The sequence below is a fragment of the Homo sapiens genome, chromosome Y (genome assembly GCF_000001405.40).
Source record: "Homo sapiens chromosome Y, GRCh38.p14 Primary Assembly".
NCBI classification, from domain to species: Eukaryota; Metazoa; Chordata; class Mammalia; order Primates; family Hominidae; genus Homo; species Homo sapiens.
The window spans coordinates 11,948,854-12,020,942 of record NC_000024.10 but is presented as its reverse complement, the minus strand read 5'-3'; the positions used below and the strand labels follow the sequence as shown (position 1 = coordinate 12,020,942).

The 72,089-nt window shown below is 41.5% G+C and overlaps 1 pseudogene; it reads right to left on the bottom strand.

The window, feature by feature from the left end:
- Positions 32,360 to 63,766, bottom strand: MXRA5Y (matrix remodeling associated 5 Y-linked (pseudogene); annotated as a pseudogene).

The window sequence follows — 72,089 nt, the reverse complement described above, 5'->3', positions numbered from 1 at the left end:
CAAGGAAGCATGGGAAATGTAGTCTTTACCTCAGGATTTACATTCAATATGGCAGGCAGTGCATGGTGCTTGGTGGACAGGTAGCCACCTCTGCCTCAGAGCAGTTGCATTGCCATTGATGTTGCAGGTCAAGTAAATGGGCAATTCAATAACTGGGAGTCAGATGTAGGTCCAGGCTACATTATGGCAAACTGCTTCTTTAACGCATGTTTTCTTGTGCACTCAAAAGGGAGGAATGTGTCAAACAAAAAACTAAGATTTCTTTTTAATTTATTATTTGTGCTTGAAAATGTCCCCCAAATTATGTTTTCCCTCCTACATGTGACTGTTTGGGTTATCCATCTCTCCACTTGGAATCCCATCTCTTCATTTCTGCATCTGTTATTTCATAACTTCCAAAGAGAAATAGAAAAAGACTTTTAAAATAAGAGTGAATAATTCAGGCTACATTAAGATGTGTCCGACAAGTTGGATAATATTCAGGAGTGTGGTATTCCCTTTTACACCTAGGAAGCTTTTTATAAACAGATGACATGCGTGCTCAGATGAAATCCTTTAACTGGGTTTAATGAATGCTAAAGGTGCCAGGTATGCTATTTTTATGGTGTGCACTAAAATAGGCAGTAGTAAGTACAGTGTGAGATTTCGGTGTTGGTGTAATAAAGGATTTAGCAGGTTATTTTACAATGGATTTAATAGTAGTCTCAAAAATGAGTCCCTCAATCTTGAATCTATTCATACACACACACACTCATACACATGTGTATAACTTTATACTTACATTTTATATTTATATGTTTTTATTATATACTATATATTCTATCTACTTATCCCAGACTAATAACTATTTTTCAAATGGCTGAAATGACATATATTCTCAGGCTAGTTTCACTTTAGAAGGAAAAATACCATTTAAACCAGTGCACTAAGGTGGCAAATAATTCCATTTAGAAAGAAAATTGTTCTTTTGGGCAAGTAAACTAAAATGTCAATGAGCCTTTTTGACTTTGCAAAGGGTGGCATATGACCCATGCTGGTGTGCATGGAAGAGGTTCAGGCAAAGTAAGGATGTTGATGGCTCAGCTCAGCATAGTGATTGGAAATCAGAGTTGACAGCTAACAGCTGAAGGAATAAAAGGTTGGAGCTTCAAGCAAGATTGGATCTAAAGTTCTTAGAATGAAAGTAAGGAAGTAGAGTGAAGTCTACAGAGATGCAAGCTAGAACAGAAGTTCTCAATCTTGGCTGATTATTAGAATCACAGGGAGCTTGCACAAATACCAACACCCCAAACATTCCCTAAACTAATTGAATTTGAATTCCTAACAGTGGGGTAATGGGAAGAGAGAGATGTTATCGACATCAAATTTCTTAAACCCTTCAATGATTTCAAAGTGCATCCAAAATTAAGAACCACTGGTGAAGAGATTTATCAGGGTTTGACATTTCCATTGCCTTAAGGAGTGGTGATATTTGAAGTTTTATTGTCCTCATATGCCCCATCCTGTATGATATTGACTTTCATTATGTTCTGTTCCATGTTCACGTGATGAGGTTGTACAGAGGTTAAGATAATGCAAAGTAGAGCAGGAATTTCCTAGATTTTGAAGTTCTCATACGATAGAAGAGGAACATGAATATAAAGCACAGACTTTCTAAAGTTCTCATTAGGAAGGTAAGAAGATGGAATAGTAATTCTGCCATCTTAGAACTGAATGACCAAAGGCAAGCTGTTCAAACTCACTGTGCCTCAACTTCCTACTATGTAAAATGGGAGCAGTGGTATTGGCACTAACTTTGCAGGGTGGTTGTGATAATCAAATAAGTAATATATGGAAACTGGCCAAGGCTGTCAAGACTCTAGATAGATACCAATTATTATCATCAGTATTGAATTTGGAAGATGAAGGAGAGAAGATGAATTTGAGATTGGGACAAATTTAGCCAATCTTTGAGACAGAAGGCTTCCAAGGTCATACTTCGGCAGGTAGAGTTGATGGAGAATTTTGCCAGAAGCTGGAGATTGAAACAAGAAGAGGCACATTGCAACCCAGTGGCTATGATAACAATTATTCACCTTTCTCCCACTGAAGCACCTCACAATAGGAAGTAGCTTTGGGCTTTCTATAATCTTTGGGAGAGTACCTAAATCGTTCTACTGGGATGTTTCAGAGAAGGGCAACCTCCCAGAGGGAGGGCCTGAGTCATTTGGGTGACCTATATAATGAGCAAAGGCAGTTTTTGAGAACTCTAGAGGGAGTAAGTCAGGAATGTAGGGGAAAGTAATATAACAGGGAACATTAACTTTTAAATCACCATCAGAGAAAAGTCAAAGGCCATAAATGTGAGAAGGAATGAAGACAGGAGATAGAAAATGATGCATCTGAGAGTTATACACATAGCTGCTCACTGATCCTGGGATACTCTCCCCATACCCAATTTCTAAAAAATATATTAATAAAATAAACTTTCAAAAAAAGAAAATAAACAAACAAGTACCATTTTTTAAATATTTTTCAACAACTGATAATTCTCTTCTAATTGTTTTCATAACTTTTATCCCTTGTACATACATCCTCTGATGCTTTTCTTATCATGTTACAATTAATGTCTGTATATGTATTGTAAGTTCACTGGGATATAGGAATCCCATGCAATTCACTTTTCATTACACTGTCTCACTCAGTGCTTATCTCATGCTACATATCAGTAAATGTTGACTGAATTCTGTGAGCAAGGTGACAGCAAGAAACACAAAGAAATCTTTTACAAGCTCTATGATTTTCAAAGAGGCAAAGCTTTATTTCCAAAGGGAAGCTTTTGCAAAATTTTACCTCGACTGATGTCCATCTAAGCCTGCATGGCCTGAAAGTGTGGTGGTGAAAGGGAGAGAGGAGTAAGAGGAGTGACCTTGCAGTTGATAAACAGGATGATGATGATGATATCAATGATGATGGTGATGATGGTGATGGTTGTGATGATGATGAAGATGATAGTGATGGTGAGAAAAGTCTTTGATAGAGGGTTGCAAATTGTTGGTTGACAATAAGAATCCTTGTGTTAAAACATGGAGTAAAAAATGAAATGGAAGACTTGAAAAGTAGTCAAAGCCCTTGATTACTAATCCAAAGTGTGGAGTTAATTGTGTAAATTTGAAGATCCAATCTGAGGATTTTTCACTGAAGTAGCATAGCTGGAATTCTACAGCAGAAGACTAGCTTAGTGGTATTGTGTGTTGAATGCATTAAGGTGAAGAGTTTAGTAGACAAAATCAGCAATAATCCAAGTGAGATCTCAAATTTGGTATCAGCACCAGGGCAGTGATAGACAAGTAATAGGGAAAAATAGAAGGATAAAGTCAATGTTACAAAGGCATCTCAAAATATCTTGGTGAGTGATTGAAAGGAAAGCAAGAGAGAGTAAATGTCACAAAAAAGTTTAGGTTTATGAACTGAAAGACGTGGTGGCATTAACAGAAATATCAAAGAAGGAAAAGCTAAATTTGGAAGAAAGATGGTGTATATTTCAGCTTCTGCTTCAGTAACAAATAGCTCCAATTCAACAATAAATGTGCCTGTGTGAAAAGATGGCTACAGGTCAACTACAGCTCAGTTGGGCTCTGCTGGGTTCAGCCGTGCTGGATTCCTATTTGGAAGCCAAAGAAGCATTTCATGCTGTCCTCATGGTGGACAGCCGGAGGTACAGGGTTAAAGAATGTCTTGAGTCTTCTGCTTGGATAAAATTTACATCATGTCTGCTTAATTTCACTGGTCTAAACATTTTATATGGTCATGAGTGAATCTGTTTAATTTCCTCCTTATCTGAGAAAGCAGCTCATTGGGAACATGATCTAATTTGTGTCAGATGGTGAATGCAGTTTGGAACACAGTGGAAGATGATAGTGAATAGAGAGAGAGAGAGGCAGCAAGTTGCAGAAAATCAAGCAGAAACAGAACTCAGGAAAAAGTTAGAAACATAACTAAAATCCTTCAATATATAAAAGTTATAGTTGAAGATAGAGGGATTCATGAGTGAAGAGAGAAAAGAATGGTTTGAAGATAGAAAAAGAAGAAAATTGGGTAAGTAAAAGGAGGGGAAGAAAAAAGACATTGGAGTATAAAGAAAATAAACAGTGACAGTACCATACAACAGATATAAAGGGTAAAGGAATACATAGAATTTCCACATTGTTCTCAAAAATCACTTGGTCATAAAAAGCTTAGACAATACCATGGATATTTGCATATGTTTCTACTCGTTTGCCCACATGCGCACAGAATTGGGATACTGTGAAAAGCCCATATGAAGATAACCCTTGCTTTTCTTACCATACCATAGTTCATTTGAGTGGGTTTCAGGTGGGAAGGGAGACAGAATAATGGCAGGAATCATTTCTTATCCTTATGGCATTCTATGAGTATCACAAAAACCTAAAAACATGTATCCCTGAAGATATCCAGCAGATAAGCATAATATTGGGTTAAATGGCAGTGGATGCTTTCCTGGAATCAAAGAAAAAATTACAGTGGGAAAGGAGCATCCTTATTTATGAGACCCCTTTATGTGGAAGACATGAAATAAAGGTTTTATACTCCAATCTAAGGATTTCCAGTTTTTCCAGCCTTCCAGGGACTACCCTTAACTAAATGACTGCATACTCTGAGTCAAGTTGAGTGTCAAGCAGATTTACGGTCCTTCCCAGTACTTCAAATGGTCCACAGGCACTGTTTACCTTCTTCATCTGGATTTTGATAATCTCTCAGATCTTTCTATTATGTTTACTAAGGTTGTTGTTCTTCCCTTTCAAAGTCTTCATCAACAGAAGAGAAAGCAGATCTTTCTTCATGCCCCAACACACCACCAACCCAAGGTTGCTTTGTGTCATGGAACTTTAAGTTTTGCAAATATTGGAGAATGAAAATTGAGCAGAAATGGGAAAAAGTTTAGAAGGAATTTTAAATATAGTAGTCCATGTAATCCTTATTACTGCCATGAAGCTCAGAACCCAAGCCCTTCCCCAGAAGAAGACAAAATGAAGTCACTTCAGAGTCATCTCCCAGCCCAAGAGAAAATTGACATACCTTTATTATAGCCACCCAATACTTTTTTTAGTATCTACCCATGATCAGGCACTGGCTAGGTCAATATACGCACAGCATTGAAGAAACTAGATGGTGTGGTTCCAACATGGCTGAATAGGAACAGCTCCAGTCTGTAGCTCCCAGCGTGAGTGACAGAGAAGATAGGTGATTTCTGCATTTCCAACTGAGGTACTGTGTTCATCTCACTGGGGCTTGTCTGTCAGTGGGTGCAGGACAGTGGGTGCAGCACACCAAGGGTGAACCAAAGCAGGGTGAAATATCGCCTCACCCAGAAAGTGCAAGAGGTCAGGGAATTCCCTTTCATAGCCAAGCAAAGCTGTGACAGACAGTACGTGGAAAATCAGGTCACTCCCACCCTAGTACTGCACTTTTCGAATGGTCTTAGCAAAAGGCACACCAGGAGATTATATCCCAAGCATGGCTCAGAGGGGCTCACATACACAGAACCTTGCTCATTGCTAGCACAGCAGTCTGAGATCAAACAGCAAGGTGGCACTGAGGCTGGGGGAGGAGTGCCCACCATAGCTGAGGCTTGAGTAAGTAAGCAAAGTGGCCAGGAAGCTCAAACTGGGTGGAGCCCACTGCAGCTCAAGGAGGCCTGCCTGCTTCTGTAGACTCCACCTCTGGGGGCAGGGCATAGCCAAACAAAAGGCAGCAGAAACCTCTGCAGACTTAAATGTCCCTGTTTGACAGCTTTGAAGAGATTAGAGGCTCTCCCAGCATAGAGTTTGAGATCTGAGAATGGACAAACTGCCTCCTCAAATGGGTCCCTGACCCCCCAGTAGCCTATGGGGGAAGCATTCCCAAGTAGTGGTAGACTGACATCTCACACGTCTGTGTACGCCTCTGAGACAAATCCTCCAGAGGAATGATCAGATAGTAACATTTGCTGTTCAGCAATATTCCCTGTTCTGCAGCCTACTCTGCTGATACCCAGGTAAACAGGGTGTGGAGTGGACCTCCAGCAAACTGTAACAGACCTGCAGCTGAGGGCCCTGACTGTTAGAAGGAAAACTAACAAACAGAAAGGACATCCACACCAAAACCCCATCTGTACGTCACCATCACCAAAGACTAAAGGTAGATAAAACCACAAACATGGGGAAGAAATAGAACAGAAAAACTGAAAATTCTACAAATCAAGAGCACCTCTCCTCCTCCAAAGGAACGCAGCTCCTCACCAGCAATGGAACAAAGCTGGATGGAGAATGACTCTGATGAGTTGAGAGAAGAAGACGTCAGATCATCAAACTTCTCGAAGCTAAAGGAGGAAGTTCGAACCCATTGCAAAGAAGTTAACAACCTTGAAAAAAGATTAGACATCATCATTCTCAGTAAAATATCGCAAGGACAAAAAACCAAACACCACATGTTCTCATTCATAGATGGGAATTGAACAATGAGAACACATGGACACAGGAGGGAAACATCACACTATGGGGGCTGTTGTGGGGTGGGGGGAGCGGGGAGGGATAGCATTAGGAGATATATCTAATGCTAAATGACGAGTTAATGGGTGCAGCACACCAGCATGGCACATGTATACATATGTAACTAACCTGCACATTGTGCACATGTACCCTAAAACTTAACGTATAATAATAATAAAAAAGAAAAAAAAAAGATTAGACAAATGGCTAACTAGAATAACCAATGCAGAGAAGTCCTTAAAGAACCTGATGGAGCTGAAAACCACGGGACCAGAATTACATGATGAATGCACAAGCTTCAGTACCTGTTTCAGTCAACTGGAAGAAAGGGTATCAGTGATTGAAGATCAAATGAATGAAATGAAGTGAGAAGAGAAGTTTAGAGAAAAAAGAATTAAATAAATGAAAAAGACTCCAAGAAATATGGGGCTACGTGAAAGAACAAATCTATGTCTAATTGGTGTAACTGAAAGTGACAGGGAGAATGGAACCAAGTTGGAAAACACTCTGCAGGATATCACCCAGGAGAACTTCCCCAATCTAGCAAGGCAGGCCAACATTCACATTTGGGAAATACAGAGAGTGCCACAAAGATACTCCTCGAGAAGAGCAACTCCAAGACACATAATTGTCAGATTCACCAAAGCTGAAATGAAAGAAAAAATGTTAAGGGCAGCCAGAGAGAAAGGTCGGGTTGCCCACAAAGGGAAGCCCATCAGACTAAAAGCTGATCTGTCAGCAGAATCTCTGCAAGACAGAAGAGAGTGGGGGCTAATATTCAACATTCTCTTTTTTTTAATCTTTTTATTTATTTATTATTATACTTAAAGTTTTAGGGTACATGTGCACAATGTGCAGGTTAGTTACATATGTATACATGTGCCATGCTGGTGTGCTGGACACACTAACTCGTCATCTAGCATTAGGCATATCTCCAAATGCTATCCTCCCCCTCCCCCCACCCCACAACAGTCACCAGAGTGTGATGTTCCCCTTCCTGTATCCATGTGTTCTCATTGTTCAATTCCCACCTATGAGTGAGAATATGTGGTGTTTGGTTGTCTGTTCTTGCCATAGTTTACTGAGAATGATGATTTCCAATTTCATCCATGTCCCTACAAAGGACATGAACTCATCATTTTTTATGGCTGCATAGTATTCCATGGTGTATATGTGCCACATTTTCTTAATCCAGTCTATCATTGTTGGACATTTGGGTTGGTTCCAAGTCTTTGCTATTGTGAATAATGCCGCAATAAACATATGTGTGCATGTGACTTTAAAGCAGCATGATTTACAGTCCTTTGGGTATATACCCAGTAATGGGATGACTGGGTCAAATGGTATTACTAGTTCTAGATCCCTGAGGAATCGCCACACTGACTTCCACAATGGTTGAACTACTTTACAGTCCCACCAACAGTGTAAAAGTGTTCCCATTTCTCCACATCCTCTCCAGCACTTGTTGTTTCCTGACTTTTGAATGATAGCCATTCTAACTGGTGTGAGAGGGTATCTCATTGTGGTTTTGATTTGCATTTCTCTGATGGCTAGTGATGGTGAGCATTTTTTCATGTGTTTTTTGGCTGCATAAATGTCTTCTTTTGAGAGGTGTCTGTTCATGTCCTTTGCCCACTTTTTGATAGCGTTGTTGTTTTTTTTCTTGTAAATTGGTTTGAGTTCATTGTATATTCTGGATATTAGCCCTTTGTCAGATGAGTAGGTTGCGAAAATTTTCTCCCATTTTGTAGGTTGCCTGTTCACTCTGATGGTAGTTTCTTTTGCTGCACAGAAGCTATTTAGTTTAATTAGATCCCATTTGTCAATTTTGTCTTTTGTTGCCATTGCTTTTGGTGTTTTAGACATGAAGTCCTTGCCCATGCCTATGTCCTGAATGGTATTGCCTAGGTTTCCTTCTAGGGTTTTGATGGCTTTAGGTCTAACGTTTAAGTCCTTAATCCATCTTGAATTGATTTTTGTATAAGGTGTAAGGAAGGGATCCAGTTTCAGCTTTCTACATATGGCTAGCCAGTTTTCCCAGCACCATGTATTAAATAGGGAATCCTTTCCCCATTGCTTGTTTTTCTCAGTTTTGTCAAAGATAAGCTGATAAGAAACTTCAGCAAAGTCTCAGGATACAAAATCAATGTACAAAGATCACAAACATTCTCATACACCAATGACAGACAAACAAACAGAGAGCCTAATCATGAGTGAACTCCCATTCACAGTTGCTTCAAAGAGAATAAAATACCTAGGAATCCAACTTACAAGGGATGTGAATGTCCTCTTCAAGGAGAACTACAAACCACTGCTCAAGGAAATAAAAGAGGATACAAACAATTGGAAGAATATTCCATGCTCATGGGTAGGAAGAATTAATATCGTGAAAATGGCCATACTGCCCAAGGTAATTTACAGATTCAATGCCATTCCCATCAAGCTACCAATGACTTTCTTCACAGAATTGGAGAAAACTACTTTAAAGTTCATATAGAACCAAAAAAGAGCCCACACCGCCAAGCCAACCCTAAGCCAAAAAACAAAGCTGGAGGCATCACACTACCTGACTTGAAACTATACTACAAGGTTACAGTAACCAAAACAGCATGGTACTGGTACGAAAACAGAGATATAGATCAATGGAACAGGACAGAGTCCTCAGAAATAAAGCCACATATCTACAACTATCTGATCTTTGACAAACCTGAGAAAAACAACATTCTTAAAGAAAAGAATTTTCAAACTAGAATTTCATATCCAGCCAAACTAAGCTTCATAAGTGAAGGAGAAATAAAATCCTGTACAGGCAAGCAAATGCTGAGAGATTCTGTCACAACCAGGCCTGCCCTAAAAGAGCTGCTGAACGAAGCACTAAACATGGAAAGGAAAAATCAGTACCAGCCATGGCAGAAAAATGGCTGATTGTAAACACCATTGATGCTAGGAAGAAACTGCATCAACTACTGAGCAAAATAACCAGCTAACATCATAATGACAGGATCAAATTCACACATAACAATATTAACGTTAAATGAAAATGGGCTAAATGTTCCAATTAAAAGACACAGACTGGCAAATTGGATAAAGAGTCAAGACCAATCATTGTGTTGTATTCAGGAAACCCATCTCACGTGCAGAGACACACATAGGCTCAAAATAAAGGGATGGAGGAAGATCTACCAAGAAAATGGAAAACAAAAAAAGGCATAGCTTGCAATGCTAGTCTCTGATAAAACGGACTTTAAATCAACAAAGATCAAAAGAGACAAAGCAGGCCATTACATAATGATAAAGGGATCAATTCAACAAGAAGAGCTAACTATCCTAAATATATATGCACCCAATACAGGAGCACCCAGATTCATAAAGCAAGTCCTTAGTGAACTGAAAAAGAGACTTAGACTCCCACACAATAATAATGGGAGACTTTAACACTCCACTGTCAACAATAGACAGATCAATGAAAGAGAAAGGTAACAAGGATATCCAGGAAGTAAATTCAGCTCTGCACCCAGTGGACCTAATAGACATCTACAGAAATCTCCACCCCAAATCAACAGAATATACATTCTTCTCAGCACCATGCTGCACCTATTCCAAAATTGACAACGTAGTTGGAAGTACAGCACTCCTCAGCAAATACAAAAGAACAGAAATTATAACAAGTGGTCTCTCAGACCACAGTGCAATCAAATTAGACCTCAGGATTAGGAAACCCACTGAAAAACACTCAAATACGTGGAAACTGAACAACCTGCTCCTGAATGACTATTGGATACATAAGGATATAAAACCAGAAATAAAGATGTTCTTTGAAACCAGCTAGAACAAAGACACAACATACCAGAATCTCTGGGACTCATTCAAAGCAGTGTGTAGAGGGAAATTTCTAGCACTAAATGCCCACAAGAGAAAGCACGAAAGACCCAAAATTGACACCCTAATATCACAATTAAAAGAACTAGAAAAGCAAGACCAAACACATTCAAAAGCTAGCAGAAGGCAAGAAATAACTAAGATCAGAGCAGAACTGAAGGAGATAGAGACACAAAACCCCTTCAAAAAATCAATGAATCCAGGTGCTAGTTTTTTGAAAAGATCAACAAAATTGATAGACCACTAGCAAGACTAAAAAGGAAGAAAAGAGAAAAGAATCTAATAGACCCAATAAAAAATGATAAAGGGGATATCACCACCGATCCCACAGAAATACAAACTACCATCAGAGAATAATATAAACACCTCAATGAAAATAAACTAGAAAATCTAGAAGAAATGGATAAATTACTCGACACATACACCCTCCAAAGTCTAAACCAGGAAGAAGTTGAATCTCTGAATAGACCAATAAAAGGCTCTGAAATTTAGGCAATAATTAATAGCTTACCAACAAAAAAAAGTACACGACCAGATGGATCCATGGCCGAATTCTACCAGAGGTACAAGGAGGAACTGCTACCATTCCTTCTGAAACTATTCCAATCAATAGAAAAAGAGGGAATCCTCCCTAACTCATTTGATGAGGCCAGCATCATCCTGATACCAAAGCCTGGCAGAGACACAACTAAAAAAGAGAATTTTAGACCAATATCCTTGATGAACATTGATGCAAAAATCCTCAATAAAATACTGGCAAACCGAATCCAGCAGTACATCAAAAAGCTTATCCACCATGATCAAGTGGGCTTCATCCCTGGGATGCAAGGCTGGTACAATATACACAACTTAATAAATGTAATCCAGCATATAAACACAGCCAAAGACAAAAACCACATGATTATCTCAATAGGTGCAGAAAAGGCCTTTGACAAAATTCAGCAGCCCTTCATGCAAAAACTCTCAATAAATTAGGTATTGATGGGACGTATCTCAAAATAATAGAGCTATTTATGACAAACCCATAGCCAATATCATACTGAATGCGCAAAAACTGGAAGCATTGCCTTGGAAAACTGGCACAAAACAGGGATGCCCACTCTCACCACTTTTGTTCAACATAGTGTTGGAATTTCTGGCCAGAGCAATCAGGCAGGAGAAAGAAATAGAGGGTATTCACTTAGGAAAAAAGGTAGTCAAATTGTCCCTATTTGCAGATTACATGATTGTATTTCTGGAAAACCCCATCATCTCAGCCCAAAATCTCCTTAAGCTGATAAGCAATTTCAGCAGAGTCTCAGGATACAAAATTAATGTGCAAAAATCACAAGCATTCTTATACACCAATAACAGAGAGACAGCCAAATCATGAGTGAACTCCCATTCACAACTGCTTCAAAGAGAATAAAATATGTAGGAATCCAACTTACAAGGGATGTGAAGGACTTCTTCAAGGAGAACTACAAACCACTGCTCAATGAAATGAAAGAGGACACAAACAAGTGGAAGAACTTTCCATGCTCACGGGTAGGAAGAATCAATATCAGGAAAATGGCCATACTGCCCAAGGTAATTTATAGACTCAATGTCATCCCCATCAAGCTACCAATGACTTTCTTCACAGAATTGGAAAAAAACTACTTCAAAGTTCATATGGAACTAAAAAAGAGCCCGCATTGGCACGTCAATCCTAAGCCAAAAGAACAAAGCTGGAGGCATCACACTACCTGACTTCAAACTATACTACAAGGCTACAGTAACCGAAACAGCATGGTACTGGTACCAAGACAGAGATATAGACCTATGGAACAGAACAGAGCCCTCAGAAATAATACCACACATCTACCACTATCTGATCTTTGACAAACCTGACAAAAACAAGAAACGGGGAAAGGATTCCCTATTTAACAAATGGTGCTGGGAAAATTGGCTAGCCATATGTAGAAAGCTGAAACTGGATCCCTTCCTTACATCTCATACAAAAATTAATTCAAGATGGATTAAAGACTTACATGTTAGATCTAAAACCATAAAAACCCTAGAAGAAAAGCCAGGCAATACCATTCAGGACATAGGCATGGGCAAGGACTTCATGTCTAAGACACCAAAAGCAATGGCAACAGAAGCCAGAATTGACAAATGGGATCTAACTAAACTAAAGAGGTTCTGCACAGCAGAAGAAATTACCATCAGAGTGACCAGGCAACCTACACAGTGGCAGAAAATTTTTTCAATCTACTCATCTGACAAAGAGCTAATATCCAGAATCTACAAAGAACTCTAACAAATTTAGAAGAAAAAAAGAAACAACCCCATCAAAAAGTGGGCGAAGAATGTGAACAGACACTTCTAAAAGAAGACATTTATGCAGCCAAAAGACACATCAGAAAATGGTCATCACTGGCCATCGGAGAAATGCAAATCAAAACCACAGTAAGATATCATCTCACACCATTTAGTATGGCAATCATTAAAAAGTCAAGAAACAACAGGTGCTGGAGAGGATGTGGAGGAATAGGAACACTTTTACCCTATTGGTGGGACTGTAAACTGGTTCAACCATTGTGGAAGACAGTGTGGGGATTCCTCAAGGATTTAGAACTAGAAATAGCACTTGACCCAGCCATCCAATTACTAGGTATATACCCAAAGAATATAAATCATGCTGCTATAAAGACACATGCACATGTATGTTTATTGTGGCACTGCTCACAATAACAAAGACTTGGAACCAACCCAAATGTCCAACAATGAGAGGCTGGATTAAGAAAATGTGGCACCACCATGGAGTAGTATGCAGCCATAAAAAATGTTGAGTTCATGTCCTTTGTAGGAACATGGATGAAGCTGGAAACCATCATTCTCAGCAAACTATCACAAGGACAAAAAAACCAAACACTGCATGTTCTCACTTATAGGTGGGAATTGAACAATGAGAACACTGGGACACAGGAAGGGGAACATCACACACCGGGGCCTGTAGTGGGGTGGGGGGAGGGGGGAGGGATAACATTAGGAGATATACCCAATGTAAATGACGAGTTAATGGGTGCAGCACACCAACATAGCACATGTATATTTATGTAACAAACCTGCACATTGTGCACATGTACCCTAGAACTGAAAGTATAATAAAATATATATATATTTTAAAAAATGCCCCAAAGGATAAAAAAAGAAACTAGACAAATGTCTTCAATCAAGCATTGTAAGTAATTGTTGGCTTTTATACTAGATTTCCTGGCACCCGTTTTCCTGATCTACTTCCTGTATATCCTCAGCTCTGCATGGCAAGGAGAATGTCCCCTGCAGAGCTCCTATCAGGTGACTTGTTGCTGAAGTCAGCAATGGGGCAGGTATCGGACTTTGGAGAAGAAGTGGGAGAAATGGAAGGTGAGTGCATTTCCTGTGTCAGTCTTGGGCCACAGTGTTGCAGCCACAATTGATACATCATCAGTCTGTGACTCACTCTCTGAGGTGCCTACTTGTCTAGTTGGGCTCCTCAGCCCTTCCTTTCTTTCTGTAGACAACACCATATAGTAATTCCCCTTGACTGAAAACTCCAACTATGTAGTCCTTGAAGTTTTTTCTGTTTATATAATTAGGAAGCATCATAGAATGTTTCCTAAAACAAAAAAAGGGTACATTTTTCTCTCAGATAATTTATGCTGTCCTACCAGAGAGTGGACACAGCTTCAGTGTTTTTCTTCTTTTTTTAATGGAACTTTCAAGTTTTGTCCTATGAATTATGATATATCTGTGGTTTTCCCAATGGCCTGGTAAAATGAGTGGTGTCATCCCCACTTGATATACACAAAGAAACAGAAGTTTAAGTAGAGGACATCTACATTCACACAGCTATTAAAGAACAGGAAATAAATTCAAGCCTTTGTCTCATCCACTTGAAGTCTTGTTTGGTCGGCTATGTTTTCCCAAGGCTCTTCATCCACTCAAAGCCTTGTGTGATGGAATATGTTTTCCCAAAGCTCCCCATCCACCCAAAGCTTTGTTTCATGGACCATATTTTTCCAAGGCTCATAATCCACTCAAAGCCTTGTTCGATCAGCCATGGTTTCCCAAGTCTTTTCATCCACCCAAAGCCTTGTTGATCAGCCATGCTTTTCCAAGGCTCCTCATCCACTCAAAGCCTAGTTTAATTGTGCATGTTTTCCCAAGTGTCCCATCCACTCAAAACCTTGTTTGATAGGCCATGTTTTCCCAAAGCTCCATGGTTAGGCACAACACAGCACAGCGCACATGTTTGTTCTAGTTTTGGTTTCTAGTTCTGGTTCTGCTACATGGCTTAGGATGCATAAGCTTCAGCTGAAGTTGGATGGTGTAGGACTGAACCTACACCGATGCTCTAATCCCACACCAGTATAGTGGTCATATCTAAGAACGCTTCATCCGAATTCAACTCTCCCAAGAGTGGTTGTAGTGCTTAACTTGAACATACTTTGGAAACCATCACTCTTCAAACTACTGGAGAAATGACAGCAATAAGTATGGAAACAACCAACATATACTGAGTACTTGTGATGTGACAGGCTTTGTTCTAAGAATCTCATATTCTATTTTCACAATGGCTTTATGAGATAAATATCCTATAATTTTCCTCTTTCCCACAAATCTGAAAACAGAAGCATGCAGAATTTCAACAACACACAAGGTTCTAATGTCTTCTTGGGGGGAGGTACCACACAATATGATAAAAATTAGCAAAATAGGTTGCCCCATTGAGGGTTAAATCATAAGAAATATGTGATGGATCACAGTATAGTTTTGCCAAACTACTTCAGGAACAAATGAATTCCAGCACTAAAGAGGCCACTTCCTCATCATATTCTTGCTGCACTTCGTACTCACCCAGGCTTCTCTCTCAGAGATTCTGAATTGTAGGTCAGAGATATTAATAGAGCCTTGTGTAGCAGGTGGAATGGTGGCCCTCAAAGATGTGTCTATGTCCTAACCTCTGGAACTTATGTGAACTTATTTAGATAAGATATAAATGGCTTAAGTATCTCAAAATGATATTATCCTGGATTAGATAAGCCCTAAATCTATGGACAAATGTCCTTACAGAAAACCAAGAGGCTGAGGAAGGAGAATTGCCTGAACCCAGGAGGCAGAGGTTTCAGTGAACCAAAATCGTGACATTGCACTCCAGCCTAGGCAACAAGAGTGAACCTCTGTCTCCAATTAAAAAAAGAGAGAGAAAAGAGACAGAAGAGAACAGACACAGAGGAGAAGGCCATGTGGAGATGGAGGTAGAAACTGGAGTGAGGCAGATACAAGCCCAATTATGCTTAGAGTCCACAGGAGCTGAGAGAGACAGGAAGGATCCTCCTCTAGAGCCTCCAGAAGGAGTGGAATACAATTGTAATGGATTGAACCATAGTGTCCCAAAAAGATATGTCCACATCCTATCCCCAGAATATGTGAATGGAACCTTATTTGGAAATGAGGGCTTTGCAGGTATACTTAAGTCAAGGATCTCAAGATGAGATCATCCTGGATTAGTGTGGCCCTAGATTAAACAGCAGGTTTCTAAGAGACACAAAAGGAGACACAGATGGAGAGGAGTAAGCCACCTGGAGATGGAGGCAGACACTGAAGTGATGCAGCAACAAGCCCAGAGATGCCTAGAGCCTCCAGGAGCTGGGAGAGGCAGGAAGAATCCTTTCCTAGAACCTCCAGAGGTAGCATAGCTCTGTCCACTCTTTCACCTCAGACTGCTGGTCTCCAGAACTGTGAGAGAATCAATTCCTTTTGTTTTAAGCCATAGGTTCTGTGGTCACTTGCAAGGGCAGCCCCAGGAAATGAAGACACTTGGAGTTGAGGATGTTTAAATCAATCCAGGAGATGACAACATAAAGCCAACAAGAAACACAGGTTTCTTGTGTTCTAACAAGGTTAATTTTAAAAAGACTCTACTAAAAAGTAAGATGAACAACCTCTCAGGAGAAGATAAACCAACTTTTTTTTTTTTTTCCCAAAGCAGTCAGTTTGTGCTGGCCATCCAGGATCTCACTAACACTAGCCCTCTTAGTTTCATCATTAATCTGTTACTGAACTTCCACCTCCAAAAGACTTGGGTCATTTTTTATTTTTGGAGACAATCTTTCTCTATCACCCAGGCTGGGGTGCAGTGGTGTGATCTCGGCTCACTGTAGCCTCATTGTCTTGGGCTTAAGTGATCCTCCTACCTCAGTCTACAGAGTAGTTGGGACTACAGTCATGCACCACCACACCTAGCTAATTTTTGTATTTTCTGTAGAGATGTGATCCTGCTATATTGCGCAGGCTGGTCTTGAACTCCTGGGCTCAAGCAATCTGCAGGCCTTGGTCTCCCAAAGTTCTGGGATTACAGGTGAGACTTGGGTCTTAAATGACAAAAGTGCAGAAAACAATCTTGTGGGGTTCAGTGTCTTGGAGACTGAATTCAGCAGCAGGATTGGGGTCTTCCTCATCTTGTCCCACATTCAGCCCAGCTTCATTTAAACAAGAACAGCCTTTGCAATTACAAACCAGACTTCAAGGACTAGAGCCTGATTGAAGTTTTGTTTTTCTGTGAGGGCCTGAGAGTAATTAAATGGTGACAATGGATGGTTAGCTAGGGATTTTGCTTGTGTCCACAGATTTACAAGAACATATACCAGATGTTAGAACTTAGCCATTTAGGGGGAAAAAAACAACTGTCTTGTAGTTAGTATATTATTTACAAATAATAATAGTCATATGTGATTCTGATTAATGATCTGCTCAAATCACACCTTTGTGTTCTGGACAAACTGGTTTAAATCATTTATTTTACCTGTCATGAGGTTTTAAGTACCTATCATCATGACCATCCCTACAAGAAAATTTTAAATATTTGCATTTATTTCTCAGGGCTTCTGTAACCAATCACCTCAAAATAGGGGCTTAAAAACAACAGAAATGGGGGTGGAGCCAAGATGGCCGAATAGGAACAGCTCCAGTCTACAGCTCCCAGGGTGAGCGATGCAGAAGATGGCTGATTTCTGCATTTCCAACTGAGGTACTGGGTTCATCTCACTAGGGAGTGCCAGACAGTGGGTGCAGGACAGTGGGTGCAGCACAACATGTGTGAGCCAAAGAGGGTGAGGCATCGCCCACTGGGGAAGTGCAAGAGGTCAGGGAATTCCCTTTCCTAGTCAAAGAAAGGGGTGACAGATGGCACCTGGAAAATTGGGTCACCCCCACCCTAATACTGTGCTTTTCCAAAGGGCTTATCAAATGGCACAACAGGAGATTATATCCCGCACCTGGCTTGGAGGGTCCTATGCCCACGGAGCCTCACTCATTGCTAGCACAGCAGTCTGAGATCAAACTGCAAGGTGGCAGCGAGGCTGGGGGAGGGGCACCTGCTATTGCTCAGGTTTGAGTAGGTAAACAAAGCAGCCTGGAAGCTCGAACTGGGTGGAGCCCACTGCAGCTCAAGGAGGCCTGCCTGCCTCTGTAGACTCCACCTCTGAGGGCAGGGCACAGAGAAACAAAGGACAGCAATAACCTCTGCAGATTTAATTGTCCCTGTCTGACAGCTTTGAAGAGAGTAGTGGTTCTCCCAGCATGCAGCTTGAGATCTGAGAACAGGCAGACTGCCTCCTCAAGTGGGTCCCTGACCTCTGAGTAGCCTAACTGGGACGCACCCCCAGCAGAGGTGGACAGACACCTCACACGGCCGGGTACTCCTCCAAGACAAAACTTCTAGAGGAACGATCAGGCAGCAGCATTTGTGGTTCAACAATATCCACTGTTCTGCAGCCACCATTGCTGATACCCAGGCAAACAAGGTCTGGAGTGGACCTCCAGTAAACTCCAACAGACCTGCAGCTGAGGGTCCTTACTGTTAGAAGGAAAACTAACAAAAAGAAAGGACATTGACACCAGAACCCCATCTGTACGTCACCATCATCAAAGACCAAAGGTAGATAAAACCACAAAGATGGGGAAAAAACAGAGCAAAAAAACTGGAAACTCTAAAAATCAGAGTGCCTTTCCTCCTCAAAAGGGACACAGCTCCTCACCAGCAATGGAACAAAGCAGGATGGAGAATGACTTTGACAAGTTGAGAGAGGAAGACTTCAGAAGATTAAACTACTCCCAGCTAAAGGAGGAAGTTTGAACGCATGGCAAAGAAGTTAAAAACTTTGAAAAAAAATTACATGAATGGCTAATTAGAATAACCAATGCAGAGAAGTCCTTAAAGGGCCTGACGGAGCTGAAAACCACGGCACAAGAACTATGTGATGAATGCACAAGCCTCAGTAACCAATGCAATCAACTTCCATCAGTGATGGAAGATGAAATGAATGAAATGAAGCATGAAGAGAAGTTTAGAGAAAAATGAATAAAAAGACAAGAACAAAGCCTCCAAGAAATATGGGACTATGTGAAAAGAGCAAATCTACATCTAAATGGCATACCTGAAAATGAGGGGAGAATGGAACCAAGTTGGAAAACATGCTACAGGATACTATCCAGGAGAACTTCCCCAATCAAGCAAGGAAGGCCAACATTAAAATTCAGGAAATACAGAGAATGCCACAAAGATACTCACTGAGAAGAGCAACTCCAAAACACATAATTGTCAGATTCAACAAAGTTGAAATGAAGGAAAAAATATTAAGTGCAGCCAGGGAGGAATGTCGGGTTACCCACAAAGGGATGCCCATCAGACTAACAGTGGATATCTCAGCAGAAACTCTACAAGACTGAAGAGAGTGGGGGCCAATATTCAACATTAAAGAAAAGAAGTTTCAACCCAGAATTTCATATCCAGCCAAACTAAGCTTCATAAGTGAAGGAGAAATAAAATCCTTTACAGACAAGCAAATACTGAGAGATTTTGTTGCAACCAGGCCTGCCCTAAAAGAGCTCCTGAAGGAAGCACTGAACATGGAAATGAACACCCGGTAATGCCACTGCAAAAACATGCCAAATTGTAAAGACCTTCAAGGCTAGGAAGAAACTGCTTCAACTATCGAGCAAAATAACCAGCTAACATCATAATGACATGATCAAATTCACACATAACAGTACTAATCTTAAATGTAAATGGGCTAAATTCTCCAATTGAAAGACACAGACTGGCAACTTGAATAAAGAGTAAAGACCCATCAGTGTGCTGTATTCAGGAAACCCATCTTACATGCAGAGACACACATAGGCTCAAAATAAAGCAGTGGAGGAAGATCTACCAAGCAAATGGAAAACAAAAAAAGGCATAGCTTGCAATGCTAGTCTCTGATAAAATAGACTTTAAACCAACAAAGATCAAAAGAGACAAAGAAGGCCTTTACATAATGATAAAGGGATCAATTCAACAAGAAGAGCTAACTATCCTAAATATATATGCACCCAATACAGGAGCACCCAGATTCATAAAACAAGTCTTTAGCGACCTATGAAGAGACTTAGACTCCCACACAATAATAGGAGACTTTAATACCCCACTGTCAACATTAGACAGATCAACGAGACAGAAAGTTAAGAAAGATATCTAGGAATTGAACTCAGATCTGCACCAAGAGGACCTAATATACATCTATAGAACTCTCCACCCCAAATCAACAGAATGTACATTCTTTTCAGCACCACACCTATTCCAAAATTGACCACATATCTGTAAGTAAAGCACTCCTCAGGAAATACAAAAGAACAGAAATTATAACAAACTGTCTCTCAGACCACAGTGCAATCAAACTAGAACTCAGGATTAAGAAACTCATTCCAAACCGCTCAACTACATGGAAACTGAACAACCTGCTCCTGAATGACTACTGGGAAATTTATAGCACTAAATGTCCACAAGAGAAAGCAGGAAAGATCTAAAATTGACACCCAAACAGCACAATTAAAAGAACTAGAGAAACAAGAGCAAACACATTCATAAGCTAGCAGAAGGCAAGAAATAACTAAGATCAGAGCAGAACTGAAGGAAATAGAGACACAAAAACCCTTCAAAATTCGGTGAATCCAGGAGCTGGCTTTTTGAAAAGATCAACAAAATTCATAAACCATTAGCAAGACTAATAAAGAAGAAAAGAGAGAAGAATCAAATAGACGCAATAAAAAATGACAAAGGGGATATCGCCAATGATTCCACAGAAATATAAACTACCATCAGAGAATATATAAACACCTCTATGCAAATAAAGTAGAAAATCTAGAAGAAATGGATAAATTCCTCGACACATACACTCTCCCAAGACTAAACCAGGAAGAAGTTGAATCTCTGAATAGAACAATAATAGGCTCTGAAATTGAGGGAATGATTAATAGCTTACCAACCAAAAAAGTCCAGGACCAGATGGATTCACAGCCATATTCTACCAGAGATACAAGGAGGAGCTGGTACTATTCCTTCTGAAACTATTGCAATCAATAGAAAAACAGGGAATCCTCCCTAACTCATTTAATGAGGCCAGCATCATCCTGATACCAAAGCCGGCAGAGACACTACAAAGAAAGAGAATTTCAGACCAATATCCTTGATGAACATTAATATAAAAATCCTCAATAAAATACTGGCAAACCGAATGCAGAAACACATCAAAAAGCTTTTCCACCATAATCAAGTTGGCTTCATCCCTGGGATGCAAGACTAGTTCAACATATGCAAATCAATAAACTTAATCCACCATATAAACAGAACCAATGACAAAAACCACATGATTATCTCAATAGATGCAGAAAATGCCTCTGACAAAATTCAACAACCTTCATGCTAAAAACTACCAATAAATTAGGTATTGATGGGACATATCTCAAAATAATAAGAGCTATCTATGACAAACCCACAGCCAATATCATACCGAATGCACAAAACTGGAAGCATTCCCTTTGAAAACTGGCACAAGACAGGGATGCCCTCTCTCACCACTCCTATTCAACATAATGTTGGAAGTTCTGGCAAGGGCAATCAGGCAGGAGAAGAAAATAAAGGGCATTCAATTAGGAAAGGAGGAAGTCAAATTGTCCCTGTTTGCAGATGACATGATTGTATTTCTAGAAAAACCCATTGTCTCAGCCCAAAATCTCCTTAAGCTGATAAGCAATTTCAGCAAAGTCTCAGGATACAAAATTAATGTGCAAAACTAACAAGCATTCTTACACACCAATAACAGGGAAACAGAGAGCCAAATCCTGAGTGAACTCCCATACACGATTGCTTCAAAGAGAATAAAATACCTAGGAATCCAACTTACAAGGGATGTGAAGGACCTCTTCAAGGAGAACAACAAACCACTGCTCAATGAAATAAAAGAGGATATAAACAACTTGAAGAACATTCCATGCTCATGGGTAGGAAGAATCAATATCATGAAAATGGCCACACTGCCTAAGGAAATTTATAGATTCAATTCCATCCCCATCAAGCTACCAATGACTTTCTTCACAGAATTGGAAAAATCTACTTTAAAGTTCATATGGAACCAAAAAATAGCCCACATTGCCAAGTCAATCCTAAGCCAAAAGAGAACAAAGCTGGAGGCACCACGCTACCTGACTTCAAACTATACTGCAAGTCTACAGTAACAAAAACAGCATGGTACTGGTACCAAAACAGAGATATAGACCAATGGAACAGAACAGAGTCCTCAGAAATAATGCCACGTATCTACAACCATCTGATCTTTGACAAACCTGAGAAAAACAAGCAATGGGGAAAGGATTCCTTATTTAAGAAATGGTGCTGGGAAAACTGGCTAGCCATATGTAGAAAGCTGAAACTGGATCCCTTCCTTACACCTTATACAAAAATTAATTCAAGATGGATTAAAGACTTACATGTTAGACCTAAAACCATAAAAAACCCTAGAAGAATACCTAGGCATTTCCATTCAGGGCATAGGCATGGGCAAGGACTTCATGTCTAAAACACCAAAAACAATGGCAACAAAAGCCAAAATAGACAAATGGGATCTGATTAAACTAAAGAGCTTCTGCTCAGCAAATGAAACCACCATCAGAGTGAACAGGCAACCTATAGAATGGGAGAACATTTTTGCAACCTACTTGTCTGACAAAGGGCTAATATCCAGAATCTACAATGAACTCAAACTAATTTACAAGAAAAAAAATAAACAACCCCATCAAAAAGTGAGAAGGATATGAACAGACACTTCTCAAGACATTTATGCAGTGAAAAAACACATGAAAAAATGCTCATCATCATTGGCCATCAGAGAAATGGAAATAAAACCACAATGAGATACCATCTCACACCAGTTAGAATGGCAATCATTAAAAAGTCAGGAAACAACAGGTGCTGGAGAGGATGTGGAGAAATAGGAACACTTTTACACTGTTGGTGGGACTGTAAACTAGTTCAACCATTGTGGAAGTTGGTGTGGCTATTCCTCTGGGATCTAGAGCTAAAAATACCATTTAACCCAGCCATCCCATTATTGGTTATATACCCAAAGGATTATAAATCATGCTGCTATAAAGACACATGCACATGCATGTTTATTGTGGCACTATTCACAATAGCAAAGACTTGGAACCAACCCAAATGTCCAACAATGATAGACTGGATTAAGAAAATGTGGCACATATACACCATGGAATAATATGCAGCCATAAAAAATGATGAGTTCGTGTCCTTTGTAGGGACCTGGATGAAGCTGGAAACCATCATTCTCAGCAAACTGTCACAAGGACAAAAACCAAACACCGCATGTTCTCACTCATAGGTGGGAACTGAATAATGAGAACACATGGACACCGGAAGGGGAACATCACACATCGGGGACTGTTTTGGAGTGTGGGGAGAGAGGAGAGATAGCATTAGGTGATATACCTAATGCTAAATGATGAGTTAATGGGTGCAGCACACCAACATGGCACATGTATACATATGTAACAAACCTGCACATTGTGCACATGTACCCTAAAACTTAAAGTATAATAATAATAAGAAAAGAAATAAAAATATATGTTACCTTCAGAAAGAAAAAAAAAAAAACAGAATGGACTCCTTCTCAGTTTTGGAGACCAGAAGTCTGACATCAAAGTGTCTCAGGGCCATGCTCCCTATGGAGGCTCTAGGGGAGGATCCTTCCTGCCTCTCCCAGCTCCTGGGGGGCTCCAGATGTCCCTGGGCTTGTGGCTGCATCACTCCAGTCTGCCTCCATCTCCACAAGGCCTTCTCCTGTGTCTGTTCCTCCTGTTTTGTCTCTTAGGACAGACACCTATTATTGGATTTAGAGCCCGTCTAATCCAGGATGAACTCGTCTCAAGATCTTTAACTTAATTACACCTGCAAAGACCCTATTTCCAAATAAGGTCCCATTCCCAGGATCTGGGAGTCAGAATATGGGCATATATTTTGGGGGCCACTGTTCAATGCACTACAATTGTATGCAGTTCCCTCTGGATGTTCCAGGGGAGGATCCTTCCTACCTCTTCCAGATCCTGGGGGCTCCAGGAATCCCTGGGCCATGTCACTCCATTTTCTGCCTCTGTCTCCACATGGCCTCCTCCTCTGTGTCTGTGTCCCCTGATTTGTCTCTTATAGGCACACTTATTGCATTTAGAACCCATCCTTATCCAGAATAATCTCATTTCCAGGTCCTTCACATGATTACATCTGCAAAAACTCTTTTTTCAAATAAGGTTGCACTGACAGGTTGCAGGTAGAAATGATTTTTTTGCAAACTGCAGCCTCAAACTCCTGGGCTCAAGTAATCCTCCTAGCTCAGCCTCCTGAGTAGCTGTGACTACGGGCCTGCACCACTATTACATTATATCTATTACTAAACCCCAGGTCTCTTTACTTGAGGGTCGCACTTTCTTCATGATCTTTTTGCGGCCAGGAGAACACGTCCTCTCATTTGTTCATATCATTCTGCCCAGCCATTCTTCTATTCTTGACTCAGTGAAAATGCTATCTAAGTCATAAAAATATAGCTCTTTTTAAATGGGACTACAATCCCACTTGGTTTTTTAATCTTCTAGAATCTGAATGCTCTCTGAAACACTTTTAATGTTTCCAAACACCTCTTCAGCCCATCACCTCATGTGAATGCAGAAATTTTTGTTGATAGGATGTTTTTGCCAATTTTTTTCCAGGTAAAATTTTACCAAGGTATGTCCTGCAGAAACATTCTCTACACCTAGGTGAACTTACCTCCCCAGATCTCAGTTTCCACATCATGCACTGAAGAAGACTGTCCAAATGAACATGTTTCTGAAACCCTCTGCTGCGTGTATTTACCTAGCACAGTGTTTCGCAATCAGGAAAGGTACAGCCTTATGCAGGGAATGTAGCCATATCTAGAGACATTTTTGGTTGTCCACTGGGGTGGTGCGTGCTCCTGGCATCTTGTGGGTGGAGCCCAGGGACTCTGCTCAACACCCTACAGTGCACAGGACAGTCCCACCATAGAGAATCCTCCTGCCCCAGATGTCCATACTGCTGAGGCGGAGAAATCCTTAGCATGAGAAACTCTATCTATTATCCATCCAGTCAACCCTCATTTATTTGTCTGTGTATGTATGTATGTATGTATGTATGTATGTATGTATGTATCTATCTCTCATCTCTATCTATCTATCTCTCATCTCTATCTCTCATCTCTCATCTATCATCCATCCATTCATCTATCACCTATCCAACCATGCATCTTCTATTTATCTATACATCTATCATCTACCCAACTACCTATCTAATCCACCCAACCATCTGTCATCAGTCTATCTACATAGGTATCTATCCAATTATTGATCATCTATTCAACCATACATTATCTGTCACTCTATCTTCTATCTATAATTCATCCAAACATACATCTATTTATCTATATACCTATCATCCACCCAACCATCCATCATTTATTTATCTGTGTATCTATCATCCATCCAACCATCCATCATTTATCCATCCATCATTTATCTATCTATCCTCCATCCAACCATCTATTATCTATCTACCTATCTTACTCCTATCTGTATCTACTATCTATTTATATCTATCAATCATCTATCTGTATCAATCTTTGTCCCCTATCTATATCTATTATCAACCTATCATCTATCTCTTTGTATCTGCCAGTCATTTATCTATCACCTGTCTACCATCTATCTATCACTTATCTATCTATATCAATCATCTATCAGTTATCTATTTACCAATCTAATCTGTCCGCATCAGTGGCTCTCAGGAGCAAGTTTGCACCCTCTAAAGGGGCATTTGGTAATGTCCAGAGACATTTTGGTCATCACAACTTTTTGGGGGTGGGGGGATGCTAGCATGTGGCAGGTAGAGCCCAGGGATACTTCTCAACACCCTACACAGGACACCCAAGCCCAGAGAATCATCCATCCCCAAATGTCATTCATGGGCATTTTGAGAGACCCTGCACCATCTGAAGAACCAGTCTATTGAGCATAAACACTCCAAGCACCACCTCCTCCTCCTCCTCTCTGCTTCCTCAGGCTCTGTTGATATCCAGCACAAGTAAGGGCTGTGCAGACATATTTAAGCAAATAAGTGGATTCATGAATGAGAGACATGCTCTATGCCTTCCACAGAGTTAAAAAAAAATAAACCAGCATTCTTTAGTTTCCATGACCGACATTCTTTAACAATTTGTGACACTGCATTTCTTGAAATGCTGACAGTAATATTTTTCCCAAATATTTATCTTGTTTGCCTTTTTCCTTACTCTCAGGGGAAGCAAAAGAAGGACAGTTTTGCATATTTGTGGAATACAAATACATGTATATACAGGTGTCTCTTTGAAAACAATATAAAAAAGAAAAATCCTGAATGATTTCCTAGAGCACTGCTTCTCAGTCCCCAAGCTGTCTTGCTGAATACTGAAATTGTCACTACATGCAACTGACACTCAAATCCTGCCTTCCTGCCTGCCAAATCTGTCATCAGAAGCATTGCCTTTGACTCAGTTTCCTTGCCTGTTAAAAATGTGTAGAGAAGCTAATCATTGAGAGAAGGTGATGAAAGCAGTTTTTTCAACCACTCTGATGGAAACCCAAATTAATGTGACCCTCTTTTGTCCTTGAAAATAGCATTGTTGAAGATGGCCGAATAGCAACAGCTCCGGTCTACAGCTCCCAGTGTGAGCGACGCAGAAGACGGTGATTTCTGCATTTCCATCTGAGGTACTGGGTTCATCTCATTGGGGAGTGCCAGACAGTGGGCGCAGGTCAGTGGATGCGTGCACTGTGTGGCAGCCAAAGCAGGGCAAGGCATTGCCTCACTTGGGAAGCGCAAGGGGTCAGGGAGTTCCTTTCCGAGTCAAAGGAAGGGGTGACAGATGGCACGTGGAAAATTGGGTCACTCCCACCTGAATACTGCGTTTTTCCAATGGGCTTAAAAAAACGGTGCACCACGAGATTATATCCCGCACCTGGCTCGGAGGGTCCTACACCCACAGAGTCTCGCTGATTGCTAGCACAGCAGTCTGAGATCAAACTGCAAGGTGGCAGCGAGGCTGGGGGAGGGGCGCCCGCCATTGCCCAGGCTTGCTTAGGTAAACAAAGCAGCCAGGAAGCTTGAACTGGGTGGAGCCCACCACAGCTCAAGGAGGCCTGCATGCCTCTGTAGGCTCCACCTCTGGGGGCAGGGCACAGACAAACAAAAAGACAGCAGTAACCTTTGCAGACTTAAATGTCCCTGTCTGACAGCTTTGAAGAGAGCAGTGGTTCTCCCAACACGCAGCTGGAGATCTGAGAAGGGGCAGACTGCCTCTTCAAGTGGGTCCCTGACACCTGACCCCCGAGCAGCCTAACTGGGAGGTACCCAGCAGGGGCAGACTGACACCTCACACAGCCGGGTATTCCAACAGACCTGCGGCTGAGTGTCCTGTCTGTTAGAAGGAAAACTAACAAACAGAAAGAACATCCACACCAAAAACTCATCTGTACATCACCATCATCAAACACCAAAAGTAGATAAAACCACAAAGATGGCGAAAAAACAGAACAGAAAAACTGGAAACTCTAAAAAGCAGAGAGCCTCTCCTCCTCCAAAGGAATGCAGTTCCTCACCAGCAACAGAAGAAAACTGGACGGAGAATGACTTTGACGAGCTGAGAGAAGAAGGCTTCAGACAATCAAATTATTCTGAGCTATGGGAGGACATTCAAACCAAAGGCAAAGAAGTTGAAAACTTTGAAAAAACTTTAGAAGAATGTATAACTAGAATAACCAATACAGAGAAGTGCTTAAAGGAGCTGATGGAGCTGAAAACCAAGGCTCAAGAACTACGTAAAGAATGCAGAAGCCTCAGGAGCCGATGTGATCAACAGCAAGAAAGGGCATCAGTACTGGAAGGTGAAATGAATGAAATGAAGTGAGAAGGGAAGTTTAGAGAAAAAAGAATAAAAAGAAATGAGCAAAGCCTCCAAGAAATATGGGACTATGTGAAAAGACCAAATCTACGCCTGATTGGTGTACCTGAAAGTGATGGGGAGAATGGAACCATGTTGGAAAACACTCTGCAGGATATTATCCAGGAGAACTTCCCCAATCTAGCAAGGAAGGCCAATGTTCAGATTCAAGCGGATCTCTCGGCAGAAACCCTACAAGCCAGAAGAGAGTGGGGGCCAATATTCAACATTCTTAAAGAAAAGAATTTTCAACCCAGAATTTCATATCCAGCCAAACTAAGCTTCATAAGCAAAGGAGAAATAAAATACTTTACAGAAAAGCAAATGCTGAGAGATTTTGTCACCATCAGGCCTGCCCTAAAAGAGCTCCTGAAGGAAGCGCTAAACATGGAAAGGAACAACCAGTAACAGCCACTGCAAAATCATGCCAAATTGTAAAGACCATCAAGACTAGGAAGAAACTGCATCAACTAACAATCAAAATAACCAGCTAGCATCATAATGACAGGATCAAATTCACACATAACAATATTAACTTTAAAGGTAAATGGACTAAATTCTCCAATTAAAAGACACAGACTGGCAAATTGGATACAGAATCAAGACCCATCAGTGTGCTGTATTCAGGAAACCCATCTCACGTGCGAGACACATACAGGCTCAAAATAAAAGGATGGAGGAAGATCAACCAAGCAAATGGAAAACAAAAAAAGGCAGGGGTTGCAATCCTAGTCTCTCATAATACAGACTTTAAACCAACAAAGATAAAAAGAGACAAAGAAGGCCATTACATATTGGTAAAGTGATCAATTCAACAAGAAGAGCTAACTATCCTAAATATATATGCACCCAATACAGGAGCACCAAGATTCATAAAGCAAGTCCTGAGTGACCTACAAAGAGACTTAGACTCCCACACATTAATAATGGGAGACTTTAACACCCCACTGTCAACATTAGACAGATCAACGAGACAGCAAGTCAACAAGGATACTCAGGAATTGAACTCGGCTCTGCACCAAGCGGACCTAATAGACATCTACAGAACTCTCCACCCCAAATCAACAGAATATACATTTTTTTCAGCACCACAGCACCTATTCCAAAATTGACCACATACTTGGAAGTAAAGCTCTCCTCAGCAAATGTAAAAGAACAGAAATTATAACAAACTATCTCTCAGACCACAGTGCATACAAACTAGAACTCAGGATTAAGAATCTCACTCAAAACTGCTTAACTACATGGAAACTGAACAACCTGCTCCTGAATGACTACTGGGTACATAACGAAATGAAGGCAGAAATAAAGATGTTCTTTGAAACCAACGAGAACAAAGACCCAACATACCAGAATCTCTGGGACACATTCAAAGCAGTGTGTAGAGGGAAATTTATAGCACTAAATACCCATAAGAGAAAGCAGGAAAGATCCAAATTTGACACCCTAACATCACAATTAAAAGAACTAGAAAAGCAAGAGCACATTCAAAAGCTAGCAGAAGGCAAGAAATAACTAAAATCAGAGCAGAACTGAAGGAAATAGAGACACAAAAAACCCTTCAAAAAATTAATGAATCCAGGAGCTGGTTTTTTGAAAGGATCAACAAAACTTATAGACTGCTAGCAAGACTAATAAAGAAAAAAGAGAGAAGAATCAAATAGATGCAATAAAAAATGATAAAGGGGATAACACCACCGATCCCACAGAAATACAAACTACCATCAGAGAATACTACAAACACCACTATGCAAATAAACTAGAAAATCTAGAAGAAACGGATAAATTCCTGGACACATACACTCTCCCAAGACTAAACCAGGAAAAAGTTGAACCTATGAATAGACCAATAACAGGATCTGAAATTGTGGCAATAATCAATAGTTTACCAACCAAAAAGAGTCCAGGACCAGATGGATTCACAGCCGAATTCCACCAGAAGTACAAGGAGGAACTGGTACCATTCCCTCTGAAACTATTCCAATCAATAGAAAAAGAGGGAATCCTCCCTAACTCTTTTTATGAGGACAGCATCATCCTGATACCAAAGCCAGGCAGAGCACAACAAAAAAAGAGAATTTTAGACCAATATCCTTGATGAGCATTGATGGAAAAATCCTCAATAAAATACTGGCAAAACAAACCCAGCAGCACATCAATAAGCTTATTCACCATGATCAAGTGGGCTTCATCCCTGGGATGCAAGCCTGGTTCAATTTACACAAATCAATAAATGTAATCCAGCATATAAACAGAACCAAAGACAGAAACCACATGTTTATCTCAATAGATGCAGAAAAGGCCTTTGACAAAATTCAACAACTCTTCATGCTAAAAACTCTCAATAAAATAGGTATTGACGGGACGTATTTCAAAATAATAAGAGCTATCTATGACAAACCCACAGCCAATATCATACTGAATGGGCAAAAACTGGAAGCATTCCCTTTGAAAACTGGCACAAGACAGGGATGCCCTCTCTCTCACCACTCTTATTCAACCTAGTGTTGGAAGTTCTGGCCAGGGCAATTAGGCAGGAAAAGGAAATAAAGGGTATTCAATTAGGAAAAGAGGAAGTCAAATTGTCCCTGTTTGCAGACGACATGACTGTATATCTAGAAAACCCCATTGTCTCAGCCCAAAATCTCCTTAAGCTGATAAGCAACTTCAGCAAAGTCTCAGGATACAAAATCAATGTACAAAAATCACAAGCATTCTTATACACCAACAACAGACAAACAGAGAGCCAAATCATGAGTGAACTCCCATTCACAATTGCTTCAAAGAGAATAAAATACCTAGGAATCCAACTTACAAGGTATGTGAAGGACCTCTTCAAGGAGAACTACAAACCACTGCTCAAGGAAATAAAAGAGGATACAAACAAATGGAAGAACACTCCATGCTAATGGGTAGGAAGAATCAATATCGTGAAAATGGCCATACTGCCAAAGGTAATTTACAGATTCAATGCCATCCCCATCAAGCTACCAATTACTTTCCTCACAGAATTGGAAAAAACTGCTTTAAAGTTCATATGGAACCAAAAAAGAGCCCACATCGCCAAATCAATCCTAAGCCAAAAGAACAAAGCTGGAGGCATCACACTACCTGACTTCAAACTATAATACAAGGCTACAGTAACCAAAACAGCATGGTACTGGTACCAAAACAGAGATATAGATCAATGGAACAGAACAGAGAACTCAGAAATAATGTCGCATATCTACAACTATCTGATCTTTGGCAAACCTGAGAAAAACAAGCAGTGGGGAAAGGATTCCCTATTTAATAAATGGTGCTGGGAAAACTGGCTAGCCATATGTAGAAAGCTGAAACTGGATCTCTTCCTTACACCTTATACAAAAATCAATTCAAGATGGATTAAAGACTTAAACATTAGACCTAAAACCATCAAAACCCTAGAAGAAAACCTAGGCGTTACCATTCAGGACATAGGCATGGGCAAGGACTTCATGTCTAAAACACCAAAAGCAATGGCAACAAAGGACAAAATTGACAAATTGGATCTAATTAAACTAAAGAGCTTCTGCACAGCAAAAGAATCTACCGTCAGAGTGAACAGGCAACCTACAACATGGGAGAAAACTTTCACAACCTACTCATCTGACAAAGGGCTAATATCCAGAATCTACAATGAACTCAAACAAATTTACAAGAAAAAAACAAACAACCCCATCAAAAAGTGGGTGAAGGACATCAACAGACACTTCTCAAAAGAAGACATTTATGCAGCCAAAAAACACATGAAAAAATGTCCATCATCACTGGCCATCAGAGAAATGCAAATCAAAACCACAATGAGATACCATCTCACACCAGTTACAATGGCAATCATTAAAAAGTCAGGAAACAACAGGTGCTGGAGAGGATGTGGAGAAATAGGAACACTTTTACACTGTTGGTGGGACTGTCAACTAGTTCAACCACTGTGGAAGTCAGTGTGGCGATTCCTCAGGGATCTAGAACTGGAAATACCATTTGACCCAGCCATCCCCTTACTGGGTATATACCCAAAGGACTATAAATCATGCTGCTATAAAGACACATGCACACGTATGTTTATTGTGGCATTATTCACAATAGCAAAGACTTGGAACCAACCAAAATGTCCAACAATGATAGACTGGATTAAGAAAATGTGGCACATATACACCATGGAATACTATGCAGCCATAAAAAATGATGAGTTCATGTCCTTTGTAGGGATATGGATGAAATTGGAAATCATCATTCTCAGTAAACTATCGCAAGAAAGAGAAACCAAACACCGTATATTTTCACTCATAGGTGGGAATTGAACAATGAGATCACATGGACACAGGAAGGGGAATATCACACTCTGGGGACTGTTTTGGGGTGGGGGTAGGGGGGAGGGATAGCATTGGGAGATATACCTAATGCTAGATGACGAGTTAGTGGGTGCAGCGCACCAGCATGGCACATGTATACATATGTAACTAACCTGCACATTGTGCACATGTACCCTAGAACTTAAAGTATAATTAAAAAAAAAAAAAAGAAAATAGCATTGTCATCACTGCCAGGTTTTTGGGAGAATATATTTTATTATCAAATGTACAGTATATTGACCCTAAAATTACAGTAAAGCAGTCATGGAAATAACAGATCTTGTATTATTCATGGACACAGACTAACTCATGGTTGCGGAAGAAGCAGCCACCTTAGACCAGATGGACAAGTCAGATACTGCAGAGAAGTTTCTGGGCTTTCCAGGGAAGACTCTAGATTCAATTCTGGAAAGATATGATGCAGTTTTCTCCTCCTCTCCTCTCACCTCCGCTGAGCACAGCTTTCAACAAAAACTTTGCATACAAGGAAATCTAATATCACAGCCTTCCCCAGTGCAGGGTTGCTGGAGAAAGTAACATAACAGTAGCGACTGAATTTGAAGGAGGTTGGAGAGGAATTGTTTAAAATTCTATTTCCATGTCTGCTGTAATGTATCCAAGTCTTGTAAAGACCAATCATTTATTAATTTTAATGAGACAGAAAGTATTTCTCCTTCTAGTCTCATCATCTGATTTGAAAGGAAAAATATTTATATAAAAAAATTACATAAAAAGTGGGTTCCAGGAAGAAATGTTTTTTTCATATAAAATGGTAGCTGTATGTATGTAACTCTGAATTAAAATATATATATTATATATAAATTATATATATATAAATTTAATTTATATATATATAATTTATATATATAACAATCACTCTAGTTCTAAATCCTTATTGGGCAAGCTGGAGTTTTGAAGTGATAGAGGAAATAACTGAAAGATGACTTGTCAATCTGGAACAAAGTCTATCATGTAAAAACTGCAGCAGGTTAACTAGACGATGCATCTTCAATGGGGGAGTGAGGTGTTGTTCATGTCTATGGCTTATTTTCGGTGAATGTTCCTCAGATATCCTATGGACACTTACGCAGGCAGTCGAATGACATTTGCAAAAAAATAAAAATTACAGTCAGAGCACAGACACCCTGAATGAAGCCCCTGGCATGATGTAAACACAAAAGAAAGTTCTCAGTGAGGCTGAGCCCTTTTACTCATGTCTGTATTGCTTCCTTTTCCCAACAATTGTAGATCAAGATCAACCTCAACTTGAATCCCACCGGGGGCCACCATGCACTGTGACACATTATTTAAGAGCTCTGATTCCCCAGCCTGGCTTCCCTTACAAACCCCGCTTTGTTGTCAGTTCCTGAGCAATCATTCTGGAATCCACATTTCAGAAGACATGGATATAAGTTGTTTTGGAGTCACTGCTGAGAATGTTTTTTGCCGTGCACTTGTAGAAGCCAGCGTCTCTCCGTCTGGCCTGCTGGATGGTCAGTGATCCCTGGGGGTGAAGAAATCTGTTTCCATACAGACGAGCCTGAACCCCTGCCTTCAGATGCAACTTATCCGGTAACTCCCACGTGATGTCACCTTTGGGAATCCCCATAGCCATGCAGTTCAGTTTCACGGTGTTCCCGGGACGGGTGTAGATGACTGGGGTAGGCTCGCTGGTGATCCGGGGAGGATAGGCGATCACAATCACGGGGATGCTGGTGACCGAAGGGCCGTACGCCGTCTCCATCCTGCATACATAGGTACCCCTGTCAAACACCGAGGCCTCACGAACCGTGAGGGTGCCATTGTCCAGAAGAGAAACGCGTCCCAGGGTTTGGGGGCCCTCCAGATGCATGCCATTGGGGAGTGTCCAGGAGAAATGTCCCTGCCCAGCTGCAGGAGGGGTGCAGGGGAGCTTCAGGGTCTCACCATTGATGATGCTGACCAGGTTATGATACTGCTTGTTTGCTTCTGGCTTCAGTCCCACCTTCAGGGAGACCAGCCTCTCCGTGTGGCCCGCGGCATTGCGGGCCACGCAGCGGTAGGCCCCGGCGTCCACCGAGGAGAGACCGCTAATGTGTAGCATGCCGTCAGCCTTGTGGTAGAAGCGCTGCAGCTGCTGTCCACTCTGCAGATCGGTGCCATTGGGAAGGACCCACACCAGGCTGGGTGTCAGGGTCCCCGCGGCAGAGCAGTTGAGGCTGATGGTGTGGCCCGCCATGGCCGTGATCTTCTCGCTGATCGGGTCGTGGAAGATGGGTTTCTCCATGGGCTCCAGGACAGTGAGCTGCACGATCAACCTCGCCTCCCCTCCCTCGTTGCGTGCCATGCATACCAGCTGGACGGAGTCGCTCTTCCTCAAACTCCTGATGTCCAGGGAACCGTTGCCATGGACAGTGATCCGGTTTCCATAGTATGGATCTGGCAGAACCACACCCTCGGGAAAAGCCCATAACACCCTCGGGGTGGGGATGCCTTCAGCTTTGCAGTCAATCAGTTTCCGACTGCCCCCGGCTGCTATCTCCCACACGGTGGTGATGGGGTTGGGGTTACCATTGATCTTGGGTGGCTGGAGGTTGACGTGAATCCACACTGTCTTCCTATCCTCTCCGGCACTGTTCCTGACCAGGCAGGTGTAGTTGCCGCTGTCAGAGCACTGGGCTTTCTGAATAAGGAGAGTGCCATATTGGTATATCTGATACTTCTCAGAGGAGGTGGGGATCACCCTGTTGGCTGGGGACAACCAAGTCACCTTGGGCATGGGTTCTCCTTTGGCCTCACAGGTTACAGTGACCACATCTCCATAGGGTACCTGAACTGCCAAGTAAGTCTTGTTCCAGATGGTGGCAGGTGTCACCATCTTGACTCTGACTCTCATCTCATCCTTCCCAACCTGATTTTCAGCAAAGCAGGTGTAGTCTCCTTCCTCCCTCATCCCCACTTCACTGAAGTAGAGTGTCCCATTGTTGAAGACCACATAGTGCTTGGTGCGTCCACCACTGTCATCTGACTGCATGAAGGAGTTCACCAGACTCCCATCCAGGAGGCTCCAGGAGATCTCGGGATTGGGAAGTCCAGTGGCCACACAGTCCACTTTCAGGTCACCCCTGTAGAAGACTTTGTGGTCGTTCTCCTCCTTGTGTTCAATCTTGGCCGGTTTCATCATCACATCCACCTTGAGCACCACGCAGTCATCACCAACCTTATTTCGAGCTACACACAGGTAATCTCCGGCGTCTTTGTCTGTCATTGATTTCACCACCAGGGTCCTGTTGGCAAACACCTTGATTCTACTATCAAAACTACAGAAAAAAAGAAAAACAATTAAGATGTCAGTTTCCCAAATACTCTACCATGGCGTTATGTCACTGGAATAACACAAAAAATAGGTATTTCTGTGATGCATCAGCCCACGTGGCTGCTATTGCAAAATGCCCAATGGTTTTTACAGCCTGGAGAAGATTGTGGAAAGTGATTGACTGCAAATAACAACTCCCTGTTAAATCTGATGTTAGGTTGGCCTGACCATGGGTTCAAGGACATGAAATGTAGTCAAAGATGTCAGTCCTATTCCTGCAAGTGTGTCTGGATCAAGTATTTGCATGGTAGTCATTGCAGAGGTCAATGTAAAAACAAAATCAGATAAAATGCTGCAGTCATGGAGATGGTGATGAATCTGAGTCAGCCTAATAAAGATGTTAATTTCTTCCTGGAGAAAATGCTTTAGACACTGTTTCTACTTTTGGCAATTTTTTTTTTAAGCTGTTGTATCCCAGTTTTGGGCAAGAGTCAGAAAAAGCAACTCTAAGGTCATGTAATTATGGTTATGCCCAGAGTTCCAAGGCTAAAATTGGGCTCTTCAGAAGTTGGCAATATTGGTGTAACGGGTTTTCTAGAATTTGTAATTAAAGCTGAATAACACTCACTAGCTAAGACCCCAAGGCTGGTGTACCATTCTTCCCCATGAAGTCTAAGCACTGCTGAGTTAATAATTACAAACAGTTTAATAGAGGCAACCTAGAAAGGATGATAGGAAAATCTTCATTATATATGTAACAGTTTCATAAATACTGAAGTATCCTTTAGTTATTCAGAACTAGCATGTTGGATAATCCAGTGAAAAGATTGAGAAAGTTCTCACTTTTAAAATTGTCCCTGTTGAATCCTCCATGACACATACATTGTAATGGGAGCCTTAATATTTCCTAAATGCCACACTTTCTTTTTTTTCTGAAGAATTGGGATCTTGCTTTGTCATCCAGGGTGGAGTGCAGTGGTGCAATCATAGCTAACTGTAGTCTTGATCTCCTGGACTCAAGGGACCCTATTATCTCAGCCTCCTGAGTAGTTTGGACTATAACCATATACCAATATGCCTATGCCTGGCTGGAGGTGTTTTTTTGTTTGTTTGTTTGTTTGTTTGTTTGTTTTTTGCTTTTTTGTTTTTGTTTTTTTGTAGAGACAGGATTTTGCTATGTTGTCTGGGCTGGTTTTGAACTCCTGGACTTAAGTGATCCTTCTGCTCATCTCCCAAAGTGCTGGGAATACAGGCATGTGCCACCACATGTGGCAACATTCCATTTTTCTAATGACATGTCTAAGACAATGTCATAGATCTTAACAAAAATGAGCCTGCTTGTGCTTACATTCAACCTAATCATTGTAATAAAAGCAACAATTAACAATGACAAAATATACTGTTTTGTGGGTTATGAGTGAGAATGAAGTCAATGTAACTCAGTAAGGAATTTAATAGCTGTGGGGCAGGCAAGCACATTTTAATGTGTCTTGGAGTTTGAATCCAAAAATGATTATGGTAGCATGTGTATGTAAACGTTCTATGGCTTCCGTAACAGTGACCCCTAATCCAGTTTTCATCAGAATAAATCAACTGAGCAAATCTGAAAGCCACAGATGTCTATGCATTGTGAGGGATTTGACTTCAAGAAACAAAGCTCTGATACTTGTTTTTCTTTTTGTTTTTTGAGATGGAGTCTCACTTTGTCACCCAGGCTGCAGTGCAGTGGCCTGATCTTGGCTCACTGAAACCTCTACCTTCTGGGTTCAAGCAATTCTCCTGCCTCAGGCTTCCAAGTAGCTGGGACTACAGGCATGTGCACTATGCCCTGCTAATTTTTGTATTTTGAGTAGAGACAGGGTTTCACCATGTTGGTCAGGCTGGTCTTGAACTCCTGACCTCAAGCAATCCACCCACATTGGCCTCCCAAAGTGCTGGGATTACAGGTGTCAGGCATCACACAAGGCCCTATATTTTTATTTTTAAATAATCCCAACATGTAGGCAGGGAAGAGCCTGCTCTGACAAAATGCACATGATTTGTTCAATTACACTTTACTAAGAATATAGTCAGAATTTACAAAGAATAAAGTAACATAAATAACAGTTTATAATTTATTTAGGATTTATATGGAGATATTAATAGAATGACTCAAAAATCCTAGTGGAACTGCATTCTTGTACTGTTATCCATTCAAAATTGCCTCCACCATGCCAAATTCAATGGAAAACAGTTTTCTTAGTGGCAGCACATCTGCTAAGCTGGAAGGCATTCCTGGGTATATTTGGTACATGATTCTTCTGGACTGATTGTGCAAGCTCTTCAGAGCACCACCCAGCCATCTAAAGTATAAAATACAGGCAGGGGAAAGGCATCTCAGCCCTTTTCCTGAACTGCAAAGAGTCCTAGAAGGGCAGATACAAATGTGCAGAAGAAACCCTTGGACACTGATTTTGCTCTCACCATGGTGAGAGGCTTTCCTGCTTGAGCTGCTGAATGCCGAAGACAGCACAATCCAGGGATTCTCCACCATAGCAGCGTGAACTGAGTTGGACTCCATTTTACCTTTACTCTACTGTCAGTGTCCTCTATTTTTTGACACACTTATTAAAGAGATATTAGCCCTTTTTTGAATCTAGCTCAGGGTTTCTCAACCTTGGCACTAGTGACATTTGAGCCTAGATGATTCTCTGTGATGGGGCCAACCTATGAACTGTAGGGTGTTGAGCAATGTCCCTGGACTCCATCCACCAGATGCCAGCAGTATCCATCCCATCTGTGACAACCAAAAAATGTTTCCAGACACAGCCAAATGTCTCCTGGGAGTAAAATCTCCTTGGTTGCAAACAACTACCATAGCTAGCTAGCTAGCTAGATCAGTAGACAGACTAGATAGATAGATAGATAGAAAGATACATACATACATACATACATACATATCGATGGATGGATGGATAAATGGATGGAGAGATGGGTGGATGGATGAATAGATGGATACATAAGACATTAGAATGGATGGATGGATAGGTTAGGTAGATAGAAATGGATGGATAGATAAGCAGGTATATAGACAGATAGACCAACATTTTCATACTAAGATAGGGTTTCTTGGCTTCAGTACTAGGGACATTTAAGGCTGTATGGAGGATTCTTTGTGGTGGGTCTGTCTTGTGCACTGTAGGGTGTTGAGCAGCATCTCTGGGCTCCACCCACCAGATGCCAGTAACATTCATCCCATTTGTGACAACCAAAAAAATTGTTGTCAGACATAGCCAAATATCTCCTGGGAATAAAATCTCCCTGGTTGCAAGCAATTGCCATAGAGGGATAGGTAGGCAGGCAGATAGGCAGATAGATAGATAGATAGATAGATAGATAGATAGATAGATAGATAGACAGACAGACAGATATGGGTGTATGATTGAATGAATAGATACACAAGAGATAAGGATGGATGATAGGTTAGGTATACAGGAATGAATGAATGGATAAATAGATAGCTAAATGGACAGACAAAATCTTACATGCTAAGACAGGGTTACTTGACCTCAGCAGTATTAACATTTAAGGCAAGATGAATGCTAATCTGTGGTGGGGTGTCTTGTGCACTGTAGGATGTTGAGCAGGATCCCAGGGCTGCAGCAACCAGATACCAGAAGCACACCCTCCACCCCAGAGTCATGATGACCAAAAATGTCTCCATACATCACCAAGTGTCCCCTAGGGACTAAGGAACACCTGATGCCTGGTTGCAAACGACTGCCATAGATAATGGATGGATAGACAGAGAGATGATAGATAGATAGATAGATAGATAGATAGATAGATAGAAGATAGATGAAATAGGTAGAAGGATGGATAGATTATAGATTAGATAGATAGATAGATAGATAGATAGATAGATAGATAGATAGACAGATAGATAGATAGAATCTTTCCTGCTAAGACAGAGTAACTTGACCTCGGCACTATGGACATTGAAGGTAGGATGGATGACTATCTGTGATGGGCCATCCTGTGCACTGCAAGGTGTTGAGCACTGTCCCTGGGCTCCACCCACCAGATACCAGAAGCACCCACCGCCCCATTTGTGATAATCAAAGGTGTCTTCGGATGTTGCCAAGGGTTGTCCTGGGGCAAAATCACCCTTGGTTGAAAAGCACTGCCATAAACCTGTATATCTGGGAACTGATGGTACTTGATTAGAAGGTGGCTTTCTTCATAGCCCAAGTACATTTGTATCATTTCAAGTGCACTATGTTGGTGTGGTAATGATGCTTTTAAAACAATGTGTACACTTTGATTGTACCAATAATGCCATATTAAAATAAAGCCTAACACATCTATGTATATTGTTGAAATCTACAATGGAAATAGAAGCAAGCTGAATTGTTTGCCCTAACATTATAGTTAAACATATAATCATTAAAACAACAGTTTCTTGATTTATTTTTTTCCTTTTTTTTTTTTTTTGAATGGGACAAGAGAGGAGGAAGTTAAGTATTTGTTAAGAGGAAGTTAAGCATTCGTTGTAGATCCAAGTTTAGAGATACAAAATGTCATTGCATAAAAATCACACACAGGGTCAGGCGCGGTGGCTCAAGCCTGTCATCTCAGCACTTTGGTAGGTCAGGGCAGGAGGACTGCTTGAGGTTAAGTGTTCAAGATCATACTTGGCAACATAGCAGATCCCATCTCTACATAAATTGAAGAAAGAAGAAGAAGAGGAAGAGGAAGAGGAGGAAGAGGAAGAAAGAAGAAGAAGAATAGGAAGAGGAAGAGAGAAGAAAGAAGAAGAAGAAGAAGAAGAAGAAGAAGAAGAAGAAGAAGAAGAAGAAGAAGAAGGAGAAGAAGAAGAAAGAAGAAAAGAAGAAGAAAGAAGAGGAAGAAGAAGAAAGAAGAAGAAAGAAAAAGAAAGAAAGAAAAGAAGAAGAAGAGGAAGAAGAAAGGAAGAAGAAGAAGGAGAAGAAGGAGAGGAAGAAGAAGAGGAAGAAGAAGAAGAAAGAAGAAAAGAAGAAGAAGAGGAAGAAGAAGAAGGAGAAGAGGAAGAAGAAGAAGAAGAGTCGTGCCTCATGGTGCACACCTGTAATCCCAGCTACTCAGGGGATCGCTTCAGCCCAGGAGTTTGAGGCTGCAGTGAGGTATGATCGCACCACTGCACTGCAGTCTGGGTGACAGAGCAACACCCTGTCTCAACTTAATTAATTAACTTATTATTATTTTTAGATAGAGTGTCAGTCTGTCGTCCAGGCTGGCGTGCAGTGGCGTGATCTTGGCTCACTGCAACCGCCACCTTCTGGGTTCAAGCAATTATCTTACCTCAGCCTCCCGAGGAGCTGGGACTGCAGACGCTCGCCACCACGTCCGGCAAATTTTTGTATGTTTGTTGAGACAGGGTTTCACCATGTTAGCCAAGCTGGTCTCGAACTCCGGACCTCAACTGATCCGCCCGCCTTGGCCCCAAAGTGCTGGGATTATAGGCGTGAGCCACCGTGTCCTGCTAATTAATTTCATTTAATTTTATCGCACGCAGGGACCAATGTGTGTGCATATTCATCCTGAACAAGGACTTATATTCGTTGGGGCCACCAGCCCAGCGATTTACAGGAAGCCACGCGGAGCTGCCTACCTGAAAAGCGCGTCGATCGTCCTCTTGGACGGCAGCCTCCAGAGGATGCGCGGCCAGGGATCCCCCGAGGCGCTGCAGTCCAGCTTGAGGGTCCCTCCGTACCTGACGTCCGTCCTCTGCGAGGAGGTGCCCGTGATGCGCGCGTTGGCGCGCAGCGCGCTGCACGTTCGCTGCTGCGCGCTGCACGTTCGCTGCTGCGCGCTGCACGTTCAGCTGCACCGTACTGCGCGCGGAGCCGATCAGGTTGGCGGCCACGCACTCATAGCGCCCGCTGTCCTTGGGCGCGAGGTTGCAGATGTAGAGCGTCCCGTTGGGGAAAACAAACAAGTTCCGGTGGAGGAAATGCGAGGGGCGGATTTGGGTACCATCCCCGAGCACCCAGAGCACGCTGGGCAGGGGCGCAGCTTTGGCAGTGCAGTGAATGTGAATGCTGAGCCCCGGGGGCAGCGAGATGTTCTACAGCTTCTCCTGGTGGATAATGGGGGGCAGTGCCGCCACGTGTAGGCGGATGGACACGCTGTCCGCCCGGGTTGCGTTGCTGGCCACGCACTTATAGACGCCTCTGTCTGAGAAGGACGCCTCCTTGATGGAAAGGGTCCGGTTTTGGTGCAGGGTGATCCGGCCCTCCACGGAGGACAGAGTTTGCCACACCCTCCTGTCACGGAAGATCCAGGAAATTTGGGGGGCTGGGGTCCCTTTCGCCAGACACTCCATTGTAATGGTGTCTCCCAGGTAGACGGTGACGTCCTGGTAGTGGGAGGCTAGGATTTGAGGTTGCTGCACGGTGACCCAGAGAAAGACCACCATCCTGTCCAGGCCGTACAGGTTGCTGGCGGTGCACATATACTGGCCTCGATCTTGCACTTGAAACTTCCTTATCACTAAGGTACCGTTCTTGAGAACCTCAAACCGTTGTATCCTGGTATTCGGAGTCATAAGAACTCCTGGAGAAAATTAACATAGTAAGCTTTGGCATAAACTGTGCCTTCTTGATAATGCTCAAATGAGCAATATTAGTTAATCTAAGTCTCCACTTTATCACCCAGACAGCAAAAGCAAGTGTAGAAGGTAGAATGTTTTAGTGTTTTTAAAAGTTTTTTTATGTTTATTTCATTTGTTAGAGATAGGGTTTTGCTCTGTCTCCCAGGCGGGGGTGCAGAGGTACAATCATAGCCCACTGCAGTCTCAACCTCCTGGACTCAGCCTTCTAAGTAGCTGGGACTACATGTGCAGGCCACCAGTCCTGGATAATTAAAACCATTTTTTTTTCTTTTTTTATTATTATTTTTTTTTTGTAGAGACATGGTCTTACTTTTTGCCCGGGCTGCTCTTGAACGTCTGGCCTCAATTGATTCTCTGTCTTGGCTACCCAGAGGGCTGGGATTAGAGATGTGAGCCATCACACCCAGATTGTTTTTGTCCTAACCATTAAAGAAATGTAAAACTGAGCTATCACCTCATGCCTGCTGGAATGGCTATTGTCAAAAAGACCAAAAACAACAGACACTGGTGAAGATGTGGAGAAATGGGCACCCTCGTACACTGTTGGTGAGAATGTAAATTGGTACAGCCACTGTGGAAAACAGCATGGAGGTTCCTCATAAAACTAACAATAGAGCTGCCTATGGTCTAGCAATCCCACTACTGGGTATTTATCCAAAGGAAATGATGTCAGTTTGTTTATGAGACATCTGCACTTCCGTGTTTATAACAGTGCTATTCACAATAGCCAAGATTCAGAATTCAGCTAAGTGTCCATCAATAAATGAATGGATAAAGAAAATGCAGTATATATGCACAATGAAATACCATTATGTCTTTTTTTTTTAAAGGAAATTCTGTCATTTGCCACAACATAAATGAACCTGGAGGATATTAGGTTAAGTGAAATAAACCAGGCACAGAAAGACAAATACTGCATGATCTCACTTATATGTGCAATGGAAGAAAGTTGAACTCATAGAAGAAGAAACAGATAGTGGAATGGGGGTTACCAGGGACTGGGGGTAGGAGAAAGGGGAAGCTATTAATTAAAGAATGTAAAGTTCAGTTAGGAGGAATATGCTTAAGTGATGTTATACTCATGGCAACTATAGTTAATAACAATTTAGTTTATATTTGAAAATTGTTGAGAGTAGATTTTTTGTCATCACACACATATGAAATAAATATGCTCTTTAAAAAAAGGATAGAGAAAAATAATGTTTTGTTTTTCTTTTTCATTTTTATACTAGTCCCAGAAACAAGGCCATTCTCAAGCAAAAGAGGGCAAATGTGGGTTTTATAGAGAATTCTGGAAGCAGGCATGAGTCCTAGCCACTTCCAAGGTGAGCTAAGATTCCACAAGCTCAATTACTAGAGACACAGCCTCTCCCTTATTTATTCATGCTTATGCTATTCTCCTGAACTCCTTGGGCTAGCTGGTTGCATGGGCATCCCAGGCTTGTAGTGGCCAGCCCCCCTGCCCAGAGAGGCCCTTGAGTCCACAAGAAAGGTAAATTACTCCCAGCACCTTAGCAGGCCAAGGCAGGAGGATGCTTGAGCCCAGGAGTTCTAGACCATCCTAGGCCACATATCTAAACTCTGTTTCTACAAAAAAAAAAAAAAAAAAAAAAATAGCTGGGTGCGGTGGCATGTGCCTTTGGTCCCAGTTACTTGGGAAGCTGAGGTGGGAGGATCACTTGAGCCTGGGACATAGAGGCTGCAGTGAACCATGATCATGTCACTGCACTCCTGCCTGGGCAACAGAGTGAAACTCTATTTAATAATAATAATAATAATAAAAGGAAAGAGAGAGAGAAGTAAAAAAAGAAAAGAAAACAGACAGAAAAGAAAATAAGGTAGATTGGTTAGACTGATGGGGTCGGGGTCATGATGGGGTCATTCCCCACTTGAGTTGAGCATGAATTCAGGCTTCTCAGTGACATCTGACCTCTCACCACTCTAGCCAGTGGGTGGAGTTATGGGACATAGGTCCTTATTTCTCTCCACTCTCTATACTCTCTATATTTCACACTCTGTTTGACCTCCTAAGACTGCAATCATCAGGCTCTGTATTAATTGTGTGTTTCTGATGCTCTGTCATCTGGGGTTTTGCTGACCCTGGGGAAACTACCCCTCCCAAAGCTAGATAATCACTAGAGATAGCAAACTACACACCTGTGAGTGCAGCTTGCATATGCAAACCAATCAATCCAGAGACCACACCCTAACCACCTCCTTTATTGGGCTGTCTGATTCCAGGTCACTATCCTCTAGCCTTAACTATCCCAGGGTCAGGTAACATACAACTAGGGACAGCCCCATGTGCTCCAGAGCCTGCTGACATTTTTCAAAATACTCAATTCTAAGCCGCGCCTGTTTCTTCCCATAGAAACTACAAAAAAAGGTGCTTGCCCACACTTTCTTCCTATCTCTCTGCTTCCTAACCAAACCTGGTGCTTCCCTCTGTGGCCCTGCATGATGTGTTTTACTCTGTCCTGGTAACTGAGTAACAAACTATCTTTTTAATGGCAGTCATCTGCTGATCACTTGGCCTAACCATACAGGCATGCAATGAAACTGTAAATGAGACCTCAAGCTCTCATAACATGGAACCCCTGTGACTGATAGAGATCCGCAAATTTACAAAACAGAACCAAGCAACCGTGGCAGGAGGAGAGAACAGCTGTCAAATGCTGTTTGTTCTCAGAGCAGTATCTCTTGACAAACAACTTGCCAGAGACTTCCAGTTTGGGGCTTGGAAATCACCCAATCGGGGCTCAACTATTTTGACCAGTCAGAACTAAACATATTTGAATTCCTAATTTGTGTAAATGGACTTGATTGGGAGCCAGTGCAGGAACTGTCTCTACTTCCTTTGTTCTTCAGAGAGCACTTTTTACTTGCACTGAAGGCTAGGTCCACCTAATCTGGAAACTGTTTTCTTTTTTTTTTTTTTTTTAATGGAAAATACAGCTCCCCCTTTATCCTCCACAGATCTCATGGACTTTTGTTAACAATGAAATATAATAATAAAACCTACATTTTTAAACAGGGGAGCCCAAGGGAGCCCTGAATTTTAGAACTCCTTCCGTTCTTCTCCCATGTTACTGGACCTTCCTGGGTCTGGACTTGTCCTGTGTGCCATTCACTTCATTCTGACCAGTGCCTCCAACTGTTTTACTAATAACTTTCTCTAATATTGGAGTTCATCCTTTGGATGAAGCTTTCAAATCCTGCAAGCTCGTCATCATTTCCATCCTCAAGGGGAACTCATACTCTGACAAAGCATCTGGTGGTCACACACCTGCAAAATTACTTGCTCTCACTATGAAAATAATTTCATAGTGGATGGATTATTCCAACACAGAACAGACATTGATAAAAGGTCACTACTCTGGTGTGTTTACAGAAGCAGCCAAGACCACAGCTGTCCCCTCCAAAACCAGGATCAGCAGCCCGTTGAGTCTGCCCAGCCCACCAGGTCTTAGAGAGCAGGTATTGCTTAGTGCTGATATAATCTCCCTACTTTTCAGGCAATGCAGCTAAGATCCCACCTAGCTTTGTGGTTGAGCCCTCCCGAATGACAGGTGACCATGGGCATGGTCATGGACACCAACCTGCTGACCCTCACTTATGGAGTCCCACCTCCCCACTGAGGCATTTTATGACGCAGAGGTACAAGAGTGCCTGTCTTTCATTTGGTTTTGGATGCAAGGGAAGGACCACTGAAACCTCCTGCCAATTATTCTTACACCTCCTGGGGCAATTTTAAAGTGCCTTCCATTTTTCTCTGATGCCTCAATAAAAGAGATTAGTTTATCTGAAAACAAAGGCATGATAAATCCATGCCATGTAGTTCCACAACATGCAATTACAACACTTTTGGATGTGAGCAAATCTCATTTGGCCATCCATTGAGAGAAATAGCTTTTGTCTAAAAACAAGAGCTAGCTAACAAATGAGCAGCCAGCATTGAGAGCTGATTCCAGGAAATGTAGAAGAAAAATGTGCATGAATGTCTGGTGCAGGGGCAAAGTTCAAAGATGCTCTGAAATGGCATAGGGTGTGAAGGAACCTAAGGATTTATATAAATGGGATTCCCAGAAGGAGAATGGGTTCCTTCAAGGACATAACCCTTTTGGAATAAATAACCCATGGTGTCCCTCATTTTCCACTTCCAGCAAAATTCATTATGAAATTATGAAAACCTATGACTTCAAGTGCTAAGCTTATCAAAGAAGTAAACAATTGCCCTAGGCTCAGAGTCTCTGTGAACCTCTGGAAAACTTCCAACATTTGGGAGATAAAGCAGTACAAAGAAAGTACAGCTAAGTGCTAGCAGCATAAATCATTTTGTATTATCGAAATGAAGGCAAAACACTCATAGACACAGACACACATACACACAATCCTCTGATCAGAATCCAGGGCTGAAGATACATTTGTGTTGAGAGAGAAGGAAAGAGAAAGGAGAAAAAGATGCTCTTTTGTCCAGGTTGTGATTCTCTGGTTTTATTTTCTTCTGTAACCTAGAAACTGTTCTGTCATTCAGAGAAAGCAGATGGTCAATTTAGGAAGCCAGCTGCTCTTTGAATGTCTGTCTCAGGATTCCAAGTATAAACCATTTTTATGGGCTGAAATGTGTCCCCCCAAATTTATATATTAAAGTCCTATCCCCCAGGAACTCAAAATATGACTGGAGATAGGATCTTTACCAAGGTGATTAAGGTTAAATGAGGTCAATAGGATGGTCTCTAATCTGATAGAACTGGTATCTTTATAAGAAGACATTAGAATCCAGACAAACAGAAGTTGGATCATGTATGACATAGGAAGAAGACGGCAACTACACACCAAGGAGAGAGGCCTCACAAGGAACTAATCTTGCCAACACCTTGATCTTGGACTTCCAAAATCTGCAATTGTGAGAAAATAACTATCTGCTACTTAAACTGCCCAGTTAGTGGTACTTTGTCATGGCAGCCCAAGCTGATTAACATAACCCTGGGTCTAGGTTCAAGTCAAAGAAGCACCTGATTAGCACTTAGAAGACTATAACCTGATCTCTGACCAAGCTGGGTTTACCTTTGCAAGCTGGTAAAAGGGCAAGGGGGATTTACAGACCACGTCTCATATCCACTCTGCCCTCAGATGGTGGTTGAAGGCATTTGTATTGGAGCCAACTGAAAAAAGTGAGAGTCTCTCTTATGGAATATTTCAAACCTGGGTTATTCTCCATCCAAAGGACTTATTAGATATTTCCATGGCTCCATTAAAATCTCACATCCATTCTAGTTCCTCACTTCCTGTCCCTGCAAAGAAACATGCTTAGATTTAAGATTTCAGATGACTCCTCTCATCCTACCAATTCCTTATTTTCTGAGTTTCTGGTTGTGCCTAAAGTAAGACTCCAGTAACTTTCTCCTACACTCTGGTTGAAGTGTAGATTGGGTACACATGGACATAAAGATAGGAAAAATGGATACTTGGGGCTACTAGAGGAGACAGGGAGGGGTAGCAAGGGCTGAAAATCCACCTATTGGATGCTATGCTCACTACCTGGGTAATGGGATCATTTGTGCCCCAAACCTCAGCATCATACAATATACCCATGTGAGAAACCTGCACGTGTTCCCCCCTGCATCTAAAATAAAAGCTGAAATTATAAAAATAAACACTTCTTCAAGTAAAAAAAAATTCCCCAAATTTGTTGTAAATATTTCTCCTAACGTGTTTATGTTTTGTACCTCATGCTCTTTTAGTGTATTGTAATATTGCTAGCCAATAAAATAAAAATTGACCCAAAAAAGAGTAGATGCTTAAAAATCTTACATGTGGAAACTTTTGTCCAAGTAACGAAAGGCTTTGGTTTTCCTATTGCCTCACACGGGAACACAGCGTCCGTTTCAGCAGTGACAGACACAGTCTGTGGGGACTTGGTGAGGATTTGGGGCTTTTCCCCAAGAGGCCAGAATTTGGATGCAGGCGGTCCTCCTGCAAAGAACTTTGAGCCGCTTTGGTGGATGCTTCCTGAGGACTGGACAGAAGATGTTATAAAGGAGACAGAACTCTGGGTGGATGAGACCATAGGGATATTCTGTAAGTTAGTTGGGGGTGATACCATGGTCCATGGAGTGTGCAACAGTGGAGGTGCTGGAAGGCCAAAGTCCAGATGGAAGGTGCTATGGGAATATATCCTATTGTAGGAACCTGGATTAACTTTTCTCTCTCTCATTACTGGGACAGGAGAAGAGGGTATCTGGGGTCTCCGGGTGACTCCCAACTGTGAAAAAGAAAGAGTCCTGTTGGTAAAGAAAGGGAGTCTTCCATTGGAATAATGATAAATTCTTGGACTGAGAGGCTTTCCAACTGAGTTTCTTGCCTCAGGGATGTTGCTATTTCCAAACACTTTGTAGGAGCCATTGGATTGGTCAGTTCTTAGGTCAGCAAACTTACTAGAAATGCTGGGTTTGGACATGTGTGATAGGAGAGGAGTTGTACTTGCTACTCTTGGAGTTGTAAACTGTTTGCTCTCTGGCAAAGCCCTAGAAGGATATGTAGTTATTTCTGGTTTGTTGGTCCCGTGATGAGGTGGCTGGAAAGTTACAAAGTATCTGGAAGTGCTTTGTGTGGACATTTCAGGCAGCCTCACTGTTCCTGTTGGTAGGATGGGTTTGGCAGGGATTCTGGTTAGTTGATGAGAAGCATGAACTCTTCCATCCTGGTGGTGGCTATCTGGGCCACGTGTTAGACTCCTACTATCAAATACTTGCTTTTCCAATTCTAGCTTTGTAGACAAGTTAAATGCATCGTGGTCAGAAGATGGTGTTGATAATTCATTTGGCCCTGACATACGCTGTGTTCCTTCATTTTTCACTGGGGTTGCTTCTGTTTCTGGATTCCCCATGTAATTCAAGAAAACATTTTCCTTGGAATCTTTACATATTTGAGATGTTCTTGGACTGAGAAGTTCTGGCTTAGTGGTGGTGGTTTGTCCCAAAGACAGGAGAATCATGGGAGGGGACAAAGATGCTGGCTCCTTCATCCAGGCAGCAGTAAGGATGTGATTCTGTGGTCTAGTTTCAGAGTGGAGAATAGCCACAGTGGTTTCATGATGATCTTGACCAAGGGTGGTAGTTTCTACCTGACTTGAAGCCATCTCCACTTTTATGCTTGAGAGAATTGTGGAAAAACCAGCTTCTTCCTGGTGAAATGGTGTGGAGACTGTCACAGAGGACAAAAACTCAGAAGTAAAATCCACATCCTCAAGCTCGTTAACAAGGGGAGGGTCTGTAGGGGTTTCCCCAGAAGTGGTAACATGTATGTCTGTCTGTAGCCTCCCAGGCTGAGCTTTCCTTGAGGGATTCCAGGTTGGAATTCCTGGAAAGCCCACAGGAGAGGATTCTTCCTTAAATTCTCCCATAGTGGAGACCAAGGAGCGAGAAGTTTGTGTGACATTTGTAATTGACTCACCAGGGACTAAAATGTCACTTTTATGTTTGTCAACATTTGTGGCAACATCATCCTGAATTTCTTTTCCATCTGATGTGGGTTTATACATGACTGGAAGTGTGTCTTGGACTTTATGGTGAGATGAATGTATTTTTCTGGTGGTTGTCGTGTAATCTAAGGAATCATAAACGCCCTCAGTTTTCAGAGAAACATTTCTAGGCAAAAGTGTAGTTTCTGAACTGGGAGTAACAATGTTTCTATGTTTATTTTCTGGAGAAGGGCTGGGCTTGGATGCAGATGCTCTTGAACTCACTGTAGAAGGGGTATATCGATGTTTGTTTGGCCTCTTCCCGTGTTTTCTCCGTGGAGTTCCCTTTGATATGAGCTCTACATTCTTCTCCATTTCCAGCTGTTTGGGGGTATTAACTGTGTTAATCTCCCAAGATGTAGGAACCAGAGAACTCTCCATTTGATTTGAAATCTTAATGTCAGTTGCTTGAGTTGGTTGAGTAGAAAAAGTCTCTAATGGAGCAAAAGTTGTGGGTGGGGTTTGCTTGTGCCGGTGGTGGAATTTGTGAGGGTGTAATTTTCTCCCATTGGGTCTCCTTCGAGAAGGGTGAGTGCTCATGGTGGATGATGAAGCCACTTTTTGCCTTGGAGTTGTTTCTGTTGTGGTGTCTTTGTGTAGCAGGGTGACAACTGTGGTTTCCGCAGGCTTCTTAACTGGAGACGTACTGCTCGTTATACCCAGTGTGGAGTCAGGTAAAGTGATGGATTTGCTCTCTTGGCCCTCATTCTCAGAACTTCTGGAGTGTGTAGGGTCTCCCTCTAGCATATTTCCTCCCTGTAGTGTCTGAGACATCTCTTTCATACCTTTTTTAATCAATAAGGTGTCTTGAGTGCTAAAACTACTTTTCACAAGCTGGATGTTCTCTGTCGGTCCTTGTAGATGTGATTTGCCTGGGACACCTTGTTCCCCTACAGTAGAATCCTCAAATGACAGTGATGTACTAGAGTCATTAAACCAGATGATGGCGGTTGGAGTAAGGTGTGCAAAACTGTATTCTTTTATGTTATCCTCATGTGGTTGTGAATTAGTCTCCAAATCTGGGTCAAAGTATTGCACAGGCTTAGACTCAGCCAAGGAGACAACAACCAATGGAAGCTCATACTCACTGGATGTGGGATCTGGTGAGGATCCAACATCTGCTGCAGACCAACCCTCTGTTTCCGTCTCTTCATGGGTGGGCTCTTCATAGACTGTGTCTAAGGTGTGTAGAGTAGGAGATTGTTCATAAGGCTCAGATATAAGTGTAGAGGCTGCAGTCCCCTTCAGGTCGCCTTCAGTGGAAGTCATCTCCTCAGTCTTCTTGGAATACTCATCAACAACTTCTTCCAGAGGTGTGCTTGTTACTTCAGGTTCAACAAGAATAACTCCATTGTTGTGGTGTTCTAGTCCCATGCTGGCTGAGGAAATGGTACTCAAAATGTGCTTTCCTTCGCTGAGTAGAGGTACATCTGCTGAGGATTCTTCAGCACTTGTTGCTGTCTGTATTGGAGATGCCAAGGGGGGAGAAACAGCAGGCAAAGGTGGTGTGACTACTAGGCTCAAGAATGGAGAACTTGTGGTTTTAATAATTGGGGATACTTCTGTGCCTGTAGGGAGATTTTTCCCAAAGACTTTGGCTAAAATATCAGCCCAGTGCTCCGGATTAATCTGTTTGTTTGCCACGTTTATCCTTCGTCTTGATTCAAACACTCTGAGATCTTCTGCAACACTGGTCTCTGGTTCTTTTTCTGAATGCTTCCAGAGTTTCAGCTTTCTTCTCCCTTTCTTGGCTTTCTTATCTCCATTGATGGCATCATCCTTTGTTTTGAGGAACGCCTCTTGGTGCTTTGGATGTAGAAGTCTCCTTGAAGTGTTCTCTTCATCTCCCGTGCCTGAGACCCCTTCATCCTCCACGATGTCTTCTCTCATCTGGAAAGAGCCTTTGGACCTGGCCATCTGCCTCTTTTGGATGGCGAGCCAGAACCTTTCTTGGTCACTGTGATTCCCACCGTGATATGGTCTGCCCCATGCTGGTTGACAGCCACACATCTGTGGTAACCACTGTCACTGACTTGGACCTTTGGGATGGAAAGAGTTCCATTTGGCAGCATGTATACATGTGATGTGTTAGCCAAATCATTAATTATCCTTCTGTTTGGAAGAATCCAGCTAAGGTGGGCTTCGGGTATAGCTAAAGCATTGCAAGGCAACATCACTGGCTCCCCTGGGTTCTTGCCAATTGTCACTGTGTCTTTCTCGGCTGGCTGAGTGGAGGGAGACTGCACAAGTACCCTATATACCATGCGGTCCATTTCATCCCTCACTTGAGCAATGCACTGGTACAAGCCCGAGTCAGATGGCTCCATGGACTTGATCCTCAGCCAGCCACTGCTGAGAATGGAGAACTTGCTGTCTGGGTCATCCACAGGCACTTTCAGGATGGAGCCATCTGGAAGCACCCAGAAGATAGATGGACTCTCAGAAGCTTTCACATTGCAGCTCAACTGGCATCGACCCCCTTCCAGGACAGTCTGATCTTTTTGCACAGCTCTACTAGGCTCAATCATTACCCAGCTTCTGCCCCGAGCCTGCCTTGTATCTTTGGTGGCTATTGTTTGAGAATACTGGTTGTAGTAGGAAAGTAGCACCTTCTTGGCCGTACTCTGAGGTCGGTTCAGCTGGATATCTATGGATGGCTGCATGATCCATTCTGGTTCTGCAAGAATCTGGGCTCTCACACCTGTGTAGTAAAGAGCTTCTTCATCGGCATCTTGCCTGTACTGGTAGCTGACTCTGGGGTGTTTGCTGAGCATGAGCTCTCTGTGTAGCTTCATGGGAACTTCACTGTAGTATGCTATCAATTTCCATAGATTTTCATAGTTTTCCTGGGTCATTGGATACTCAAAGTCCAAGGCAACCATTGCATTTATGTCAATATCTGGAGGATCTGTTTGGTTCAAGTGAATTTTGTACACATCCATTGGTTTCTTGATGTCACACACCAAGTTCACCAGGTTCCCGTGCTCATCAGTCATATTCAAAGAGATGCTCCACTGGGGAAGTTGGATTTTCTCCAGGATGAGCTGGCTGTCACCATTCTCTTCTTGTTTTTGCTCCTCCTCAATACTCCTGCTCCTGTTCTGTCTCAGAGGAGACTCTATGGAAGGCTTCAGACAAGTCAGGTCCTTCAGCTTGTGAATCTCATGTTTGTACAACTTCTTTGGACTGAAGCACATTGCACACAACTGACCGCCTTCATAAGCTTTGTCCTTTTTACACTTCAGAATTCCTAAAACAAATAAGCAAATAGACACTCAATAGGGTAAGGAGCCAAAGAATGGCACGCCTTGTACATGGCCAGAGGATAAAACCTATGTTTGCGTCTTTATCACCCAGCTGTAATCCCATAAACAAGGAATCCTATACATGAGTTGCCTTTAAGGCATGTTAAACCACAGTTTTAGTACACTGTGTGGTAACTAATGGATGCTTTATAACTGCTTAACCATTAATAATAATTTTTACTTAAAAATATCTTAAAATACTTACTAACAGGTATTTAAAAAACATTTCTAAGTTAAAGAAAACAGCTTCACTCATATACATTATACAATGTACCTTCTGTGAAAGTTTAGAAGAATCTGTATAAATAACTACAAACTGGGGAAACATTTCTAGGTAAAAGGATGAATCTTTGCATGTATCACATCATATCTATTTTTTGTTGTTTTTTGTCTTTATATATATACCTATATATAAAAAATATTTATATATATATCTATCTCAATATATACAAATATGTATCTATCTTAATAGATATATATTTACATAATATATATCTATATAATATATAGATATATAATAGATCTCTCTATCTATATATATCTATATATACTATATAGATATAATATAGAGATCTATTATATATCTATATAATATATAGAATATATATAATTATATAATATATATCTATATTATATATAATATATAAATATAGATATTATATATCTATATATAGATTAAATATATATTATAATGATATATATCTGTATAATATATAATAAATAAGATATATATCTATTGGTATATCAATATATGTTTATCATGATAGATATATATCTATATATTATATTTTATATTATATTATATATATTATATTTTATATTATATTTTATATATAATATATAATATAATATATAGATATATATCTATCATGATATATAAACATATATTGATATATCAATAAATATATTATATGTAGATATATAGACATATAATCAATGTATATTTATATCTAAATATATATAAATAATATATAAATATATATGGATATAAATATATAAACCCGTGAAAGCATTTTCAGGTAAAAGGAAGAATCTCTGGCATGTATCACATCATATTTACTTTTTAAAATTGTGATATAACAATATATAAATTTATAGAGAAACATATATTTATAAGTAATATATAATCAACATCTTTATATTATAAATATATATAAATCAATATATTTATATTATAAATCATTTATAAATTTAAATGATAAATTTAAATTCTAAATTTAAAATATATAACATATATTTATATATAAATATATAACATATATTTATATATAAATATATAACATATATTTATATATAAATATATAACATATATTTATATATAAATATATAACATATATTTATATATAAATATATAACATATATTTATATATAAATATATAATTGATATGTATGTATCTAGGTAACTATATTTATAACTATGTATTTATAAATTTATAATATATAATTTATATATAATCAATATGTATCTATCTAGGAACTATATATTTATAACTATATTTATAATATTTAATTTGTATATAACCAATATGTATATTTCTAGGTAAATATATCTATATTTATAACTCTCTCTATAAAGTTATAATATATAATTTATATATAATCAATATGCATGTATCTAGGTAACTATATCTATAACTCTATAAATTTATAATATATAATTTATATATAGTCAATATATATGTATCTAGGTAACTATATCTATATTTATAAGTTTATAATATATAATTTATATATAATCAGTATGTATGTATCTAGGTAACTATATAACTCTATATAAATTCATAATATATGATTTGTATATAATCAATATGTATGTATCTAGGTAACTATATCTATATTTATAACTATATTTATAAATTTATAATATGTAATTTATATATAATCAATATGTGTCTATCTAGGAACTATATCTATATTTATAAATATATTTATAAATTTTTAAATATATAATCAATATGTATGTATCTAGGTAACTATATATTTATAAGTATAAATTTTTAATATATAATGTATATATAATCAATTTGTATGTATCTAGGTAACTATATATTTATAACTCTATAAATTCATAACAATTTATATATAATCAATGTGTAGATATCTAGGTAACTATATATTTATAACTCTATATTTATAAATTTATAATATACAATGTATATATAATCAATATGTATGTATCTAGGTAACTATATCTATATTTATAACTCTCTCTATATTTATAGTAAACACTTCATAGAGTGTTTGCTTTTGAGCTCACATTATCCTCTTGGTCTCCTGGATATGAAATCCTCTGGAATTTTCTCCACCTTTCCGGCCATAACTTGGTCTCAGTCACTGCTTCCTCCTCCTCCTCTGCCTGAATCTTTGCTGACTGGGTCCTCCTTGACTTGGTCCTAAGCCCCTTTCCTTCCTGGTTGGCTTCAGAGTCAATGGCCTCTCCCACATGTGTGGTTCCAATTACCACCCACCCGCCAGTGATGACTACCATATGTGCTTCTCTAGTCCAAATACATTCCCTGAGTTCCATACCCCATCTGTATTTATGGCCACTCCCCATTTCTGGCATTACTGTCTGAGCTCCACCTCCTGTCAGATCAGTGACAGCATGAGATTCTCACAGAAGCACAAACCCTATTCTGAACTGTGTACGCAAGGGATCTAGGTTGTGCACTCCTTATGAGAATCTAATGCCTGATGATCTGTCACTGTCTCCTGTCACCCTCAGATGGAACTGTCTAGTTGAAGGAAAATAAACTCAGGGGTCCCACTGATTCTACACTATGGTGAGTTGTAGATTTATTTCATTATATATTACAATGCAATGATAAAAGAAATAAAGTGCACAACAATGTAATGCATTTGAGTCATCCCAAAACCACCCCCTCCCCAACCCTGTCTGTGGAAAAATTGTCTTCCATGAAATTGGTCCCCAGTGCCAAAAAGGCTGGGGACTGCTGATCTATTGTATGACTCCATGTATATTAAATGTATATTGTATGATTCCATATATATGAAATGTTCACAATAGTCAAATTCATAGATACAGGAAAGAAAGTGGTGGTCCCCAAAGGCTGGAGGAGGAGAGGGAGTAGAGCATGACTGCTTAACAGATATGAGATCTCCTTTTGGGGTGTTAAAAATGTTTGGAACAAGATAGAGATGATGTATACACAATAGTATGAATGTACTAAATGGCACTGAATTGTAGCGTCTACAATAGTGAATTCCATGCCATTTGAATTTTACTTTAAAAAATTGCAAAAGCATTGTACAGGTCAGCTTTATATGTGCCTTCAGGATGTAGCTGGCTCTGAAAACAAGCTCTAATGCTTTTAGAGATGGAGAAATGAAAGGAAAAATAAGGGAGGTGCTGTTTGAAATGCCCTCAATATGAAACGATGTCTGCTACAGATTCTATGTGCATGGATTCATCTTGCAATGCAGTCACAGCTATAATTTGAGCTTTGTGGGTCTGCAAGTTACTATTCTGGGTGGGTCAACCAAATAGGCAAGGGCTCAGCTCTGTTAGCAAGAAGGTTGACTAGAAGGGTAAAAATAATGAAAAAGATCATTTCAGGTAATCGTGAATTTCATAAGGAAATAATTAAAGGACAGGAAGGAGAGTAGAGGGGTTTGGTGGGTTAATGCCTGTGGCAGAGCTCTCTGGGGAGCTGAGATTTGAAGCAGGGCTTCAGAAGCAAAGGGGTGTGACCATGTACAGGTCTCTTGGGGAAAGGCATTCCCAATGGAGGAAGACACCCAGAGATTTTCATTGCTTTATACAAAAGCTCACTGTTTGGTTTGTTGATCCTGATTAGGAACTTGGTTTTGGGTGCAGCTTCAGTGTTTCACTCCATTATTGGTTGACTTACTATTCATTCAGTTTCTTAACTCTCTGCTCCAAGATGCCTCATCTTATTTCTGGAGATTCATTATTGGTCCACTTGGGCATGGCCTCATCATTTTAGAAGAATATTCCATGGTGGACAATTAGTTACCTCTCTGGTATTTTGCTGTTTGCCATAAAGTTCAGAGTTATTGGCCATCTTTCTATTCCTTAGACTCACCAAGCTTGCCTGCTTTATAGCATGGCCATTGATTTGTTCTCTATAGAGATGATGCTCAACATCCTGTAATGCACACGATGGCCCCTACAACCCAGATTGATTCAGTCCTAAACATCAAGATTGCAGAAATTTGGTAACCTTACCTTAGCATGTACAAATTTGTCTACCTGTCTCTCTGTCTGTATCTATCTATCTAACTACCTACCTACCTACCTATCATCTATCAATCTATCTATAATCCTATCTCTCATCATCCTATCATCTGTCAAGCATTTATTATCTATCATCTATATATCAATCATATATCTATTCATCCATTACATCTATTTATCTATCATCTATTATCCATCCATCACATCCATCTTTCTATCTATCATATATCTATCATCCATCACCTGTATCTATCTATCTATCTATCTACTATCTATCTACCATCTATTACCTATCTATCCATTGCATCCAGCTCTGTATCTGGGTATCTATCTATCCATCTATCTATCATCTATCTATGTACCTATATCTATTTCATCTATCTATCATCCTATCATGTACCTACCAATATACCTACCTTTCATCTATCTCTATCATCTATCAGCTATCATTTTATCATCTGCTTATTATCCTATCATGTTTCCATTATCTATCTTGTATCTATTCATCCACCACATCTATCTATCTATCTATCTATCTATCTATCTATCTATCTATCTATCTATTATTTTTCCATCCATCTATGTATCTAATATCTATGGCATCTATGTATCTAATATCTATGTATCCTATCTATCTATCTTCTATTATCTATCCATCCATCACATCTATCTGTCATCTACCTATCACCTTTCTACATATGTATATCTATTCTATCTATCATCCAATCACCTACCTATCAACATACCTACTTTTTATCTATCTCTATCACCTATCAGTCTATCATCCTATCCAGTATCAGTCTATCATCTATCTTATCTATCATCTAATATCCTATTATCTATCAACCTATCTATCATCTATCTTTATCATTCTATCTATCAATCATTGTATCATCTGTCTGCCTCTCTGTCTGTCTTTCTGTCTCCCTGTTTGTCTGTCTATTGTCTATCTGTGGCAGTAGTTCTCAACCAGGGAAAAGTTTGTTTCTAGGGAACATTTGTCATCATGTGTAGAGATTTTTGGTGATCACAAATATGGAAGCAGGTGCTACTGGCATCTAATGGGTGAAGGTCAGGGAAGTTGCTCAACATTTTACAATGCACATGACAGCAACATAAAACAAAGAATGATCCTATCCAAAATGATAATAGTGTCCCAATGTCAGTTATGCTGAGGTGAGGAAATCCTGCTCTAATCCTAGGTAATCTTTGGGCAGATGTGTTGTGTTTATTATTATTTAGGATTTTAGAACAAATCTGTCTGGAATGGTGAACACACAAAAGGGAATTGATGTCAGCGCCAAAATCCTTTTCCAGGTTGCGTGTGGGTGGCTCATGCCTGTAATCTCAGCACTTTGCGAGGCCAAGGTGGGTGGATCACTTGAGGTAAGGAGTTACCTTGGGAGGCCAAGGCAGAAGAATTGCTTGAAACCAGGAAGTGGAGGTTGCAGTGAGCCAAGATAGCAGCACTGCACTCCAGCCTGGCAACAAAGTGAGACTGCATCTTAAAAAAAAATCCTTTTCCATTTCTTGGATGCTGGGATTTCTCTAGATACAGCAAGCAGGGGAAATAATGGTATCAGGTGAGTAGGTGAGATTGTCTGTGACCAGGTTACCTAAGAGCTGAGAAGACATGGGAAGGACTATGTTTTATTTACACCAAGTGCAAAAGGGAGTGATTGGAGGGTTTAAGGAAGGGAGTGACATGAATTGAAGTATGTGTTAAAACAGCAATGTTGGCCACTACCTGGAGAACTTGTCAGAGCTGGGCAAGAGAGGGAGGCAGAAATGAGGTGAATCCTGCAGAGAAATTGAGGGATGCTGGATTCACAACCAGGCAGTAAATATGAAAGCATACAGAACATTTCCAAATGTACTTAGAGGAAGAGCCAGCAGAAATTGCTGAGTGGTGGGAGTGAGAATGAGGACAATCTTGGAGGGGAGGATTCTCCATGTGGGGGGATGCTATCATTTGCTGGATGGCAAAGGCTGAGAGAGACGGTGTTGGGGAAACAATTCAAAGCTGTATTTACCATGTGATGGTTGAGAATTTTGTAAGCATCTAAGGGGCGAATAGGGATCAAGACTACGATGGAGATCCACGATGCACATTCAGAGGAGACTAGCCAACCAACCAATGGAACAGAGCCCTGGGAGTAAATAATCTGAACAGAGCCCACGGGAGGCAGATATTCAGACAGAGAAGATAGGGTTCTGAGGCTCAGTCTCTGAAATGGGTCAGAAACAGCTGGATGTTCCTCAGCACATTTTACTTCAAGAGTGTGCTATGTTCTCATTCCGTAGTTGTGGTCACCAAAAAGGTCTCCAGATGTTGCCAAATGTTCTCCAGGGGCAAACTCATCCATTGTTGATAACTAGTATCATAGATAGATAATACATACATACATAGGCAGACAAATAATAGATAGATAGATAGATAGATAGATAGATAGATAGATAGATAGAATGGATAGATGATATTGATTGATTGATAGAGATGATAGGTAGGTAGATTATTGATAAATAGATGATGGAGAATACGTAGCTTGATTAATAGAGATGATAGATAGGATAGAGAGATCAATAGATAGATGAAGGAAATAATTAAAGGACAGGAAGGAGAGTAGAGGGCTTTGGTGGGCCAAACCCCTAGAGATAGGTGATAGGTAGGTGATAGGCAGACAGATGAAACAAAGATTGACTGATAGATGATGTGTAGGTAGAGAGATAGATTGGCTGATTGATGATAGAGATAGAGGTTAGGTAGGTAGATAGGTGACAAGCAGATAGATAGGTAGGTAGATAGATAGATAGATAGACAGATATTGAGAAAAACAGACAGAATGACTCATATTAAAGCCATGGATAGCTGAATGTCAAAAGTAACCTAAGAATTTTGGTGACAACTATTAAGGTGGAGAAAAAGGGAAAATAGGAACAAAGGATCAATACTGGTTGATTTCCCTTCACATCTGAATAATTCCCCCTATTTGGGAGGGCACACAAAGTCTGGGACAGGCTCCACATCAGCTCAGAAAGGTGCCTGACTGTCATCTTCCCCCGATTGTTTTTAATGGGCATTAGAGAGCTTGCAGATGCAGATTCCAAGGGTGCCAGATGTGAGAATGGGGGAGAGGGGCGGTTATTCTGGAACAGACAAAAGCCTGGGGAATCACTTGAGTACCCCCTTTCAGAAACCGAGGGTATACATGTCCCCTTTTTGCATCCTTCTAAAAATCAGTAGACAGTCTGGGAAACTGGAGACTGGGATGACCCTGTACAAAGTGCAGTTCTGTGGCTTATTAGCCCCTTGGCTTACATTCCAGACTATCTTCATCACCTATTGATTGACAATCACTGAATATATAACTGACTCTGTGAAATGTTTATGGCAGACAATATTTGCAAAATTATGTCATAGGTTCTGGTTAATATCACAAGGCAGAACTTAAAATAAAACGGATGAGTATGGGCATTGTCAAAGTTGCAGAAAGTCATAATCAAAACCAGTCTTTTAATCGAGGGAAAAATATTTAAGAGTCTGTAAATCCATCTCTAGGTGGATGCTACATTGTTGGTTCCTGAAAAAAAATATTTGGAAAGCAATTTTCAGAAATGCTTTTAGTCTGTCCAAGCAGGAAAGACCAATGCTGACAAAGAATCCTAAAAACAGCTGTGTGGGAATAGGTTTCATTAGCACTTGGCCAACAATTCCTCATTCCTTGAGAGTCTTATATTTTCTCCAGACTGCTAAAACACAAATCAATCTCTGAGTGTTATCAGTTAGACATTGGTCTTGCTTCAGGTTTTTTCCCCAACAAAGTCCAAGATGCTGGACTCATTACCTAATTTGAGATTGATTTTTCTGAAACAATGCTATTATAATATTATTAGTGATGTTTTTCCAATAGTATATTAGTTCCTATTACAGATTAAACCAGATGGAAGGCATAGATGTTGATGCAGTGAAGTAATTCTCTAGGGTCTTAAAATTTTTCTTTTCTTTTTAATATTACAGAAAACTATCTCTAGATATTACTGGTATCAATAGGAAAAAGAAACATTAACATGTTGGTATGTCTGTTTTATTCCCCCATTAAAGTCAATCTTTATTGTGAGTTGTTTAAAATGAAACCATCAGAAATGGTGTTGTAATTTAGAGGTTAGTTATGTTTTGCACTTACAAAGTACTTCAGTTTAAAAATGAACAGGAAGAAAAGCATCCCAGAAACTGTAAATGAGATGCAAACAACTTCAGAAGTAATAGTCTTATTGGTGCTGTAAGTCTCCGGCCATTAAACAAATCACCTCTTTGGGGAGGTTGTATGCAGGGACTGTCCCCACCCTCATTTCCAGCCTGGTATCCCCCTTCCCAACACACAACACAAACACCCAAACCTGCTGTGCAGGAAGCACCGCCATATATATATATATATATATATATATATATATATATATATATATATATATATATATATCTGCATCAGCCCCACACTTTTTAGAAGGCTCCACCAAGGACTGGCTGATGGTACCCCCAGCATGGGACCTGCCAAGGTGCTAGGTTTGAGAGATGAGGTGGTTAATCCCAGCAAGTGGGACCATGTGTTAAAATGGTTCATGTATAAAAAACAATTCCTAGACAGAGCCATTTTGCACACCAAGGGTGGAAGAAAAAGAAGTTACAGTTAAAGCTTCACTTTCATATATCACATGTGCTATCTCTCAGGATTCAAATGAGCTTTAGCAGTCAAGGAACCAACCCAAATATCCACCAATGATAGACTGGATAAAGAGAATGTGGTACATATAAACCATGGAATACTATGGCGCTGTAAAAAGGAATGAGATCTTGTTATTTTCAGGGACCTGGATGAAGCTGGAAGCCATCATCCTCAGTGAATTAACAAGGGGAAGAGAAAACTAAATGTGGCATGTTCTCACTCGTAAGTGGGAGTTGAACATTGAGAACACAGGAGCACAGGGAGAGGAACAACATACACCAGGTCCTGCTGGCGGGTGAGGGGTGAGAGGAGGGAACTTAGAGGTTGGGTCAATAGGTGCAGAAAACCACCATGGCACACATATACCTATGTAACAACCTGTACACTCTGCACATGTATCGTGGAACTTAAAGTTAAATAAATAAATAAATAAAACAAATGGGCTTTAGCACCTCTTCCGTTTTTCTTACTTAATTATACAAGAAATGTGTCCTGATAAATTACAAGACTGTAAAAAGGGAAGCTGGCTTACATGTTACTATTCCCTCCTCTGGCAATGCCAAGCTGTTTTCCCCAATGAGCTATCATCGTTGTGGTTGGATGTTCAGGTGGTCAACTCATAAACTCTAACAGCATTTCATTGAGAAAGCTATTTAATGGTCTGTTGCCATGGGTTAGGGAAATTATCATCTTATTCCCTCAACGTTTCATTGTCTAATTCTACCACTGTCAATAGGGAAGTTTCCTCCTTACTCCCTCAACGTTTCATTCTCTGACTCTACCACTGTCGATAGAGAAATTTCCATCTTATTATCTCAGTGTTTCATTCTCTTTTTCTACCACTGTCAATAGAGGAAAGTTTTTTTTTAACTTTGTTCTATAAGATGTCCAGGTACATTTACAGTTATTTTGCATTTGCTCAAATCTGGACATTTTATTTTTATTAAAAGATCTCCATGGTGGATATTTCTCAGACACTAATTTAATCAGTTGTTCTGGGGATAGATGCTAGAAAGTAGCTAATACATTTTGTTGAAGTACTCTAAATGATTGTTGACTATTAAAATTGCAGTTGAGCACCTGTAGTTCATAGCACCTAACACTTAGGTCCACACAACCTTCGTGCGTATAAAATGACACCAATATATTAAAATTCTACCTGGCACACCACATCGAAATATGTTTTAAAAAAGATGTTGACATTTTTAATAGCCAAAATCTGCAGGAATTCTTTTCCTGCCTTAAAGTCACAATTCTATCATCTACATGACTTATAAAATGGCACAGATGTTCTGCTTATTTTTATTATTCTTAAATCGTTGCTGAAGTCTATTTAAATCATCTTCGTATGTTTAAGTGTGTTTCTCATGCATTCACCTCTACAATATATTAAAGAAATGCTATCAAGGCAATTTATCAACAGACTCTAAAGTTGTTCATGCTGCTTGTTAATAGACCTTACAGCAGTGGCAGCTAAGGGATATAGTCAGATAATCATCAAAAAAGCTGTATTTAGCATAACTAAAACTTTTCCTCTCTATTCTACCCATCTGCAGCTCCATAATTGTCGACAGAGCTACACAGAGGAAATGCACAAATGAAGTTAAGTAAATGCACATACACTCATTGCAAAACCAGATCAAGACGCACGCACTGACAGTGGGATGGTTCGGGAAGAAGGTGGTACAAACCCCAAATTGATTCTTTCCACATGTTTAGCAATGCCAGCGGGCACAGAAGCCAGGGATCGGAACGTGCAGTGGACCTCGCTGGGGACGTAGCAGGCACAAGGATGAGGGCAGGCCAGCGCCACTCGCGGATGACCCCAAAGCAGGATCAGCACCACAGAGAGGGCCCCCCAGTGCGCGCGCTTGGGCATCTTGTCGGGGTGCCTGATTCTCGGATACCTGAGGTAGAACAACGAAGAGATGCGCTTATTCACAGGTAGCACCGACGAACTGTGGGCAATTTTTAAATTTGAATTGTGCATCAGGGTTTCAAGCTTCCCAGGACTTCACACGATGTGTTGTAGTGACGCTTAAACCATGGGAATTGAGAAAGATGAAACATGGTTTTTTTCTAAACTTTTCACCATTCACTTTAATCATGACTATAGAATATAGTCTTGATTCTTGGCTTGGATACTATGATTTGGAAATCTGTCTTGCATTCTGTAATTGTGGGTATGAAATTGGCGGGGGGTAGTGGGGGAAACAGAAAGACAGAGAGAGAACAAGAAAAAGAGAGGTTTGTATTTATGTTTCCATAATAAAAGAAATAATAAAATGTTGTGTTTCTGCATCCAACAACAACTAAGCCATTATATATTTATATACACAACAAACACACGCCTGTCCATTCGCCCAGGTTCTGAAGGAGGGCGAACTGCTGATTAAAAACTCTAAAACCCAGGCTGGGCGCGGTGGCTCACGCCTGTCATCCCAGCATTTCGGGAAGCCGAGGCGGGCGGATCACCTGATGTCTGTAGGTAGAGACCAGTCTAACCAACACGGAGAAATCCCGTCTCTACTAAAAAATACAAAATTACTTCCCAAGAAAACTATTTATTTTGATTCTTTCCTTTAATGATATTTCTCAAACCTTTAATTCTAGCTTCTTGAAGAGCTTAAAGAGGTATTCACTAGAAGGAGATTCATCCTGTTATTTCTGGGTGTATTTACTATCCTTATTTTTTTGTCTTGGAAAAGCTAGAGAGTTTTCTGGATGATACAGAGTTGCTGTTAATCGGGGAGGAAGTCTGGGGGAACCTCTGATCATTCAATAAACAGGAAGGGATTGCTAATGAAATACATTCAGGCAAACAGAAAAAAAAATGGAGTCACTAAAAAAATGGAAAACCTAGATTGCATCAGCTACTTCATTTAGAAGTGATCTTCTTCGTGCCCTGGCAATGTCTATGTCATCTAACATTTTTGTCATCTCTTGAATGGCGTTCACTTAAAAACAGTGGCACACATGGAAAGTAAATAGGGATGCACAACAAACGACAGCCTGCCCATTCGCCCGGGTTCTGAACGACCACGAACTGCTAACTAAAAGTTCCAAGACCCAGGCCTGGCGCGGTGGCTCAAGCCGGCCATCCCAGCATTTTGGGAGGCAGAGGTGGGCGGATCACCTGAGGTCGGGAGTTCGATACCAGCCTGACCAATAAGTGTAAGCTCCGTCTCTACTAAAAATACAAAATTTGCCAGTCGTGGTGGTGCATGCCTGTAATCCCAGCTACTCGGGAAGCTGAGGCAGGAGAATCGCTTGAACCCGGGAGATGGAGGTTGCAGTGAGCCAAGATCGCGCCATTGCACTCCAGCCTGGGAAACAAGAGAGAAACTTGGTCTCAAAAGTAATAATAAGAGTAAATAAAAATTCTAAAACCCTTTCTATAAGAGAGGAGCATCCAGACCTGTAGCTTTCCCTGCCTTTGAGTGACCTAGGAAAGGTTATTCTCTTAAGCCCGGGGGCTCGTCTCCCTTCAGTTGCCCATCAAGGACTGATGGTGCACTGGTAGCTTTGCAAAAAAGCAAGTCTGGCTTCGCCTCTGAGGGCTGGAACAAACTGACTCCCGCAGCTCTGCAAGTCCTCGGACTTTTCTCTCTCGTCAGAGCCCAGGTTGTCCCCGCCCCTGCCAGCGCGCCCGACCTTGGTGCTGGGTTGGTCCCAAGGGCAGCCGAGGGCGCCAGTCCCCAGCGTCCTGTGCCTGCGGGCGGACTTGGCCCAGGCGTTCCAGAGGACTCCTCAGCCCCCGCTCCCTGTCCACCCTCCCACCCCGGCACCAACCTCCCGGGGGATCCAGGAAACTCGCCCCCAGCCAACCCTAATCCCCGGGACGCGGGGTCAAGTCTCTGCCGCAGAGAAAGCGGCCCTGCGCCAGCTAGGCCGCCGGATACGGTCTGCGAACCCTGCAGGGAAGCAGGGGTGGTGAGGCAGTCTGCTTTCTTCTTGGCCCTGGGCGGACAACCTAGAGTGGCCGCGCTGGAGGCCCTGCGCCCCTGGCCGGCTTCCAGAGTACGTTGGGTTGCGTCGAGCTGGCTGCGGGGTGAACTACGCGCTTTCCTGGAAGGCGGATGGGGTGGCCCCGCGAGTCGTCGCCGCTCGGGACTCGGACATCAAACCCCTTCTCTCTGCGGGGATGACTGTCCCTTTTTTTTTTTTTTTTTTTTTTTTTTTTTTTTTTTTTTCCATGGCTCAGATCACTCTAGGCGTTGGGTTGTCCCCTTTCCAGGAAAAGCCTGGGTAATAGTAGGAGGAAAGAGGCAGGGAAGGAGCTGGGGAAGAGAGGAGGAATAGGAGACATGAAGTAGTCGCAGCCTGAGCAACCTGAAAAGAGACCCCTCAAGCGTCCTTTCCCCCACCGATTGCAAGAGCACAGTGGGCTTCATTCAAGAATTCCGTCCGCAGCTTCCTAGAAACGCCGGATGGCGGGGTTGTAGGTCTCCAGAGAGAGAGACAGAGGGATGAGGGGCGAGTTGGGAAGCGGGAGGAAAGGAGGCATGGGTTGTCTGGGCTTAATTAGACCTGCATGCATCCTCCTTCAAGATCCGGCTGTCCTCCCTAACTGATCCTCAGCTACTTAAAATTGGAGGAATTCAGGTTTCCTGATTTCTTAGCAACTTCAAACAGTGCTGGGGAACAGTGCAATCTGCCTGCATGCGGGCCCTTTACCCTGTTTTTCCCTTGGGTGTCTCTCAAATCCCGTCACTCCCTGCAAGCAGACACAGCAGCCCACGGGCACCCTGGCCACCCTGGGTCCTCACCTATCCTTGGGAAGCCGCCGCACACGGGAGCGCAGAGCGCGGATCATCCACCGTGCCGTGGTGCTCAAGTCAAGGCCAGGAGTCTGCCGGGGCCATGCCCTTTCCCGGGCCGGGAGCGAGGCAGCTCGGCTTTTCAGCGCGGCTCAGCGCGGCACAGCGCGCCGGCGCCCTTTTATTCAGGCGCTGCTAGGCTTCCCCAAGTCCACGCCTCTGCACACCCCTACCCTGCCCCACCCCGGGGAGACGGGGCGCAGTCCCAAGCCAAGGGACCCTGGCCGCGCCGCTCTGCGCTCAGCCTTCCTCTCGCGTCTTCATTACGCCTAGGCCCGGGTGCGTATGCCTCACCCACTCCAGCTGCAAGAACCGCAGGCGGCTCTGGGAAGGAGGGCTCTATGTCAGAGAGAAGTCCCGGGACCCAGGAGGAAAGGGCGAGATGCAGGGAGCGCGGTGGGAGCCGCAACAGAGTCCGCGCTTGGAGAACGCCTAAGCAGCGCTGGCAACGTTTCCGTTCCTTTCAGGGGACAGAGAAGGAGCAGAGTTTGCGCTTCTCCGGGTCAGACAGCGTTTCCTCTGGCAGCTCTTCCTAGCCCTTGTGCAGGCAGGAGCGGACTGGCCTCGCAAGCATCCCGGGAGCTGCCTGCAGGGCTGCAACGTGAGAGCCGCCGCCACGCCCTCCCGCTTCTCCAGGACTCCCGGGCGCACGCCTCCCTCCCCCTGCCAGTCTTCCTGCCGGAAAGATGGAACGGCTGCCCTCCGGCGTGGAGAGCCTTCGAGGGGAAGGGCGAGGGCTGGGAAGTTGGGAGAGTCTAATGGTCTAATGGTATTATCTGGGGAGGGTGTGGGGGTAGGGTGGCAGTGACCTGGAGACAAGGCAAAAAGTAGAGGGTACAGAGGGTAGTTCCCTATTCCAGGAGGCAGAGGACGAGGAGGAGGTGGCTGCCTGGCTTCTTGGATAAGTCAGACCTGGAATGGTGGGGAGAGGTCAGGACAGGATCTTCGGTCAGCAGAGCCCACCTGGGGTAAAAACATGGTGCTCAGACCAGTGTGCAGGGCCCGGAAAGGCACCACGGCACCAGCTTCTTGCAGGGTGCACCAGCGACTGCTTTTGGCTCTTCCTCTGGTTAGTCGCAATCCTCTTCCTGACCCAGCATTTTGATAACATATCCTTAGGGACAGTGTTTGCCTGTTGTGTTCTTTGATCTACAAAAGACATCTGTGAGTATAAAAAGAAAAAAATTTTTTTACAAGCCCAATGGTATCGTGTACTTGTACAACCAATCTTGTCTGCTGAGATGCCCCTGAGATGCCCCTGAAGCAGGTGAGCGGCTTTTATTTTTATTTATTTATTTATTTATTTATTTATTTATTTAAGATGGAGCTTCCCTCTGTTGCCTAGGCTGGAGTGCCGGTGGTGTGATCTTGGCTCACTGTAACCTCCGCCTCCAAGGCAGAAGCGATTCTCCCACCTCAGTCCCCCATGTAGCTACGACTACAGGCATTTGCCACCATGCTGGGCTAATTTTTGTATTATTATTATTGTTATTATTTTTGTACAAACAGGGTCTCACTATGTTATTCAGGCTGGACTCGAACTCTTAGCCTCAAGGATCTACCCCCCTCAGCCTCCCAAAGTGCTGGGTGTCAGGCCTCTGAGCACAAGCTAAGCCATCATATCCCCTTTGACCTGCACATATAAATCCAGATGGCCTGAAGCAACTAAGAAACCACAAAAGAACCCCAGAGGCAGAGGTTATGGTGAGCCGGTGCCATTGCACTCCAGCCTGGATAACAAGAGCAAAACTCCAACTCAAAAAAAAAAAAAAAAAAAAAAAAAAAGAGAGAGAAGTGAAAATGGCCAGTTCCTGCCTTAACTGAGGACATTCCACCATTGTGATTTGTTCCTGCCCCACCCTGACTGATCAGTTAACCTTGTGGCATTCCTTTTTCTGGAAAATGAGTCTCATTATCTCCCCATCGAGTACCTTGTGACCCCTGCCCCTGCCTGCAAGAGAACAACCCCCTTTAACTGTAATTTTCCACTACTTTCCCAAATCCTATAAAACTGTCCCACCCCTATGTCCCTGTGCTGACTCCTTTTTCAGATTCAGCCCACCTGAACCCAGGTGATTAAAGAGCTTTATTGCTCACACAAAGCCTGTTTGGTGGTCTCTTCACACGGACTCATGTAACACTAGGATTACAGGCATGAGCCACCACACCCAGCAGGCATGCAGTTTTTAAAAGGCAATGCATGGAAAAAGTATAATTGAGAAGTGCCTGCTCTTTAGATTTGATGCCCTGCCCTACATCCAGCACTCTCTCAGGGGCTGTCAGGAAGAAGGAAGGAATAAGCCTAAGAAATAAGTTGCTTCCCCTGCATGGAGCATGGACTGTCTTAGTTCCTCCTAAGAAACACAATGTCTAGGAATTCCTCACCACCTGCCGCCCACACCTAGGGTGGCTTCCACAGAGTTGATAGTCAGGAAACACTGGTTCATAAATGGGAATTCATTCCTTCTCTAGCTTTAGTTTTCAGCATGTGTTGACATAGTTGCAGGGATTAGTCAAATAATGCCCTTAGGCCTTTTCTTGGGCATGCCCCAAACCCATTGATTAAATTACAAAACAAAACAAAAAACAGCTGTCTCTTGAACATCTCTTTATCCTTGTTAATGATGTTGCCACCCATCTAGTCAGTAAAGTAGAAACTCAAGCCATCCTTGCCTTCTGCCTATCCTTCACACCTTCCTCATAGTCACCTGGTTGCCAAGTTTAGTTCCTGATGCCTAACAATCTCTGGGCCCAATGTGCTCTTCTCTCTGCCTCTCACTCTACAGTTGCATGGGTATGTCTTAGATTTTGACAACTTCTTCCTCCATCAATGCCTTAATTTGTCCCTTCCAGCTGATAACTGAGATTTAGAGGGGTGCTATCATCCTCAAACCCAAGGCTGAAGTTTTCTATGGGTGGCCGGTGACACGCCTTGTGCTTCCCAGCCTGTCACTGGGCTCTACCTTTTACCGATATGTCTGGCTTGTCAAGAACAGGTAGCACGTCCCTGATTTTTATTGTTGTTGTTGGTTTATGCCACTGTTTTGACAAACTTCTCCTCAATCTCCATTGTACAGCATTACCTTGCCTCTGTGCCCATTGCTAATGTGGGCTTTTTCCTGCATTGTGGACAATCGCTCACCTTCTTTTTATGCTGTCATAGCTTCTTGACACCTGGAGTATAGCACAGAGCTTGGCATACACCAAGTGTTCAATTGAATAAATGAATAGGTGAATGAATGAATGAAAGAATACATGACTAAGGTTGAATTCTATTAAGAAATGTCTAGATTTGGCCAGGTGCAGTGGCTCATGCCTGTAATCCCAGCACTTTGAGAGGCTGAGGTGGGAAGACTGCTTAAGTCCAGGAGTTTGAGACTAGCCTAGGCAACATGGGAAAACCCTATCTCTACACACACACACGCACCAAACAAACAAACAAACAAACAAACAAAAAAACTAGCCAGGCATAGTGGCATATGCCTGTAGTTCCAGTTACATACTGGGGGTTGAAATGTGAGAATCACTTGAGACAGTGAGCCAAGATTGCACCAGCGCACTCCAGACAGGGTGACAGAGCAAGACCCTGCCTCAAAAAAAAAAAAAAAAAAAAAAAAAGTCGGGTTTTCCCTGCAGTGGGGAAATCTATTTATACTAGCTTATTCAGAGGGAATATTATTGGTTCACTTAATAGATAATATATATTCATACCTCTAAATACTTGTGCTACCTGGACAATCTGCACCCCAAAATTGGTTTATCGAAGTGCAGTGAAAGACAGAGGTTTACGGAAATTAGATAGGTAACTCAAATATAATGGTTTTAATGCCCTACAAGTCTGAAGTAAATAAAATATCAGGTAAACTAATTCAATTCTGCTTTGAAAATTTCATGCATTGGATGACGGTGAGTGAGCAGTGGAAAGAAACCTCTGGATGGATGCAGAATTATAGCTTGGGGCAACAAAAATCTGGAACTATGCGCAGGTGATGGCTGCACAACACTGAGATGTATGAAATGCCATTACATTATTACTTTAACATGGTTTACTTTATGATGTGAATTTAACCTCAATAAATTATTTTTTAATTACACACATACTAATAAAAAGGAAATGCCTAGAGTAGAAAAGTCCCAGGATGTAACTTGTACAATATATCCACAAAGAAAGTATTATGGAATCTCGTCATTCCATCCTTTTTGTTAAGTAAAATGCATAGTTTGCTGTATGTAGTCTTTTTTATTTTGACATTTGTCCTGCTAATGTTACCTGCTTGCTTGGTGATGTGTTCCTAGAGCAGGGACCATGTTTGATTAATTGTTGAATCCCTTGAAGTGCCAAGAGAGTTCCTTAAATACAGGAGGTTTGCAGTACATGTCAGTTAAATTAAATTCATCTGTTTGCTAATAATTCCACCATGTGGAGGGTGAGGAAGGATGATCAAATGAAGGGCAGGTCAGTCCTTGTAGCTACAGAATGTACTTCAAGCAAAAGAATGATACTGAGCTCAGTGATTAACAAAAGATTGGAGCCCTCCTAATTGCTAAATGCCATGGAACCTGATGGATTGTGGCTTGTTGCAGATGAACCAGTGACTTACTAGCCACTGCTTTTTACTGTTCCTCTGGTTAGCAGCATTTCTCTCCCTGAACCAGCATTTTGACAACATGTCCTTATTATCAACATTTGCCTGTTTTGTCTTTGATCTACAAAAGACATCAGTGAATATAAAAAAATAGAGCTTTTTTTTTACAAGCCTAATGGTACCATTTCCTTGTGTAACAAATCCTGTTTGCTGAGATGCTCCTGAAGCAGGCTGATGGCATCCCAGTTTTAAAAAGTGATGCATGGAAAAGACATGATTGAGAAGTGCCAGCCCTTTAAATTCAACCCCCTAGACTCATGCATTCAGAAGGAAATCCAGACAGGTTTGCTAGCTCACTTCCCATCACCCAACCCTGATCCTCCATCGAGACCCCTTTTGCTTTAGAAATGTGGAGATAGGGAAACTTGCAGCCCAGGAGACCCAGGAGGCCCTTACCACTGGGGAGCCATCATCCCTCTGCCTCAGTCATAAGATCTTTAAAATCCACTTTTCTTGCAAGCCTTTGACCAACAGCAGAGCCATAGGTGATCGAGTCTGACAGTAGAACTCAAACCACCTCCTCCTACTACTCGCCATTTCTTGACCAGAGGGCCTAGAACACACTATTCTCCCTTCCTAAAACCAGATTTCTCAAGGGTACAATAAGGGTAATTTTACTTCTTGGAGGTGTCATAAGGACAGAATGCAATGTTGTACAGAGAGAAGTGAACATACTACATGCACCACGTCTGCAGTGAATATTTATACATAGGATCCAGCGAACCTACAGTCATTTTTTTCAACTTTATTGCTGTCTTTCATCTTCA